Raw genomic sequence first — 72,089 nt, forward strand, 5'->3', positions numbered from 1 at the left:
ACTGGAGGGAAAACACTGCACAGAAACATTATGTTCTTACGTTAAACATACTTTTTTGTATGTGGTGAAAAGTATCCTCACCTATGGGGTTACTTTGCACGAAAGTTAAATTTCAATAATCATGGTAATATTAAATGTTTACTAACGCACTTGCGTGAATGCTTTCCTTTTATATCTAGCTATTATATGTTTAAAATACAGTGTTCTAAATCATTACGGTTGTAAGTTACAGCGATTTTCTTTAAACTTCCTTACACCTGGTTCAAAGTAACCACGTCCTACTGAATGTTTCTACTTAGGCATCCACAACGTTCCACATTAAGACTTTAGGGCAATTGTTTTATAATAATATAAATAATGACTTCCCCAAAATAATGACTTCCCCAAAAAAAATCAATTATGTATGACTCAACAATAATGTTATTTGAGCAAAGTTATGATGATCTCAATAGCATTATAGGAATTAAACAAATAGTTGAAAATAGACTAACTATAATTAATGACAGATTTAATGTAATGAAGTATCAAACCTTCATATCATTAAAGTGAAATGGAAAGGCCAAGAGAAATCAATTTCATCTCACTTTCTTTTGTGGTGGTGGGATGCAAATCATCACACTTATGTCCAAAAAAACTTTTCTAATCGGATTATTGGAAGGACAGTTCCCCCAGTTCCAAGATTGGAGGGGACACGTCCCCCTCATTCCCCCGGGATTTGCGCCATTGTACTTTAGTATATAGATTATTAGTTGTTATGTCCAAGCTTTCCGTCCCCTGTACATTCAAATAAATTAAATTCGTTTTTAATTAAAAGCATTATTATTTATTTATCTTTAATAAACAACAAATCACCTTCTTGTTCAGTATAATCATTATATGTTTTCAAATAAATAATTAAATTAGAGCAATTCAGTTTAAGATGCAATTAAATAATCACAACAGTTTTAAATCTGCACTTGGAGGCTATTGACATCTATTAACATTAGGCAAGCAAATGGCAAGTGTACACAAGTTAGCTGGATTGTGTACAACTAGGAATTAGCATTACGGATAGACTGGCATGTTTTGTATTACAAATATTAATAGGATTTCACTTTATTAAATGAGCATGCATAACAGGAACAAATAGAGGTATTCTTTTAAATAGTAGAGTAATGGCAATTAGTTACTAGGATAATTCAATTAGTTCTTAGAAAATCCGAAAGATGGCAGACGTATCGGAAAAAATATGCGTTTAGTAATAGCGATTCCTCACTACACTGTTGTTCAAGTTTAAAAGTTGTTCCCCACTATGCCCATCACGTGGATCAAGTTCATGTCACATGTGCTCTTGTGTTTGCTACTGTTTACAACAGGATAAATAAATCCAAACATGGCCGTACGTCCACAAATGATGAACCTAGCTCGGGATCTCCAGTGAAAGTGATTTTCTCCGAAATAATTGCCAAATCCGCGATAGATCGACGAATCAAAATGCACGAAATAGTTGAGGCCACAGGCATATCAAGAGGCACAGTTATTTCAATTTTTCAATTTCAAATATCAGGGTTTGGTGTTTTTCCGATGCAATCTCGACGAGTTTCCGCGTCGATACATAACAGTATGCGAGTCATGTATACACCACTACATTCCAGAAACACAAGGATAGTCGAAATATTGGGGTTTTAAAGGCGATCCAGCTCCAAAGAAGGCGAAGACGATGAAATTGGGCAAGATGATGGGTACTGTCCTTTGGAATGCAGGCTTAATCATCTACATCGATCACTTGGAACAAGGACAAACGATGAATGAAGAGCATTATGCGTCGTTATTGCACCGGTTGAGAGAAAAAAAATCAGGAAAAAGCGTCCTCATTTGACAAACAATTTCTTTTCATCAAGTTGCCTTTCCATTCCGAAAATAATGGAATTAACATTCGAATTACTACAACATCCACCGTGTTCACTAGATTTGGTCCCTATGACTTGTTTTAATACCAAACTTGCAAAAATGTATCAGTGAAGGAGTATGTCATCGCCCAAGCAGATGTTTATTTTGAGGACCTTCCAAAATCCTAGCTTTTTGGATGGTTTTAAAAAGTTCGAGAAACGCTGGAAAAAGGTGTCGAGCTAAAAGATTATGTTGAAAAATAAAATAAAAATCTGTCCAAAATGATCTGTTTTTTAATCTTTCTCTAAGAACTTATTAGAGGCCGCGGTAGCTCAGTGGTAGAGCGTTCACCTCTGGTGTACGAGGTTTGGGTTCAAATCCTGCTCCTGCCAAGTGAACTTTATAGTGGACAAACATCGTGTGCCTGGGTTTCCTCGGCGAAAATAAAAGAAAATAATAATAATCAGGATTTTTTCCATATGCTTATGTTCACAGTGTATCAAACTTTGAAAATTACGCTTAAATATATTTCCAGAATGTATTAAAATTTAAAAGCATTAATAGTTTAAAAAATATACCATCAAAGAGTGTGAGAGAGAGAAAGAACAAAAATAAAAATTGGAGTGGAAAATAATCAAGAAATTGGTTATCTAAATTTCCTATATTCCATTTGGTAATAGCTATTTAGAGGGAAACCAGTACTCTTCAGACTTCCCACATTTTATATTTATTTAATAAAGGGAATTAGCTACTCCAAAACAGAGACTGTAGAAAAATAATAAGCTGTTCCGAAGTTGTTTAAAGGACAAGATGATGATAATATTATACAATTGTAATAGAAAAAATGGAAACAACAAAATTCCAAAGACAAGAAACGAAACAAAAATACACAGCGCCGTGTCACTCATTCTCTTCATCTAACCCGCTGACCGGCCGACATTAATTATCGGTGGCGTGTGCATCCAATCATAAGAAAACATCGCCCCCGACAAAATCGGTGTCGGCGATACCGCCGACAGTATCGGGACTTGGCCGACAGCATCTGCGTGTCGGAGGATCGGCCGATAATATCGGTGACGTGTGGAAGCTATAATTTCAATACATTGAAGTCAATTTCACCGCCGACATTATCCGTGCCTCCACCGATATTATTCTTGCCGTGTGCAAACGCACTTAGGATCTAGCTTTGGGATTTCAAAGAAAATTTTCAATGCCTTGACTGTAATCTATAAGTAAGCTATGGATTCCAAGAAGTTAACCGTATTGTAAACGATGGAGAAATATTATTCAACTGGAATCTTTAAATATTAAAGTGAGGTAAGTTCAGGCCAGGACTTTACATGCATAGCAGTTATTATTATTATTATTATTATTATTATTATTATTATTATTATTATTATTATTATTATTATTATTATTATTATTATTATTATTATTATTATTATTATAATATTAAGAACCATACTTTTGTCATAACCGTAAGTGTATCTTATATGGAATTACTACAGTTACAAATTACCCAAGTGTGCACGGTACGCTTCAGAAAATATAATATTAAACAGTTTGCTATGTTATGTGTCCATGTTATGTTTCTGTGTTATTCACAATATCTTGACATGAATCGTTTAAACTCTCAAAGGAGGTTCGGATAGACATTTAAAAGATGAAATATGTCCAAAGTGACCAAAAAGTGGACTTGTTCCTTTGAATACACTATTTGTAAACTCATTGCGTGTTGAAATTATGGAACATGTTTCTTTCAATAACCTCATTTACAACGTAAGTCAAGAAGTACACAGTTTAATCTTGAACACGAATTCGCAGAGAGATCAGTGAAATTGGTTCGTAGCAGAGAATTCTGGTTAAGTTAGTCTTACTTAATATTACAGTAATTCGACTTCTAACTTTCAATTACGGAAAACTTACTTACTATTGTCTCGTTGATATTAATTCGATTTAGTCTTTTTTTTAACGTTTACTTTCAATAGCAATGTCTACAATACAAAATAAACCTTAGTGTTTGAACATATATAGATGATTAAAATATAGCATTTTGATCGAGATATGACCAGAAATGTTAAAATATTATGTCTCCAAGGTGAATTATAAATCGTAACTACACGAGGCTAACCAAGATGGTTTCAATTCAAGTTGGTCCAGCAGAGTTGTAGTCGTATTCTAGTTTCTACCTAAGTGAATTCCAATTTTACAATAATCTTAGAATACTACTGAATGACAAAGTCCCTATTTCAATGAAAAGGAATTCGGTGAATATGAACGCAAATTCATATGAACTCATACGGAGAACTCTATTATGGAGATATGTTTACTGATTGACATATTTTTGGTAGATTCTTCGTTGAATACCTTAAAAGCACACCAGCTCTAAACTATACCTGCCCACCGTCCCGAAAGCGTCTTCAAATATATGTTAGCATTAAATGTCTGAAATATTTCCCGTAGAATATATGACATTCGTTTACGATCATATAGTTTTATTCTAATCTCACATAAGCGGGCAATCAAATTTTAATGATTAAAATATAACGGTTTTATAATTTCCATCTGTAAATATTGCATTCAATGACATTTAGAGCTAAATAAATATCTACGATTACATGTAAAGATGTCACAGTTTTGAACACGATTCGTTTCTTCCTACGTAATGGATACTTCCTGTAAGTCTTGCTTTTTTACATCCTCTATTTTAATTTTCAAAGTTTTTCTTTTTTATCTCAGCATTTATAGAGATTAAATGAATTATCCTCTTTTAGAACTTAATTTTTAATGTCTTATCGTGATGAAGACAAATAGCATAGCTTCTATCATATCCATTAAACTACAACCAATTAATACTGGACACCATGATGGCATAAATATTTATTTATTCCTTCGAACACAAAACATGCATATTGAATATCAAACTACAAGCTGAAAATCGTAGTTTTATTTTATATTTTCCAACGGATAAATTGAATCGTCTAGTCTCACGTGCATGCTTCTGTTATTGTCACATATGAAGTTTCATTATCATGAAACGTATATTAATATTGTTGAACATTTAACACCACAATGTGACTATTATAACTTGTAAAGAATTGTTTAGTCAACATTTATACAAGAAAGCTTAACTTTATTTTTTTCAACTCGAATTAGTCAATTTAGGAAAGCATAGGTTACGCTGCAAGCACACGTCTTATAGGGCATCAGTGGCGAACAAGATGCGAAACTGCAGACCAGCTCATTCTTGTAAGCATAGTACCTTTTTAAGTTTATCAAATCAATATCGCCACATCCAAAAAAAATCGTAAGTTGTGGTTAGTGCTAAAAACAAGCTATTGCTTCTACGTACAGGAAGCTACATTAACAATTTAAAGTGTCCAGCCAGAATCATCAGCTCTAACATATCACTAACGATTGACACCTTCTTCTTTCTTTGCAAAGTTTATTCTTAAGTGTGACGATTCATGTTTTAAGTCAAGCCTGCATCGAAAATGTAATTTCTTAATAACTTTCAATATGCCTCTGGATTAAAGTTGTGCTTGAAGGAGTAAGTACAATAACGTAACACTACTGATATACACCATCCTCGTTTTCTAATATATATATGTAAAGGATGGTAAGAAACTATTTGAACAAACTTCTCGAGCTGATTCCCGACTCCGAGAGTAGCAAGAAAGTCCTGTGGAACGTTGGTAAGTGATGGATAGTTCCGGCGATATAAGGTGCCGAAATTGTGGGAAAATAAACTTCAGAGAGCTGTATTTCAAAAACAACGCACCATACAGAGTGCACTATATAGAACATGACACTCGAAGTCATACCTGCTCGATTAAAAAAATTATGTTTTAAACCTCCGCAAGATGTGTGCGAAGTATTCCCCAAAGGAACTTATTAATTTCCTATAACCTGGCAAGTAATCCCTACAACTACCAGCATAGACTCGGGATCCCCTGGTTCACGAGAATGTATACGTAATATACCAAACCACGTATATTAAATAGCAAAAATACCAGACATAATATAGCAACAATGGAGATGCACTCTAGAAAATTTTCTTCGGGTATCCCGGTGCAAAGATACTTCGTTCATAAATATGTTAGCGTGATCCTTTTCAATTTCTTCTGCTGATTTTATTTGAATAATAATAATAATAATAATAATAATAATAATAATAATGGATCATTTGCAATTATACCATTATCTATTGAATTTGAAAAACTAGGTTAATCAATCTAGGGCAATCTTGGTTACCTAAATAATGTATATAATTTTTTATTCTCAAATCCAATGTTACATTTGTTTTTCTAGAATATACATAAATTTTGCATATTTACTCTAATATTTATTCATTGCTTTGTGACAATATTTGGAACGTTTCCTTGTTGTAGGAACTTCTTCCTGAAAGAAAAAGTAAGATTTGAAATAAACACTAATGAAATACAGCAAATAATAATAAGTAGCTCTCAGATTTCTTTGACCTAAAACTGAAAATATGCATGTATTTCTGACCTGAAAATGTCAAAATATGACATTGAAAGCCTCGCAACTTCACATTACTGAGGTATTTGACTCTAAACATCTGAAAACTATACTCAGCGATACGAGGATCTCTCCGACTAAATACCCTAAGGCAAATGTTAAATATCCCTTATACTCAAACCCTGTATCCGCCAAGTAAACTTTGTGGTGGACAAACACCGTTTGCTTGGGTTTTCTTGGGGTTCTCCCGTTTCCTCCCACTTTCTTCATTCCACCATTTCATTCATTTCTCATCTTCACCGTCTCCTTTAGCCTAGCCGGCAGAACCGTCGGACGTAAAACTCAAAAATTTGATTTCATTTTTCCCTTATACTCAAAAAATGTCTCTATAGCTTACTGTAATAAATAAGTCTTATCATAAGTTCCTGTGATGATTTCAAGTTCTAACCCAGGCAGAATTATTCTAGGCTCACACTTCCGATTTTGTCCAATGTGAGTTTCCAATATTTTCACTGTACAACTTTAACTCTGCATGGGTGGAAAAGAGACAGGGACATCGCTTTATGTGTTCAAAATAGTTGGTACCGTGCCACCCCTAACACTTTTCACTGCCTTCAAATTCCGTTATACAATGCCAAATATTTCTACGAGAGTGAGTTTGAAATAGCTTATTTGGCGCAAATATAGTCCCCTTTGTGAACAATAAGTGAAAGTCTCTAATATCATATCGGACCCACGTATGACCTAAAGCTAAAATCGGTTCCAATGGACGTCTTCCAGGCCTTTCGGTTCAGCCAGAATAGTCGTGAATTTATATCGTCTCTTCCCCCCAGGAATTGTTCAAACTTTCAAATTTCCCGGTTTTCCTCCAAAGTAGAAGTTAATATCATTTGTGCAATTAACGAGTCTCTCTTATGTTGGCCATCGATACTCCCAATTCATAGCAATATTCTAACTCCCTGTAACTTACATTCGGTTATTGTTGACCTATTGTTTAAATGATTCTGACATTTCAGCAGGGAGTAAGTTGATATATATATATATATATATATAGGGTGGCCCAAAAGTAGGTATACACCCCTGCATTGATGAAGTATAACATTATTCCAAATGGTCAATGAATTTTTTTTGTACCGACAAAAGTACATGAGGAGATAATTAAAATACCCTAAAATGTATATATATATATATATATATATATATATATATATATATATATATATATATATATATATATATATATATATATATATATATATATATATATATATTCTTAATAAGTCAGGGTTATGATGTAGTTGCATACCTAAGTGGAAGTTTTGAAAATACTCAACCTTACATTTTGACGAATTTACCACAATTCTGTGCATTGTAGCTCATATTGCTTTTACTTATCATCGTGAGATGGAAATGTTCCAGAAATTCGGAAATGAAGAAACTTTTAATTTCTTTAACATTTCTAAAAGACACAGGATGTTTACCAGTGTATAAAGAATGTTGCCCAGAGGCGAAGTGTGATCAAACGTTTGAAGAATGCTATTCCCACACAGTTTGATTGTTGCATTGTAAAAGGCCTCAGTGAACACTTGCAGAATAACAGTATTGATTTGAGAGAAACCATTTGACTAGATGTCCTTAAATTAAGAAATAATAACACAGATTTCGAATTTCATTATGTATTCGTCTTATCGTGCGAAAAAATATTATATATTGACAAAAGTTGTTAAAATATTACGATGTTAACCGACATAACATTCTCAACTCTGTAGTAACGTCCCGTTGTTATTTATGAAGAATATTTACAGTAAAGCAACATTTTTACTTGTCCTGGCAAACGTTCAAATTAAAAAAAAAATGGTCAATTTCATAAAACTAAATCATGTTCTAGTAAGATTCACTTATTTACTTACTGTAAACTTAAACAATAACACGGTTTCTCCGCTCTCAAATGATTTTATCCACAATTAACTCGCTGAATGGAAAAAAGAGAAGATTCCATATCATTTTACTTTTCAAAAAGGAAGAAATAAACCTCGTCCCGAAAATACCATTTGTTTTTCAAATATATTTGTATGGGACATTTGTAGCGTTTTAAGGACTATTCAATTCCCAAAAATACCAAAAGACGTAATGAGATTGGATTCAAAATTCCAATTGCGGAATATTCTCCTTCATTTTTGTAATATTTTTCTTTTTCTGCTCACTGATTCAGTTTTAATGTACATTCTGCGATTATGAAACCACTATGATTTCAGAACTAAGCCTATGGAAAAACAAAATAAGAAGACCTTTCAATTCGCTTTTTGATGCATATGATACGTATATCAAATGAATACTAATGATACATGGCTCATGCTGCCGTAACAATATGCACAGTTAATTATTTCCCCTTGACACTCAGAAGTTAAAATTATTTTAGATTGTTCTTCATATTCAATTGTGCTATTATCCCTTCTGGAATTCGTACTAAATGAAAAAGTAATTTTTATATATACAGAGTCTCTCAAAGTCTCCTGACATAGGGTAACTCTGTTATTATCAAAGTTACAACAAAATGTAATGGGCAAAACCGTCTCCAAATATAATATTTTCAATCTAAAGTGAAGGAGCTTTTAAAATCGGACTAGCCGTTTCGGCTGTACACTCTTTATGCGCTGAATATTAAATGAAAATGCAACGTTGCCATTTACCTGGACCCACAACATATTTCTAAGTGAATGAAGTGACTGTCTTTTACGCTAACATGTTGATGCCAGTACACCCGGCAACACTGCTATTCATTTCTATGGAGCTACTTAAAGCAAAAGGTATACCAGAACAATTCTCGAACTATACAAGACCTGGCAACGAATATTCGCAGTGCCATTGAGAATATTAACACTTCTTCTCTTCGTAAAGTTGCTGCTAACATGGTGAAACCTGTGAACCAGTGTTTGAATCAAAACAGAGGACACTTTCAGCATCTGCTGTAGAGCTGATAACTCATTGCGTGGTAGTAGCAGTATTGCCGGATGTAAGTATAAGTTTTATCATGGTAATTTAAAAGTTTGTTTTTCATTGTTTTCAGGAATTGCATAATGTAGACAGAGTCTTAAGATGCTTTTTGATGCACGGAAACATCAGCAATGTTGCCAATTCAGAGTGTTAATTTATGAAAACTATAATATTCCTAGTTCCGCCTTACAGAAGCCTCACCCGATTACTTATTGGTGGAAATGAAAAATTATTTTTTCTGCTCCATAGTTTACAAGCTACTCAACTAAACAAACTGAAAATTAACGACAGAACATCCATACGTATGAGTTATGAGTCAATTTACATGTTTTGCAAAAAAGAAAAAGAAAAAAGAAAAGAAAGAAAGAAAGAAAGAAAGAAAGAAAGAAAAAGATTTACACTTTTAGCTACATCTGGCAACACTGTGTGATTCCTAGTGTACTTCAATCGTTGCTTCCAAGTTTAAAAATATAAAAATGAATTTCAGGTTCAAAAGTTCTACCATCCCAAACTTCGGGTTCCATTGTATATTGGACACCCTGTAGTAGTATTAATAGACCTACAAATATGAATCTTGAGAAATAACCGAATAGCTTTTCTATATTACACTTCCCTCCTTCAAGATAAATTTCTAGGTGTGCATCTGAACAGAAACATTCTGCAAGTAATATGCAATCTCTATTGAATATCTTTTATTGTCTCTCCTTCTCCCTAAACAAAGTAGTGCGCCGAGCATAGATATTGAGTACGTTTATTCATTAATTTAGTGAATTTCACTTCAGATTGCGTAAAAGGAGTCTGATATGCTCCTTATTTGTCTCGGATAGACGCCACACTCTAGTTACGAGCTACTAGTACACAGCTTGCTGCTCTGTAAAGTTGTCCCGATAACATGATCATTCATTCTAGCTCTTGGGCAGCCATCTATTCGCTCAAAGTACCTTTCACCAGCGACATATCACAAACGAATAGAACTTTTATACGTACCCAATGTAACTCTACAAAACTCTTAACTAAAGTCTTTCCAGCCTTAGAACAAAGTAGACGTAAACAAAGCGAAATGTATTACTCCACGGCTCACACGTGTTTCGGCAGCAAGAGACGTGAACGGCAAGATCGTCTGCTAGCTTACTGTCGTCGCATAATTTCCAAAGTGTAAGGTTGACACTGAGAAAGTGTAAAGTTTGACTGACACTGACTACTGCAATGTTGGAAATATTTATTTCTTAAATCATTATATGAACAAGACTGCCTCTGTTCCTGTTGCCCTAGTGTTTTATACCACGAAACGAAGGTAGTTTATTACCACTCATTGTTCCCATGAAACTCTGCATTCTACAATTTCAAATGAGCGGGGTCGGCGCACGAACCTATACGAATGCGTAGTAAATACTATATGTATAAGTACGGACGAGGTTGAAATAAAGCTACATCTATTGTTAAATTATATATATATATATATATATATATATATATATATATATATATATATATATATATATATATATATATATATATATATATATATATATATATATATATATATATATATATATATATATATATATATATCGTTTATTATTACAAAATGCAGGATAAATTCAGATATCTTTATTTGAAATTATTATTTACGTAGGGATTATATTGCGGTAGGATACTAGTGCAGTTAGACCAACAACCAATCACTGGTTATTGACCATTTGGTAGTCAGGTGGTGCATCTACTCTTTTCTAACGTTGGAAAAAGATTATATACAGGTATATCTCATTAATTTTTCCTTCAGGCTGTCACTACTACCCAAGATATTCTTTTGAGATGTTGACCACTTTCTTCCAAGGACGATCTCATTACACTGATCCTTCTGACAATTTATTGTTTGATAATTTACCTTAGGAAGAAAAAAAGATCTCACATTCTAATAATAGCTATTAATATTAGTTCTGATTTACTTACCTTCTATAACAATATGTATACTATAAGATGAAGAAACAGCGCGGAAGAGTAGCAGGTTTCAATAAAGATTCTGGTGGAATCACATTTTCCTAGAAAGACAATGGTATGTTAGGTATTAAAGTATTGATAAAATGTTCTAACTACTTAGTAAGTGACATTTATATTTCTTCCAGAAGTAGTGGTTATGGTCCCAAATTTACATCATCTGTCCCAGTCCCGCAACCAGACATAGAAATTTGGGGGGCCATGAATAAGATAGGTGGGCCAAGTCATTAAAAATTATCTTACAAATATCGAAATTGTGATTTATGTATTAATAATAGCATTTTGTATTGAGGTCTGGAGGGGCCATGAAAAGTTTAGGTGGGCCTGATCTTGCCCTCTAGTTGCGGGCCTGATCTGTCCCGCCAGGAATTCTTCGAAACTCAGAATTTCTTGTTTTCCTTCCAAAGTACATTGTAACATCATCTATCCGATGATTCTGAAAATATGGGACTCTTATGCATAAGGTAACTACAGCAAATCATGTCAGTCGGATACTGAGACCATTTTAAATTTTGCGCCCCCCTAACATGAACACATATTTCTTACGTATGCCACTTACGATTGAGTGGTATATAATGTCATTTATTGCCTTTGTGTATTCAAGAAACAGTGGCCGATCAGGAGTCAGTTGAGAGAAACAAATTATCAAGTGTAGATGTGGTAACCATATATCAGTGGAAAAAGCAAGCAGTTTTTCACTGCGTCAAAAGAAATTAAAAAAAAGGAATCTTGTTTATGCAACATTAAGTTTCAACTGATGCTAAATGGTGCACGTCAATAGGGTTATCATCACGTAAGAAAGGCATAAATAATGCGTTCATAACAGCTGTTTTAGGTTTACAAAGGATCTTCGAAATATAGTATATTGTTTCGGGAAATAACGGCACTCTATTTTACTGCTAATATAAAATAATGCTTATGTCATTTTTTTTTCTTTTTTTAAATTTTTGGATCAAAAGATCCAATATACTTCAGGCAAAAATATCTGGCCTTATATTTGGAGAGCTGCATATAGTGTAGCCAAACCCAAACTATCACTTAACTCAGTATGCGGTGCTTTTTTTTCGTTTAAAAAAAGAAACGAAAACTCAATTTTGTGGCTCCTGATCCAAAAACCTAATTATTGGCCAAGATTGCAATCTGTTGATCCATGTTTTGATCATTCCTATTATTCTTGTTTTACTTTTAATTTTTATTTTTTTATTTCATGTATTTATTTATTTGTGTATGTGTCGACTTAGCTGTGAGATGTGCGAAGTCTCATATTTGGGAGCAACAGGATTGCGCACACTATAGATCCCGAATTGCGCACAGACCTCTGTTGGTCTTTCTGAACACAGATTTTTGCCCAACGTTGCCACAATGCTAGATTTATAATCTGTGCGCAAAGAAGGTTTTCCTTCAGACTAGGATAGAAACAGAAATTAGAAATACAATTCATATTATATTGAGCTAGGTGAGAAATAAAATAAATATATAATATAATTTGGTCAGTAGATACAAGAAGTCATGATACCTCCAAGTTTACAATCCAAATATTAAATTTTTTCTTGTCTCATAATCTGAATCCGTTCGGAGTTCTAGTACCTATTTTTAGGTGCTAAAGTAGCGTCTTCATTATTCGATTAAAAAAGAACCAATAAAGCTTTTTACTTTTTTTTCAAGTCTAGAGGCACTGTAGAACACGTTACGTATGGTTTCACGCCTTCCTGCGTCAAGACATAGGAGGTGATGACATCATAACTTTATTTTTTTTGTTAGGCCTATTTTCATCATTTTTTGGCGGGCTTACTTTCGCATCTAGAAGATTGAAATTTTGTACAAACATTCAATCCACCGAGTACTATTTATTGGATTTTTTCAGATCTCTGCGTTAGCACAAGGTGGATCCAGAGGGGCAAACAGGTAAATAAAAGAGATTTTGTGGTTTACAAAATCCCTTTTTTTCGCGATTTTCCCGCCTGAGATACATGATGGAGGCATATGAAGGGTCCGTTTGAAAGGCATTTTTATTCTGTAGATAATAAAGGGCAAACTATGATTCTAGGATATATAGGGATGTCTCAGGAAATGTTCTGCCTGAGATCAAGGTATTTTACAGTAATCAGGGGCATTGTGGGGATTATTGATATTTTTCCCGCCCTGACTGTTCAAGATAAAAGCTTGAAATTTTGTACAGGCATTTAATACACCCCTTAGTGTTTTCCAGTTGAGTTTTAGATCTCTGCATTAAAACAGTGGGGGTTCAGAAGGGCTCAACAATTTAAAAAAAGAGAAATATTTTCAAAGAAAAATCCCGATTTCTCTCAAAGTTTCCCAACTCATGGACATGATAAGGAGATGTGAATGGTACCATTTGAAAGGTTGCTCTATTGTAAAAAGAAAACGAGGTATGAACCATGATCCTATGATAAATAGGGATGATGCTGTAGCCGCTTGACTGAAAGTCTCTAATTTACCTTAAAAAGCCGGAATCTATAAGGGTTAAGCATTTCATACTGCTTCAATATGATGTTATGTTTCTTTAAATCTTCCTTTTCTTGTGTATTGGTATATCCTTTCGCAATTGATCTTAATTTCAATTTTGTTTCTGATTGTATCTTCAACAAAGAAGAGATTACCTGATAAATATCTGGACCAAGTGAATAGAATTATTAATTGTAATGTTTGTGAAATGTTTCCGCCCTATTTTCGTTCGAGGAGCTACTGAAGGTTCTGAAGCCCATATTCTAGGTGGGAACCAATAAAACAAAGCAAACATTTATGATGACATTCTTAATGTTAATAATAATAGTAATATAGTATACATACTTTCCACTACTAGCCAAGTTTTAGGGAAAAATAGAAAATTGAAAAAGTGAATAATTTTCTCCATTGTCGTAAAGTTTTGCTTTGGTAAATTTATTGAGGTCTGTCGTTAACGTCTGGTCATATAATAGGATACTCGTTACAATAATATGTGCGATAAAATAAACTTAAATTACAATATTATTAGTATAATACAACGATGTGAGTAAACTACTTCCTCATACTAATTACACTGCATTCCAATATAATCCTTGCAAAATTACACGGTTTACTTATTAATAATATGACATCTGTCAATATATATCTTAAATCACCTTCCTAAATCTAGTTAGAATATATAATTACAAACAGTATTATGTAGCTATCTACAAGTTTTATTACATACACTACGACTATGCACAGTAAATGCTATCATTGTTCGTACCTAATGTTACTCGCACAAGTTAGGACGATAATCTTAGCTTCTTCATTTATAACTAGTAACTTTCCTCCATCATAACTGAACTCAACTTCTCTTTCAATCACTTACTGAAGCAGCCTCTGTAATATTTCTCGGAAGAACTGGGGTGATATCTTTCTTTTTTTCGAATGCAGTATATAGCTTCTCTATCCTTATGTGTTAATTCCTCTGTATTTTCTATACTACCTCAATCATAGTAATTTTATTCGGCCTTTGGTTCGGGTATTCCGCTGTTCTTTTCTTACAGATTTACATAACAGAAGAGAAAATATTTTCCATTTGACAACATTGCTTAATTTTTCTGTGCGCAATCCTGTACATAATGACAGCTTGTCAATAACTTATCAGGTAAAACTGATAAAACTGGAAAAGTGTGCGCAATCTCATTGCAGCCCTCATATTTTGTGCCCTTCTGTTCTTGATTGCAAGAAAATGTCAAACCATTTGCAGGAAAATATCAGGCCACATGGTCTAAAAATGATTTAGTCATGGAAAGTACGAAAGTCACTTGTGCTGCATCCAACGGTGCCAACTTTCCAAAATTTATGTGAGTGCATATCAATGGCGGGACCTGTTAGCCTATATACCTAGGTATGTTTTCAGAGAAGTCTCCATATTTGATTGATTTATTTTCAGTTAAAATCTTTTATGAACACTGCCAAACCTCGCCTGGCCAAAACCTCGCCACCCAAAACCTCGCGGGCCAAAATCTCGCCGGACCGAAACCTCGTCTTCCAAAACCTCGCGTCTAAAAATATCGCCATACCCAAAATCTCGCCTGACCAAAATGTAAATGTTCCAACAGATGATAAGGATGACGGTATAAAAGACGCTGTTTCACAAGAAGTATCACGGGTATTTGACCAAGTCTCGCGACACCATATGAAAATTTTATTTCTGTATTAGAGGATTTCAAGGTGAAGGTAGGGCGACAGGATGTTTTTAAACTGGTTATAGGGAAAGATAGTCTGCATAAGGAAAGTAATAACAACTAAGGGGGTTGGTTCCGTGAACTTTGGAACATCCAAAAACTTAAAATTTTAACAAAAATCTAATAATATTTATGAAAGTATGAAATAATATATGAGTTTTTACGACGTCCCTTGATTATGTCCTGTAGGTTAAAGGAGACGTAGATGACCATGCTGAAGGAAATGATCGAATAAAGAAAGTGGGAGGAAACGAGAATAATCCCATTCACACGATGTTTTGTATATTATTATTATTATTATTATTATTATTATTATTATTATTATTATTATTATTATTATTATTATTATTATTATTATTATTATTTGTAATGTGAAATGGCATATTAAGAAACTCATTGTGTAAATTTTAAAGAAAAGTTTCATTCGCGGCAATGTTTTGGGTGGTGAGGTTTTGGCCCGGTGAGATTTTGGGCGGCGAGGTTTTGGCAACGCAAGGTTTTGGCCCGGCGAGATTTTGTCCCGCGAGGTTTTGGGCGGCGATGTTTCGGCCGCGAGATTTTGTCCGTATCCCGCTTCAAAGCATAAAAACCAGTAAATCTCATTTCATTACGATAAGTGCAGTAGAAGTCACACGTTATTAAAATATAAGATCGACATACAAGAAAAATATTGTCACCGAGCTAATCGAAAGTCTTCTATTTCTGGAGAAAATAATGCAGTTCATTATCTGGTGTCTAGACACATAGACAGAATATATCTTACAGGCACATCAAATAACGTCGCACTCTATTTTTCAATTATCTACAATTTAGCAGTTTCAGGAAAATCAAATTACTCTGCCGTTTCCTACAGTTGCTAAAATTTGGTCCCTAGAAGAGATCTGCTTGCCCACCCCTTATATACCACAACTTTGAGTATCAACATACTTCAGAATTCCATATGCTTTTCCCTTGGTCATATTGATGACTGGAAGAACAGTTTCACTGTTCATTTTATGATAATTTTCTCATCACACAGTAACAACATTTTTCATCTCACAGTTCAAAAAACTAATACACCTGTTGTAATTTTCGCACGATATCTCCCTCCATTTAGTGCCCATCAGCAGCAGCGTCTTCGTCACATCTTGTTGGATTACTTTCACTCTCACTCCGTCTTGCTTCTTCGTCTTTAACATCACTTTCCTCGCTATTTCAGTTCTCACGTGTCCTTTTATCCTTCTAATCATTCGTTAACGAACCACCTTTTTAATTTCGCAACTATTTGCTTTATTGAAAGGCGTCGAGAGGCAACATAAAGTTCTTGTTTTCAAAGTAACAGAACCAACACACACAATCATGTGGAATACGTTTTGATAGTCTACAAGTTTCTGACCCGTAATAATACACATGGATGTCCAATCTCTCTAAACGGCTCCCACATGTTCCTTTGGAATATTGCAATTAGAGCGTATCATATACTTCACTGCTAATTTCAACTCAAAATAAGTTGAATTGCATTAAAGCAATTCTCAATGACAATGAAGAGCATGTGACACAATGAATAAAACTATAGAATCATATTGTATTATCATTAAGTGATAACTGAAGCAGGAAAGTCACAATAACAAATAATATAAATCAAGTGCGCAGCAGAGGAAAGCTTGCTTTACAATAGTTGCAACAATCTTGAAAGGTAAAATATACATCCGTAGCTAGCATAAAACAATATTATGTGCGTTTAAATAAAACTTATTCTGTCTTGTTAACATAGTGGAAACTGATCATGTTATACACACATCTATTGAGCGCTGAAAAATGTTATAATAAATACCAAATAATATTATCTTTTTAAATCGTCTCAATTTAAGCCACAGGTCATTTAAATATATCCACTTACCCATTCCCATTCATCATATAGACAGTCGAGCCATCTCTGAAATATCAATAAATATTTAGTAGATTGACTAAGGGAACGTTTAAATGAAATACTTTCAAGTCATTGATAACGACAATATACGCATTGTACAAGTGTACTTGCCAAAATGCCAGCATGGTTGGTCACAAGAAATTAATCCCACAAATGAAAAATGTTAATGGTTTGAAAGTTGTATACAACTGAATTGCACTATGAACTGAGAGAAACATGAAACAAATCAATGTATGTATATAAAAATATAAATTGTAATATACCAAATTTATAACCCCAAATTATTGTAAATATTTAAACTTTTGTAAAAAAAAATTATGTAAATAATTTAAAGCTGGCTTGAGTACAAAATATTAACTGTTTAAATTAAATAAATTAAGTCAAGGTTGTTTCCAAAATTAAATTATTTTTATTAAAATAAGCCCAAAACTTATTGTATTTTATCAAACATACATGTAAAACTCTGAAACAAAAAAAATATATAAAAGGCATGCAAAATATAAAATTTAATGTCCATGTAGGTACATTTTTACAATAATCTTCGTCTTGGAGAGAAATGATTCATTTTGATTTGATTACCTCTTGGGCGATTTGTGCCCATTTGCATTTTTCCAGTGGAGTTCGCCATGTACTACTGCTACAGGTCAACAGTGAGAGGCTTTCGAAGTCCTTGTAAATTATCCATTGCAGCTTTGGAAAATTCAAGATTGCTAATAAAACTAACTGAACAAAGCAATATATATATATATATATATATATATATATATATATATATATATATATATATATATATATATATATATATATATATATATATATTAAGAGTATATTCTGTGTTACAATTTCTGCTATGTAACATAGCCTTCCTCAGACATATTATTATGAGAGAAATAGCCAATTTTGATAGCTTATATACAATCTGAATGCAAGACACGTCCATTTTCACTTTACAAAACGTAAACTTTTAATTGGTTCTAAAAAGTAAATTTTTAATTAGGTTTTGTCACTTTCTCTTTTTGCGCACCTGTTTATAACCTTTCACACTTGTTATGAAACTTTTAAAAACTATACTCTTAATTATTTATTTGTCACTTACACTTTCTGTTCACTATTGTCCATTTGCTGCTCTTCACCTCTTTTAATTCTTTATTTCTATTTTGTCTATCATCTTTTCCCATAATTCATTATTACAGGTCCACTATACCAATTCATCAACTTCTCCTTTCCATATTTTTTAACCCACTGGGTTTCTTCCAACTTTCTTACCACACTTTTTTTTCTCATTAGGAGGAAAGCAGTAGCCATAGCAAAACAAAACGTAAATAGAAAAGCTGGAAACCTTAAGAAAGAAGTGGAAGATGGATTTCAAATGTTAAGAAGAAGTAAGAACATTATTGTAGAACAGGCTGATAAAGAAGGGGCAACAGTGGTTAAGCAATAGGAATGGTACAAAAAGAAACTTGAAATACTATGTGAGGACACTTTTGAAGTAGTATGGGATAAAGGTGTGAAAGATAAGAAACAAAATAATAGACGATGCACAAATACAAGTTTTCAAGAAATTAATGAATAAAACAAGAAGAATACCGAATATAAAATAAATAAAATATATATAGTTTTTTTTTTCAAAAATATATTAAAGAAAGAAATTAAATTAAAACCGGTGACGGATTGTAGGAATAACATTTTCGAGCCGTTAGAAGAAGAAATAAAGCAGATTGGACAAGGAATAAGAGAAGAACAGGAGAGTAGCAGACTGAAAAACAGAGAGGAGGTAAAACGTGAGCCTTTGACAGGAGGGAGGTACAAGGGAAAGTACCATATTGCTCAGTATTGATGTAAAGGCAATGTTTTCCATTATAATAAAATGGAAAAAGGAAAAGTGTTTAAGGCCTTAAATCTGATATGGGTGAATAGTCTATGCATGATTGGTAAAAAATTGGTGACGGGATCGTAATGAACAGCCAGGAACAAAAAGTAAAAAAATGAGGAGAACAAAATCTTATAATGTTTTATAGGTATGTAGTTGATTCCCTTGGAAAATATTGAAAGGAACTAAGAGACAGTGGAAGAAAATTGTTAAAACAATTGAGAATGAAAAAAAGGATTAAGGTAGAAATTGGAATAGAAGAAGAAACGAAAACCAACTTCATGAATATGACTATAGAGAAAATAGGAGGAAAATTCGAAACGAAGTGGTGCAGGAAAGAATGCGATGCCGGGATACACTGCCACAAGAAGAGTGACGTAGACAGGGGGATCAAGAAGAATTTTATACAGAGAATGAGAAAGAGGATAGAAATGATAGCGAGGAACGAAGAAAGAAAAAAGACATAGATATACTGTGCCAGTTATTAAGGGGAAACGGATACAGAAGAAAAGATTTTAAAAAGTTAAAAGGTAGAAGCACAGAAAGAAGGAAAAAGATGGTTAGGAATTGAGAGTTTAGACAAGTAAACGGAGATCCTAAAGAAACTGCTGAGAAAGGAAGGGATTAAAACTTACAGAAAAGGAGGAAAGAGGTTAATAGACTTAGTGAGACAGAAAAGAAAGAAGAAAGAAAAGGAGATAAGATCAGAAGAGGAAGGAGTAGTGTACCATGTTAATTGTAAAGAGTGCGATATAAAACACATTGGTAAATAGGAAAGAGATTAGAACAAATGATAAATCAACATAAGGACGATGCCAGACTCACAAAACAGAACAACCCAAAATATAAAACCATTAAAGAAACTGGACATAAGATAGATTAGGAAGAAATAAAAGGATATTAAAGGGAAAAAAGAAATGTGATAAGAAAGAGGAAAGAAGCCCAGTGATTAATAAATATGGGAAGGAGAAATTGATGAACTGGTACAGTGAACTTATGATACATAAATTATAGGAAAATATGATACGCAAAACAGAAAGAAAGAATTAAAATAGGTGAAGAACAGCAAATGGACAATAGTGAACAGAAAGTGTAAGTGACAAACAGCCAATTAAGAGTTTAGCACTTAAAAGTTTCATAACAAGTGTAAAATGTTATAAACAAGTGCGCAAAAGAAGAAACTGACAACACCTAATTAAAAATTTACTTTTTAGAACCAATTAAAAGTTTACTTTTTGTAAGGAGAAAGTGCGCGTTTCTTGCATTAGGATTGTGTATAAGCTGTCAAAATTGGATACTTTTCATATAATGCGTCTGAGGAAGGCTATATGTTACATAGCCGAAACTGTAACACAGAATATACTCTTAAAATATACAGTATATACTGCTTTAGTCAGTTGGAGTTATATTAGCAATTTCGAAGCCCATGATGTACTGTCTGGCTCAAATCTCTTGACGTTTAACCTCCTCGGTCCCTCAATTTTTGGGGGTAGAAATATTATGTTCTAATATTATAGTTACCTTCGGTTGTATACGCTGTTAGCCAATTTTCACTTATTCTTTCTTATATCTTTGTCATCTGTCCGCTGAGTGCATGTCGCCTATAGGCGACATGGGGACTCAGTGTATACATCATGTATAATTCACATGTCGCCTATTGGCGACACGGGGTCCGAGGAGGTTAAGGCATACCCCGTTTTTTGCAACTCCCAATGAATTTTCGTGAAGTTGTCTAATACTTGATGCTTGGGAGAAATAATATTTTCATTCAAAAATGTCTTTGTTAATAAAATGTTAGTGTATATTTAAGAAAAAATCGTTTCTAAATAAGTGGGGGGAGAAAAACATGATTCTACGTACAGTGGTTTATTATTTTAATATAAGATTGTTTCTTCAAACATAAGTCAATCTAGTGTAGTGTGATCGGTTTGATACGTTTACATCGTTTTCCCATCTATGCTTGGCGAAAGAAACGTTTCTCTTTACACTTGTACATGAAAGGAAATGAAATCCTACAACGCCACTCTTCTGTACCATTGGTTTTGGTCGAACGTCTAGATCTTTGAGCCGGACAGTAATAAAGCTGAATGGAAAACATTACGTAATATATTTTACCACTACTCAGGAATTTGCACATTAAAAGGTAAACATGTTAATCGATAGCTTCAATAGCTACGATAGAAATTGATTACTATCCTACTACATGTAGCAATAGGTAACCGGCTAATTTTATTGAAACCGAAAGCCATAATTGAACGTCTTAACCGGCTCCCATCAGACTGCTAATTCCTATTATTCATGTTTTAAGTTTAAGCTGTGAAATAATTATATTTTCAATAGCAATAATAATTATATTTTCTATCAAATAAAACCTCCAAGCTTTTATTAGGTGCTTATAGAAATTTCTGTGGATGATAACTCTGCTAGAATTTCACTAGCAGAGTTGAAGAAAAGATAGGAAAAGCCGTTCCTCATTTATTGAAGTTTGTTCACAAGCAGGTGGAAATAGTATTGTATCTTTCTATAACTTTATTTATTAGTATATGAAAATTTGCAGAACATTCAGTACTATGTGTTTCAAATTATGAGACACAAACACATATAGATTAAGATTTCTTTCTGTTAGCAATGTTTCTTAATTTAAATATGTAACTTACTAAACTTTCCTTGGTTTTGGCAGGATTCCCACTCATCATGTCTTCTATTTCCTCTGCTCAGAATGGCATCAGTGTTTGTGAAGAAAAATTATAAAAGGATTAAATAAAACTGTACTATAAAATAAACTAATATGCTTACAGTTCAATAATGATGTAGTAGAAAACAATTAAACGTTGCATTATGCATGTCATTGTAAGAAATAGTGGTTATCTTAGAGAATAAAGAAGCGATTTACTGTCTTTACTCAGAGCAGCTGTACAAAATTGAAGTCTTTAAATCATAACTCTTCAACATCTTCATTCTCGGATTCACGATGCACCAATTCCTACCGTATTTTAAAACAGCCTCTCATAAAGCATCGATGCTGAAAATTTAAAACAACCGAACCGAAATGTTAAGTTGAAAAATAACCGAAAGCATACCCTGTATTATACCATAATCAGTGGGCCATTTTGACATCAGTGGCCCTAAGTAATTTATGGCTAAAGGTCTCTCAGCAGCAACCATATCCAGTTGGTGATGAGCTGTCTACGAATGAAATCGTCCAGTCATATCTTTAACAGTTTTGCTCCTGGGATAGATTCCCGAAGATTTGGTCGTCAATATGTTAGATGGAGCATTCCAAAGCTTTCTGACCAGTGTTGAGTGTGAAGTATGAAAACGATTGACACAAAATGTAGGTTTGCTATTTTAGAGAAATAATAAAACATACCACTCCAAACCAAACTTTTTTTAAAAGAGTTCTAATAATAATTTAGAACAGAAGGGTTGTTAGAGATATTGATTTCTTGTTGCCTCTATGAGTTCTGCAGACCTAGTCCACTTTCCTTGTTTGTCTAGTTGAAAATCTGACGCTGCGTCGAATGAACGAAGACCAGACACAAGTTGAAAGTGTAGCGTATTGCTCCCATAGTTCCTATATTTAAATCCAAGGATGGTTTCTACACGATAAATGATACACATGGTGGAATTGCCAGCTAACATGTATATATAAGAACATGCAATTGAGTTCACGGGTTCATAGTTGCTCTAATGACACTGCTGATATTTATTTTGTGAGTTAAGATGGCTCGAATGATCCTTCTGTTCAGACTCTTATATCTGTCGTTTAAGAACTGTGGAGACCCTCTACGTCTTATCATGCATACTACTAACAATCACTTATACGTCAAGAAGTACACAAGCTGCAATTCTGTAAAATGCCTTGGCCACCCGTCTTCTTGCAGCCCCAACGTATGCCATATATAAATGTCACTAAAGTGTACAGTATCGTTTACTGGTGTTTCTTTGGTATTGTAGGCACATATTGTGAGCCACTCCCTATGTTGCCTGGCGATTTTCGAAAGGAATATAATTGCAATCCGACTATTTATGCAAGTGTCCTATGCAAATGGTGAAACCTAAAATACATGGTACGTTCAATATCTTCGGTGTCAGCTTACCCTGTGAACATTATTGAACTACTTAAAAATCACACGTGTTATATAAAGCTTTTAATGATAACATTAGAAGCCACTATCATATCACAGGACCACTAAATGCTTACATGCAGAAGAAATCTGAGCTTTCAGAAACAGCTGAATATTCTATATAGGAATACTTCAAATTACGAACTCGTTATTTTATAAATTAGGTGTTCAATTTTCCTTTGTTAAAAGAATAAAGCGAAGTAAACCATATATTTTTTTTTACAATTCGTTCTGATGTAATGGTGCTTAAAATGAATTCCTTTAAATATCACTTTACTCTCTACCATGAAGTTTTTCATTATTTTTATAACGAATATAAATAAAATATATTCTGCATTCTACATTAGTTATGAAACAAAACATATAACAAGGTATCTAACGGCATACGGTTGTCAAACGTAACACTCCAATATTATAATTAATAGTTTCGCTATTAACCAAATTAACGAGAGAAACTTGATTAGATATACAGTATATACTGTTGACAGATAATAGATCAGTTAAGTTTTCTTTCTTAACAACGCAAAACATTTACATCCAATGTTGTTACAATGAAACATGCTTAGGTAAACACTATTGATACTAATGCAATGTACTCATGAAGTTGAGTCCCTATGAAGTTCGTATCGTAGGTTAGGCCAAGTTTTAAAGAAGACACACATACAGTGTCTATCCACACGTTTATCAAATAACGTACGAGGCATCTTGTTACATAACCTGATGTGATTTATACATTAGCTGTAAACTTATTTTTTTTTTCAGAATTGGGGATTTTGTTTGGAGGGGTTCGGTTCCGAGTGATTTTCACAAGTTCTCTTACAATTGAAGTAGCTACGTTTCCCTTTTCCTATTTGAGAAATTTGATAGGGACTGGAATCATGCACGCCGATACTGGAGATCAAGAGGACCTGCCTCCCTGAAGTATGTTTGGGTCTACGTATGAGAATTAAACTTCTCATTAATGTCTTGTTAAATTATATCTGACAAATTAAATGAGACCCCTAAATGTTATACAGAAATCAGCGCTAATGGCTGGAATTGTTGGTCATTTTAAGGTACGAAGTCCTGTTTGTCTGATAAAGCGGTATAACTGTTTAATATTTAGGGGATCGGTTAGCAGAATAGAAATACCCTAATGTTACATATGGAGGCTCAGTGCACTAAAGAATCAAGTCCACTTGTTTAGTCATTTTGGACATATTCAATCTTTAGATCTCTACCTGAAGCTTCTCACACAGCTTTAAAAATGTATGTTCAAATTTTGTAAATAACTCTTTATAATTTTTTTTCATGTAAATAAGCGAGCCATACAAACTATTAGTGCATTTTCCTCACACCTCTAGTCGCTTGACTTGATTTCGTTGTGCTCTGAGCACTCCATATCTGAATGTCTACCAAGAGATATCTTGGAACGATTTACAAGATGTAGGTTGATTAAATTATATCTATCATTTCACGTGTCTTTCAACTATTTTACAATTTTTACTCCATAAATGATAGGAAGTCTCAAAGGACTTTCAGAACGAAAATTGCCGCTGTCAAACCAAACAAATCTAGTAAGAGTAGCATTTTTAATTATAGTACTAATGCATATTTACTAATAGTATTTCCTTTATTTCTTCTATGTTTTCTTTTCCTTTTCCGGAGTTAGAAAATAGCAAATGACTAAACTGTGATCTTTGCATTTCTATTTAATATACTCAACTTGAAGAAATCCGCCTTTGAACTCGCAGCCAACAGCTAGTTCCACTGTACTTTAAAACCTTTATGATTTACAAATACATCACGCGTATCCCATAATTCAACTACATATGTAATGTATTCAAATCGAAAGGACACATACTATCCAACGATATGAAGTTTCGATACGACGCATAGGTACAGAAATACTTCAAACTTCATTACCTTTTCTCACTCCTGTCTTCTGTTCACACATTTTAACAACATTAGTGAATGTCATTACTATTTGATCATCATTTGTCTTTTCCTGTTTAAAACACAATAGATGTAAATCAGTGGTTGAATACAATAATTATTTTTTTAATCATATAAACATATCTTGAAATAACGCATCCACTATTTCAAAATTCAAACCACAAATAAAATCATCTGATAACACAATAGAGGTGGATACTTGAAAAGTTACAAAACTAAATCGGCTAGGCAATTGTCATCTTTTCCTATGACGCTATGGTTTAGTTTCAAACGGGTGGGATATTAATACATTTTTATCGTTATGTAGGATATTTTGTAGATCTTACAGATATAAATGAAGCAATGGGGATTTGTAAAATACCTTACTTGATTTACGGATTTCACACGACTTCAATCTTTGCGGCACATTAAAGGATTTGGCGTTTGCCCTAAAAGAAAAGAAAAGAAACCTTGTGGATATGTGGTAGGAAGTTGAATTTACCTATTCTATTACAGAGGTTGATTCATTAATAATGTGCCAAATTTGAATGTGCATGTTACCTAGGAATTGCCGTCTTTCCACCACCGGTTGTGTTTCATCTGCACGATACATCTATTGACTATTTCCTGCCATCCAAGTTTCCATTACAGTAGGCAGTGTTGCAGCTGGACCGTAGGCATTGTATCCCACTCCTCTTTACAATCTCTCCCCAAGCCGGAGACAGTGTAGATTCGACAGTGGGATAGGCGCCACTTGAGGACTCAAAAGCGTCCTAGCATCTGAACTCTTGACAGATATGTCAGAGAAGAGAGTTGCCGAAATTCCAGTTTTCTGATACATACTGCAATAGAACTCCAACGATGTATTCGTCGTGTGACTGAATTCCTTTTTCTTGGTGCAGTGTAACCTGGTTCACGTGCTGTCAGTATAATACAGGGGTTTTGAGTTTCCTCGTGACTAAGCGGTTAGCGTACCTGCCTTTGGTGTGGGAGACTCGGGTTCAATTCCCGTCGGGAGCTCATAAGGTTTGGATTCCCCGTTATCAGTATGTCCACGTCTGCTGAAAAGGACACTAAACTGAAATCAAATCAAATCAAATACTGGCTTTTTATGCTGGTATATTTTAGTCAGGACATTAGTTTGGTCTTACACAGTATCGATTCTGACGTTTTGGTCTATCTTTCAGAAACCTGGTTTGGCCCTGTACGAGAAATCGGATCAATCATGAACAGTTTTAGGAAACTTCTTGCACATTTGCGGAATAAATTGTTTCGGACCTTGGCGTCAACAAGTCTGAATATAATGGACCGATTTTTATCACAATCTTTCACTAATCCACAGTTCATCAAAGATAACAACAAACTTTCACCGATCATCTGCGAGATGTTCATATTGTCGCCTGCAGTTTATTTTTTGCTAAGCTATGTAATACGGTTTTAGACCGAGCACACTGCTCTTGCGAACGACTTGAATCCCTGTGAATGGCACAGTTGTTTGTCGACTGCGATGTGCAGCATTTGCTAGACATCGCACGTTGTGTGGTGAGATTTTCGGAGGTCCGCCAAATCAAACACAATAGCGGAGGGGGGTCCTCTTCAAGGATGCCTTTTTCTAGTTGCTTGTGTAGGTGTGGTGGGACCAGGACTCTGTGGGCATATTTCCGTGTAATTCGATTCATGGTTTCACGAACGACATTGAAATTACGGACTTGGTACATAACGTAGCGTGGGGAAGAGCACAATGAACCCTTTCCCAGAGTCCGTTCAGTTTCGACGGCACAACACTATCCTTGACCACACTCTTCTACTGCATGACTAACGAGTTACTGTTGCTAGCCTAGTAGCAATCTCACGATGATGGATTGCGTATGCACGATGCAGTTGCACATTGACTTCGGCTCAATATAAATGAATCAATCTTTGTAACTGCAACTACTTTTGCATACCGCTCTGTTACCCAGCATTATAAAGAATACTTCGATGCTAGTGGCCCCCATTTCGAACATAGAACTGATAGGCTTCATTTTTACAACCCAACAAGAAAATATAATTAATTGCTCTGTTATTATTATCCACTACTAAAATGCTTCCTCTTTACACAGGAAAAATAAAGTTTGTGAAACATATTTTAAAGGTACAGGTAATTTTTATTTCTGTTCGTCAATATATTTATTGATGCACGTTTAATTTCACAAGATTTACAAACCTTCTCATAATCTTCTCAAAATAACTTTTGTCAGTGCCAAGACAGGTTAAATCGTTTATTCTCTTTCTAAACTGATGGATACAGCCAATTTATGTAAATAATTTTAAAAAAACATCCTTATGAATAGAAAATTATTTAATTGCAGAAATTGTTCCCCATTTTTCCTTCAGAAAAAACATTAAACCGCATAAAAGTTACACCGACTGGAATTAATTTAAATAATATACTTCATAACTCTCATGTGTCCATCAGCGCAAATCTGTCTCCAACATTGGAAGGGAGCCGGATAAGACCGTTCCATATATATATATATGGTGTTGAAAAATGCTGCGGAGGATCAGGGGAGCAAAAGTGTCTTCAGTGGCATATTTAGGGGCCGTCGGTCTCAAGCTTCCACCGAAATAAATTTGTTAGTTTTTCGCATTCCACGTACAACAATAATCCTTCTTAACATTTCTAAGAATGTCATTGACTTTCCATGTCCTTTTGTTCTTTCTTTCGTCCTTTCTACGTTTCTGTTTCTTTTCATTGATGTTACTTCTTTCGTTTCGCCTATCATACTTTATCGACCGTTGTCAGTTGTGATTCAAGTCGGCCGTCATCAGTAACACCGAAACTAAGAGGAGTTGATAAGCGAAATTGGTGTTCCACACTAACTTGCGCGGATGTCAACATGACGGGACTTTAGTTATTATAACAAAGGAAAAATGATATCGTTTAGTTATTTTTAAAAGAAGGAAATGTTTGAATTAAAGAAAATCAAAACGGGGGAATAATTAGCCCTGGAAATTAGGTAGGACAAGAGGATGCTTCCTTATTCTTGTATGAATAGAATAAAGGGTTAGATTCACTCCTAAACTTTTCTATCATATCATATAGGATTTATCGGTCTGCAATTCTTGCTATTAAAATTTCAATTTATGTATAAATTAAAATATATTTAATTCTCAAACCCAGACGGGCAATTGCTCACTTCCTTCCTTGTATTGGGCATAGCCCCTCGAAACGAAATTCTAAATACGCCATTGGTTGTTGTCAACATTGGGAGGTGGGCAGATTTGAGGCTTATTCTAGGGAAGGGAGATGAAACTCATATTAAGGTAGATGAATCTGATTTATGAGGTGAACCTGTTGTGTATTATATTATATATTAGGCGATGTAGATGAAGTAGTAGTACATATCAGTATTACAAATCACTGCCGTGAACACATTCTGAAATCTGAATACTTGAATATCTATAATTGGTATGTTTCTAATTAGGCATCCACAAAGATCCGCGTTAAAATTGTTTTATAATAATATAAATAATAACTTCTCCAAAACTATGAAGAAAGAATATCAATTATATATGATGCAACGATACTCTGATTTGAGCATAATAATGATAATCTCGAAAGCATTACAGGAATCGTTACAGAAATCTGTCGCATGCCATATACTCTTGAGTTAACAGATGTAACCTTAAAATTATGGAGAAAAATATTCCAGCAATTGAATTCTTTTCTTTGCTTACGAAGCATCCTCTCTCAAACGAAAAATTGAGACACGCAAAAATACATAGGAACAAATCATGGTTCGATCAGGAATGCATTAAACTAGCAGAGGAGAGAAAACAGGCAAAATTACGTTGGTTACAAAATTCGAATGAAATAACTACTCAAAATTTCGTAGATATCAGGCGGGAAACATCCAAAACTTTTAAAACAAAGAAACGCGATCTTTTGAAAGCTAAAATTAAGGAACTTGAAGATAATAGTAAAAATAAAAACATTCGGGACATGTATAAAGGGATCAACGAATTTAAGAAAGGCTATCAACCTCGTGCTTGTATTAAAGAAAGCTGACGGAACAGTTCTCATTGATACAGATAGCATTTTAAATAGAGGGAAAGATTTCTTTGACGATTTGCTGACTGCCATGAGCATCATATGTGGTGCTCACCTGATTTTTCTCTGGGGGCATGAGCATCATATATGATGCTCATGCTTGATATCACAAATTACTAACTTATCCAAGTTCTTGAGCATCATATATGATGCTCATTGTCACAAATTACTGTGAGACAATAAGAATCACATCAGGTGCTCGGCTTCCATTGGTACATTTTCGGGAGAAACAAAATATCGGAACAAAAATGTGAATATAACTATCCATAATCGAGCCAAAGGTAAGATGAAATTTATGGCCTCCTGGGACCAGTACCCTCAAATCACCTTGGCAGTCAATTAACACGCAGCCAAAAGCTAATGTGCGTGGAGAAAGGGGATACATACCACAGAACCGTATATTCCAGAACCTAACCGAATAGAAGCAGAAATCGCTGTAAAGAAATTAAAGAAATACAAATTTCCTGGTATAGACGAAATTCAGGCTAAGTTAATTTTAGCTGGAGGCGAAAAATTGCCAAACAAGGTACACAAACTTATCCTCTTTATCTGGAACAAGGAAGAATTGGCACAAGAGTGGAAAGAATCAATCATTGTTCCATCCATAAGAAAGGTTACAAAAATGATTATAATAGAGGCATTTTTCTTCTGTCAATATCCTATAAAATTCTTTCAAACATTCTATTAGCAAGATTGACCCCATACGCAGATGAAGTTATTGGGGATTATCAGTGCATACTTAGAAGAAATCGATCAACTATCAAACAAATATTTACCATTCGTCAAATACTCGAAAAGAAGTGGGAATAAAATACCTAGGTACATCAACTATTTATTGATTTTAGAAAGGCTTACGATTCAGTTAGGAGAGAAACATAGTACAATGTTCTTACAGAATTTGGAATACCGAAAAAGATAATTAGATTAATTAAGGTATGTTAAAATGAATCCCAAAGTAAAGTCCAGGTAGGAAAATTTTTGTCTACGAGCTTTCAGGTCGAAAATAGCCTGAAACAAGGAGATGCGTTGTCGCCATTCCTAACGCGTTCAACTTTGTCCTGGCATACGCTACAAGGAAAATCAAAGATAGCAACCAGGGCCCAGAGTTGAACAGTGTTCACCAGGTTATGGTGTACGCTGATGTTGTAAATTTAATAGGGGGTGATAGAGGAACAATACAAAGAAATGCACAGGTCTTATTAAACGTTTCCAGGGACATAGATTTATAAGTTAATGCTGAGAAAACTAAATATATGGAAGTGCGTCGGAAACGTAATACTGCAAATTATGAATGCGTTAAAATATTAAATAATACTTTTGATAAAGTGGATATTTTCAAATATCTAGGATCAATATTAACAGACGAAAATCATATTCACGAAGAAATTAAATGTCGACTAAAAGCAGGGAATTCGTGTTATTATTCAGTTCAAAATCTCTTGTCGTCGCGAATTCTGTCGAGGAATTTTGGAGCTTAAAGTATAAAAAATGATGATCATGCCTGTTGTTCTGTATCGTTTCAAAACATGGTCGTTTACTATGAGGGAAGAACATAGACTGAAAGTATTTGAGAGCAAGATCCTAAGACGAATATTCGAACCCAAGAGGAACGGAAATGGTGGAAACTTCACAACGAGGAACTACATAATTTATACGGACTACCAAACATTATTAGAGTCATCAAGTCTAGGAGACTTAGGAGGGCAAATCATGCAGCTAGGATGAAAGAAAGTAGAAACGCTTTTAAAGTCTTAACTGGAAGACCAATTGGAAAATGACCATTAGGAAGACCAAGGCGCAGATGAGAGGACAATATTAAGATGGATCAAGCTGAAATAGGAATACAAAGTAGAAACTGGATCCAGTTGGCTAAGGGTAGAAGTCAGTGGAGATCTTTTAAACGCGGCATTAAACCTCCGGGTTCCATAGGCCATAGAGTCAGTTAGCTTACGAAGCATGAGTAAATGCCTAGGCTGATACTACAAATAGATGAAATGCGCATTTAGTGGAAAGATGGGTTCTACTGACATTGGGTAGTCTATATACTCTTCGTGTGCTAGGACCTATAGGAGAGGAGGAGATAAGATTTCCCACCAGGCTACATCATATGCAGTCGCACACATTCATTTTCAATAAAAATGGAAAAGCAAAGATAAATCAATTTCATCTCACTTTTCTTTGTGGCAGTCGGACACAAATCATCATACTTATTTGCAAAAATAATTTTTCAAATCGAATATTCTGAGAGCCTCCATTTCGAATGTTGGGGGGCATGTCCCCCATTTCCCCGGGATTTTTGTCCGTACCTACAATTTTCCGATATGAGGAGAAAGATATAACCTCCTATGCCACTTATAGCAAATTGTGCCCAAGTAGAAGAAGAGGGGTTAATACATATTGATGAATACTACTAAACGCACCACAGCACGAAATTCAGTTTGAAATAATACAGAATGCGATTCTTTTTTAAAAAAAAAAAATGGAAAAGCCAAAATAAATCAATTTCATCTTACATTACTTTGTGGCAATCAAAGACAAATCATCTTACTTATCCCAAAAAGCACTTTTTAAGTCAGATTATTGGGGGACAGTCCCCCCAGTCCAAGATTGGTGGGACATGTTCCCCTCGGAACCCGGGATTTGCGCCAGTGTATGTGTCTAGAGTAACTTTCATATAACTGAATGCATTTATTATTATACAGGTGTATAATATTATCTAAGCTTCATCTTTTTTTTTTTTTTTTTTTTTTTGATAAAACCACTTATACTCATGCAAACACACTGAAACAAATGAACATAAGTAAACAGTTGTTTGTTTATAAATATCTTATTTGTACATTTTCTAAAACATGATTCGGACTTCACATTGTGTCAGCCAAACCCTGTTCCGAAACGGCAACATACTTAAAGGTACTTGTGTATGTGTAAAAAAAAAAAAAAAAAAAAAAAAAAAATGTAGTTAAGTATGGTAAGTCGTTAGTGTCCTAATATTCCAAAATATGACTTTTGGTTAGCGCTTAGTATTTAAAAAGTACTTCTTTCCTGAAAAATTCATTGACTCACCCATCCCTAAAAACACGTGCTGGTTCCCTATTTCGTTAAGATACACGTTTCAATAAAAATGATATGATAAAAGCCTTTAACTACAGGATTGTCAAAACTTCATTTGAAACAATTCAAATTTTTATTGCGGAGAAACTGCATACAAGGCAATTTTATATTGTAAAAGTTGACTATTGGTACATACTAACTTAATTATTTATCTATTTTATATTTTGTAACATTTTGAAGTCTATTTGAAAGTATGAATCATGATAAAGAAAATATCATATAAGCAATTACAATTTTCGAAAGCGAAATAAAATTATTTAAAAGTTATATGTCAACATTTCAGTATGATTACATTAAACATTCTCTGATATTTTAATTCATAAATTCCTGTACTTTATAGTACCATATTGCATGTATATTGAGTTTATAACTTCTACATTTCCGAACTCAGAAAATAAATTACAACAAACATTAAGTTAATTTTTTTCTGATATCAAAAGTTACTTGTTACAATAGACTTAAGTTTTATATTATAATATAAAAGATGATTTGCAGAAGCATGTTGTTGTTCAACACATAAAGAGTTGAGAGTTTTGAACATTTGATATCCACGAATGATGTTGTTTTAAACATTTTCCATACACTAACTTCTTTCCTACTTTTTTCTATAGTAATACATTTTGGTTTGTATAATCAAATTTCACAATGTAATAAGAATATAGTGCACAGTGGCTTTAATTTGCCAGCTTTGGTGCAAATTTAATAAAATTCATGATCTTGAGTTTTTTATAGCAAAAGTTAATATTTTCTTTCCTAGATTTACATTCAGAACTTCGATTCTTACGTTCTGTGAAGCTGAAGATAATGGAATGTTGTTGTAGAAGCTTCCTTCCATTTTTCTATTTTGCATTCCAAGACCTCCGTTTGCAAAATGGGTGAACACTCACCTTGTTAGTTCTGTCGGAAGTTGTCACCCAGCATCTCAGAAGGTACCTAATGCTTACTATTGTTCATCTAAACTCCTCTAAAGTTTCTGTCTCATAGAATACTCGCGTATTTTGTAATATTCTCAAAATTTAGTTACTCTTTTTCAAAATCTATTATTCCAAGACACTCACAAAACACACTCTATGTCAATACGGCTTCATTTGTTATTTCTACTTCCTTTTTCCCTTTTTTTTAAATGTTCACATTTCAAGTCTTCATTAATCAAAAGGAAAAGATCAAATCCACATTACTTTAGAGCCTATTTTATCGAACTTTTTCGCATGCTTCATAAACTAATAGATGCTTGGAATTTAAGTTTTGACAGAAAATTTTTAGTTTTGTGAATGTTTTAAGAACTAAAATAATTGTTTGGCTATAAAAAAGGATTATAACCCAACATTTTTAAAAACAAATCTGTAGTGAACTGTAGTAAACTGTGATTAGCTACACATTTATGAATTCTGACAACCTTATCTCCCTTTGAAGTAATAGTATTTTTTGAATATAATTATTTCCAAAAAATGCTAAATCATGATTTTATTTTCAAAACATGCTATGCCGAATTTTGTACTTAAAATTAAATGTATAAGTGAGTAGATATATGCTTGAAAAGTACAATACCAACTAACAATGATACCGTATGTAAAATATATTTTTTAAAAAACGAAAGATATTATAAATTTGTGTCCTCAGAAACGTGCAGGGAAATTCATGATCCTCTGTAAAATTACTATGAACTGAAATAGCAGGTTTTTTGTGACAAGCTTTTCATATACCCATACCACAATTAATTCAGCGTCATTCTTAGTATGTTAATGTCTTTAAGAATAAGCAGACATTCGAATGATATCACACATTTTTCAATTTGTACATTCAACGTCACAATTTGTACATTCGGGACAAATTCAGGATATTTTCCAAAATTTTCCTAAGGAAAAATGTTTGTCTGGTTTGGAAGGCCGTATCAGAGCACTATGTTCTAATGTATCTATTATTTGTAGCTCGAAAATACCACATGTCCTGCTCTGTCCCTCTCTCTCTCTGTATATATATATATATATATATATATATATATATATATATATATATATGGTGTCTTGGGTGTCTCAGTAACTTTGTTGTTTTCAGAATTAGAACAAAATGTAAGAGGGAAAACAGTCTCCAAATATGATGTTTATGATGTTTTCAATCCTAAGTGAAGGATTTTTTTTAATCGGACATGCCGTTTGGGCTGTACATTTTTTACGCGCCCAATGTTAAATGCAAATGCAACGTTGCATTTTCACTTAACATTGGGCGCATAAAGAGTGTACATCCCAAATGGCTCATCTAATTTTAAAAATTCCTTCACTTTAGATCGAAAACATTATTATTTGGAAACGGTTTCCCCCTTTCACATCTTGTTATAATTCTGACACACACACACACACACACACACACACACACACACATATATATATATATATATATATATATATACGTACATACATACATACATAGGCTATGTATATTTGATAAATTTCCTTGAAGTAGATATGAAGATATAATATTTTTTTCGAACTAAGGACAACAATTGTTAAAGCTAATATAACTTCGGAAGAGAGAGTATATTTCCGCATGTACGAAACCCTATGAGTAAAACGTTGGTGAGAAAGCATTATAATTTAACTAAATATATGCAAATATGAGTAAAATCCATAAACACTTGACTATGAATCTAGACGCTAATACGAGGATTTTTGAAAATTGGTTAGTTTACCATCCATTACAGTTATCGAGATTATACGGGACGCTGACCTACAGCTTAACGTGGGACTCGATCCAAATAAACTCCCATCGGGAATATAATTTGGGTCTTCCTCACTAAAAGCGCGTACTTAACCATATAGCTATTAGGGAGTTAGGTTTTAGAAGGCGTTAATTAATAACTAGTGACATTTCAAAAAAAAAAAAATAAAAAAGAGAAAAAAGAGAGAGAGAGAGAAATAGTAAATAAGAAACGTTCGAACCTTGCCAAGGATATTTACAAATTTATGATCATCACATTCAAACAGTTTTATGTACTAATACACTTACCATGGCTAAAGCTGCACAAATAAGAATTAATACAAACAAAGTTCGCATTCTAACAAATATTCACTGTTACTAAAACTAAACCCAATCCCACACTGACAACAAACAATATTAATGGACACGAACAAATGAAGGAAGTGCAACTTCATTACTCATTATATAAGAATGTGAGAAACAAAGGTAGTATATTTATTTTCACGAATGTAAGCTATCCATGTCATGAATAATGGAGGTTTATACTAATCTTAACATAGCATGCATTTGGAAGATACTTCACGTTGATATCAATCATACGTTTTGTACTTTATCAATAGGAAGCAATAAAAATATTTGAAGTAAGGAAAGAAAATGACGGTTCAATGTCATTCGTGACAATATGAAATGTCTTGTCTGCGCCATATCTTACGCTGCTTTTTAGCGATACCTTTAAAAATACTATGGCAAAATAATAATGAACATAATTAGTTGTAAATTACAGCTGTTCGGCTATTCCTTACAAAACTCCAAATAAGTGATTAACGCCTTGAGTACTGGTGCTACTTACAAGGTGTGTTCAACTAAAAACCACACTTTTGCTGTCCTTGTTTCATTGCTCATTCTACAAAATTTCTTCCACTAAGTTATCAAGTACAAAATACTCCTCTCTACTGCTAATACACCGTTGAATTGTTTCCTATAGTCTTGGAACGCGTGCTGAAAATCCCTTTTCTTTTTAGATGACGTTTAGTATTGACGTCGTATTTTCCTGAATTTCCTCTGTGGACTGAATACGACGTCCTCTCATAGTTGTTTTAAGTTCGGGAAACAGAAAGAGGCCGGCTGGGGCCAAGTCCGGAGAATACGGGGCGTAGAGCATAATGGAAATGCAATAATTTCGCTGATAATTTGCAGGTTTTTTAATCAGATTTGGTAGCAAGGTCCTTCACTTACCCAAACGCCTTCAGCAACTTCACAGAGAATTAACGGCAATTTTTACTTATTACAGAACACACAACCTGAGTATGTTGGTCGTCTGCTGACGTGAAAAGTCGTAAAGTCCTTGAATCTTCCGAAACCGAACTTCCGCCCTCTGTAAAACGTTTAAGCCAATCATAGCACCGCGTTCGGATCATGGATTCATCTTTCTATGTTTAAGCATTTCGAATGTTTCCGTTCAAGTTTTCTCCACTTTTATGCAAAATTCCTCACAGAGTCGGTGCTCCCGCAACTTCTTTGTTGCTTTTTTCACTATGAGCAGCTTATCCACGACGTCATTCAATCAGTAGTTACTCGACAATTAATGCATAGATCAGACCCCAATAAAAGACATTATTTTCCCAAGATGTACCAGTTTGTGCGCACAGTAGCCAGATCGCAGTACGTGTAGAAGTTGGCCCGCTATTTAATAAGTTCGGTCTTTTTGTGAACACTCTTCATACGTCAAACGTCCCCTCATATAAGTTATAAATAATAATGGTTATAAACCTACTTGCTTAAAATATTTATTATTATTATTATTATTAATTCTCCCTGTAATCTCCTAGAAATTACGGTCAATCTAAAGAACTAAGATACTGAATTCTGAAAAATAGTATAAAATATTAAATATTGTGAAAATTTCAAGAAAATATGATACTGACAGAAGTTTAAGTAAAACTTCTGTAAACATTATCTTTTTAAAATTAAAAAATAAAAGGACTTTTATATGCAGATGTCTTAAGCAATACTTTGTGCTTGCTTGTGCTTTTAAATATTCCAAATATTCAGGTATATAGTACAATAAAACATGATGTTCTATTATAAACTTCAATATTAATATTTTTATCTTCAATTTACAAGCTTATCCTCACAGGTTTGTATATATAGTAAATTACCAGATTTACCTTACAAGGATTTGTTTCCTATTATTAAAATTTAAAAATATACAAGATATTACAGACAAATAGAATTGCTATTGGGACAAGACAAGATAGAGTTCTTCCAATAGAAGCAGTATCACTTCCTGAAAAGAGATATCAGTTTCGCAATACTTCAAGAGACGAAACACTCTAAACTCATTCCATGTAAATAACTTTACCCACAAAATCAAACTGTGCTTTTAGATCATAAGCAATATTTCGTTATCCACATTAAAATTATTTATCATGGCATTTTTATAAGAATTGAACCTCTAAATCTTGAAATAGAGTCTTATGACGGAAAGTACTTTATGCCTACTATATATATGTGCCTACTATGATAAAGAACCTTTATACATTTCAGTTCCTGGAACATCTACAGTCAATAGCTGTCGGTACGTAGATAGTCTGCTGGTCTAGTATAGAGTCCGATTTTTTTTTTTTTTTTTTTTTTTTAGACAGATGTATGCCAAATTCATCTCTCTAGCTATAATGATGCGTCAGATAGTCTATTCATGGCAAAACAATAAAATCCTTTCTGCCACTCCACCCCCATCCTTAGACCGTATATTTTCAATAATTCTTTCTTGCCTTCGTTTTGGAGACAAAATTAGTCTTTTCATCAAATTTCATGTTTATATCTATAGTACAATCTGACTATAGATATAGTCATTAATGACTTAACACTTAGGAAAATTACCAGAGAGACGAATTTTCGGAAACGCTATCATGTTTCTTAATTGGCATTTTTACAGTTCTTGTAAAACCTTAAAACTCTGACTATACCTTCCAGAAAAAAAAAAATAAAATATGGTAGAAATAACTTAAATTAATTGGAATGCTAGAGAAATTTATTGAAAAAATTAAGAAATAAGAACTTAGAAATAAGCTATTAGATACAATTTATGTATCAAATGTAACGCTTTAGTAGTAAGAAGAAAGCTTCTTGTAATGGTGCTTCCTAGCCAATCTGAAAATAAGGAAAACAATATATTACTTACACGAAGATAAGAAAAGAAGAATAATTATAATATTACGACAAGTAAGAACACTTTCTAAATGAAAATTCAGATCATCTTAATGACAGATTAGTGTGTCATCTTACCGATCATCTTTCAATGCAAAAAGATTAAACCGTGTTTTCCTCAAGAAGTTTGCTCAGGCTAAGTTAAGTCTCCAGTTGTTCGTTTATTTCAAATTGCTTTATTTATTTGCGTAGGGTGATCGATATGTTTTTGCCCTTGTGTTGTACTACGTGTATGAAATTTACGTAGTAAATGTGTCCTAGTCTTAAAATATTAATCTGTATTTTATTGTATACATTTCTAGGTACTGAAGGTTTGAAGGAATGACGTGCGGAATGAGGGAAAATGTCAATCTGTTTTCACTCCTTTTCGGAACTCGCCATGAGTTAATACATTTACTGCCACGTCTATGGTATTTCATCCACATGGGGTCTGGCTTCTGGGCCACGTGTATGCTATTTAATATACAAGCAACATTTTTAATTTAAGCCTAGTGTATAAAAATTCGGCATTAATGCTGTACCGCAGGACTACACAAAACTCGAAAAAAAAAGTGAAAAATATTTAGTTTCTTCCCCAAAATACCAGGTTGTGATCCTGTTTCACTTTGTGCTGATTATTGTTCGAAATATAGTGTACCTGTATACGTGTGGCATAAAAAATGGTTCATAAAACACGAACCAATTCATGCTAGGTGGCCAGTAAAAAGCAGGCTATCTAACCGAGCCAGGCTTATGTGTTGCACAGCTTTGAGGGAGATACTAAATTCGTCCAAAAAAAAAAATATACTAAACTAGATCAGGTTAGACTAGGTTAGATTAGATGTTTCTCTTCTTTTCTCTAGTTTCAATTCGTTTCTACATTTACGACAAACTGTTCCCCTGTATAATAGACCATGCTTTCCATTCAATTTCAACAACTAACACTTCTTATTTTTGTACAACTGGATGAAACTCAAACAGGATACGTGACAATCTTGTAATATACGTATCTCTCATTAACATTAACAAGTGTACCTCTCCGCCAAATAAAACTTTTCACGTCCACTATAGTGCCGCAAGATTCAAGGGGATTTGCCTAGTAAACCAGGTTTTTGTCCCTATATTAAAAGTATCAGAGTTAAAAAATCTTCTTACGCTTTCCTATCTTCTTGTTTACCCTTCTTTTTCCTCTATCTACCCATTGTACCAGACACGCGTGTAAATATCTCCCCGAAGTTAGAAACCGCGACATACACTTCCCACCGACAGCTGTTTTAGTATACTAACTGCATAGAGTTGAGGCATGTAGACAAACGGGTTGCAGCATTACCCTCTCTGAAGACGTGGTCTTTCCTAGTGAACGTCTTTTTCTAACTTTGCTGTTTCTATTTCCCTTCAAGAATAATGGGGAGCAGTTCTCGAACCTTCGGACAACGTTGAATTTACGTGTTGTTAGCCCGAAAACTATTATACATATTTGACTATGTTTCTCCTGATTTCTGATAATATATATTACAGTAATTTTCTTAGTCAACAAGTTACATGTCTTATTTTCAATGCGCGTGTGAATAGACACATATCCTACAAGATATAAAAGTCTTCCGGATGTTGCTTAAATATTACAGTACCTCCCTTCAGTGCGTTCCAATAGGTGTCAAACCCCATACTACCCGAAAATGTAATCGCAATAATATTCCAGTCGTATCTCTTCAATTTATATCACGAATATTTTAATATGGTAAGGCATTTTCAAGTTCTGTCTAATGATTCTTCAGTACTTTGTAAACATTTTTAATGTAACCTTATTTTTAAGCAGAACTGGAATTCTTGATAGATTACCATTCGCAAAAATGGTTGTTTAAGTGTGAGGGAATTTTATTAATATGTAATTATTTTCTTAACAGACGAAGTTTGTTTAAGAATCTCTTCATTTTGACACTTCTATCCGTGTGAAGCTAAAGTAGCAGTCATAAACCATTTTTATTTTACTACGAGTATCTACAGGTTGTTTACTATTTCAGAAATGGCTGTTCACTATCACAATTTTTTATTGATTATACTGGAGGTAGCTTTCTGTTTCTTGCTTACGAACAATACAAGTTATCTTATGCAAAACTAATGCAAAGAAACTAGTGAGTCGTCAGAAGACAGAAATACATCTTGAGGGGTGCTAATAACTATAGGCTCCTGCTGTTACTAACTGAACCTAAATTCTATAAGAAACACTTCTAAATTCTATAAGACCGGTAAACTTATATGTCCAGTACGAATCTTAGTCCACAACAGGAGTCAAACCGACGGAAAACAATGCTTATTTTTTTCAAGGAGCGGTGTGTATTTCGTGTTGTCAAGATTTTAAATTCCTTATTTCGCACAAAGTTTATAAAGATATCTTAAAAGACTATCCTGCTATTTTTCTGTGACAATTCCGTGTTAATATCGCAAGGTTTACGTGTAGTTGCCACTTTCATTCTCGTGTTCTTCTGACGTCAATCTTCTATCTTCTTTACCCAGACGTTGCTCATTGTCAATATGATTGGTCGAAAGTGACGCCCAATCAGCTTCAATTTATGATCTCATTCTAATTAGTTCATTACCTGAGTTTGCACTCAGGCCCTGATTGGTTCTTTTGTTCTCCTTCCTGTTCCAATCAATGAAATGCATGTTCGTTTGAGCCGGAGTCTGTCTTAAGGTTGTTGTCTTCCCCTAATAGGGGGTCAATTGCAATGTTGCCTTTCCCTAATATTGCAATAACTTCCTTGACTTTTCTCTCCCAGTTTCCTGAACACTTTGCTAGTAAAATGGTTTCTGAGGAAAAGAACGCATGTCCTGTTCTCCAATCCCTATTTTTCTACGACGATCTTTAATATCTAGGTATAATCAGAAAGTTTTGTAATGCAAGTTTCTATAGTGCATCCAGTCTGTTCAATATAAACTTTGCCACATTCACATGTAGTTTCCTCGTGGCTATGCGGTTAACTTACTCGCCTTTAGCGTGGGTGACCCGGCTTAGATTCTCGGCTGCAGTTCATGTGGTTCGGACCCCACGTTACGCTGTAGGTGCATGTTTCATATAGCTTCGTTGCTGAAAAGGGCGCTAACATAAAATCAAATCAAATCAACCACATTCACATAGAATACGATACACTCCCGGTGTTCTAAGCTCAAATTCATCTCCAACTGGGCGTAGCAGAATCCTGAGAGTGACAGGAGATTTATAAATAGTTTCAATCCCGTGTGTTGTTAAGATTCTAATTAGCTTTCTTGACATGTAGCCAGTGTGTGGAAGACAGGCAGTTGATTTTCGATTTTCTTTTTCTGATGGTCTGGGAAGATGTAGCCTGTTAGCGGCACAATCTGGACCTGAGTACATATTCCGACCACAAAACAACCAGAATGGGGCCATAGATTGACGCTGATTGGTAGTCTCTATCAAATTATAACATTCCGTCTTTTCCTTTTGCAAGCAATTATGTAAGTATTCGTTCTATTTGGTTCCGTATATTATGCAGATGAGATTAGTGTAGTCAGATCTGGGAAGTTCACGTTCAGTTTACTGGTTGTTAGGCCTCGAACTACAGTATTTAACAGGACAGCAGGAAATAGTCCGTTCTTATAGTAGAAGTCATTATGAGGCTCTTGCTCTTTAATTTCAATATCCTGTGCATTTATTTCAACTCTGTAGTCACGTCAATAAATTGCATTATATTAAAACTATATCTTTGTTTAACTTCAAACATAAAACTAAGAAAACAATCTTACCATATCTTTGTTCTTGATTGCTGCATAATATGAGGCCATATTTCAAAAGAAGAAGGCCTGAAATGAACACATATATATAAGACAATATATACACAGAGTGACCCAAAAGTAGGTATACAGTCCCCTACTGATCGGTCATGACATTTCATATCATGTACTTATTGTTATCCATACAGGAATTGACTTAGTTTCTTCCTTATCTGTTTTTAATTTATTTTCGAATAACCTTAAGCTCAGAACAAGACAAAGCAAATAAATTCATTATCTTAATAAATTAAAGTATCATACTTGATCGATGCTGGTGTGTATACCTACTTCTTGGGCGACAACGTATAACATATATATATAATGTAATAAAAAAAAATCAAAATATTCTGTTGGTACATTAACGAAAGTCGAAAGAGTTTTCCATGTAGTATTCTTTACAGATCTTGGTCGCCTACCTTTCTTTGGCCGAGTGACATGTTTACTTAGGATCCAAGTATTAGAACATGACTTTCTATACCACGACGGGTAGTCGACATTTTTGTTTGAAGAAGATCGTGCGTATGTTAGCTTTGGTAAAGTCTAAATTTAAATAATTATTTTACTTTGACATTTATGAAAATTTTCACTGAAATTTTAGGATGATTATAGACTACATAAACTGTCACGTAATCTATAAAGCGTTGAATTAGTGGATCTGAAGTAATGTATTCGAGTGATCTGAGGCATTAGGCTGTCGACCGTGATTCGAAACCATTGGGGGTTCCAATCCTTTTGAAGTGGCTTCGAAGTTTCTGTGTTTGTATTCCTGTCATGCTGGATTATATAAGGTAACTGCAGGTATACGCCAGTGCAGCTAAATACGCCAAGTGTTCAGCACTGGGGCCTTTCTAACCAAATCCACTGACTTCGCCTCAAATATGTGTCACGATCTTGGACAAGTTCGATTTGACGAATACTCCACGAGACAGCGCTGAGACTGCCACGTTGTGCAGTGTTGTTTGCTTCCGGAAGGTTCCGTTGAAGGGCATTATTATTTCAATAGAGGTTAGTACTGTGCTAAACAGAACATTACCGATTATTTATAGCAATATACGACTTATTTCGTGTCCATCTAGGAATACCTTCTTTTGTAAATCTAATTTCAATATTGGCAATTTCATGGCCACTAAATCAATACCAAGCATGGTGCAGCGAAATACGCCAGGACTGACTGCATATGACAAATATGTTTTCATTTGTTCCACATGTCCGATGTAATATCGGTGTAGTTTCTATTTTTGTAAGTCACAGGACAGTGACACTGTTTGTTCATCTTCTTTAGTTTGTTTATCTGAACTAAAACGTTTCAGTATGGAACTTCATTTCAACTTTGGAGATTATCTTTTTAACATTTTATGTTTTTATCTTCATCTTGCACTTTGTTTATTCTTGTTTTCATTCTCCAGCCATTTTGTGTAGTAATATTTGAGTTCGTCTACAGACAATGTAAACGGTTGCAAGATTTATTACACGTTTCCAGTAGTATCCTAGACATGTCGTAATTACCTACACGTGTTGATAAATACGTCACTTTGTAACACTTCTTTTTCCTTTACCTTGGGTACAATATAGAAGTGTGTCGCATCATTGTCACCTTTTTTCTGCAAGCGGAAAAGGCTACTCTGCAATGCACATGTCTTGTTTCTTATGTTTCATGAAAATTGAGGCCATAAAATATCCAACGCCCTTAACATTGCGTATTTATCTGCCCCTCCCTAAGGATTCAGAATCGAGATTAATTAAAATACATTTAAGTGAAGAAGAGCCGCAACTGGGGCATACGGGTAGTTTAAAAAATTTTAAAAAAGATTAGTCACTCACTTCTGTGTAGTGATAGACACGAGACGAGAATAAGATTATTATAAGAATAAGAATGTTAATAAATCATTTACATATTTTATTTCAATTGTTGACCGTTATATAATTTTTAATTTTTAATACGTATAACAATAAGATATAGTTTACCGTTTCATTTTAAAATTTTATCTATCTATGTATATATATCTATTTTATTAAAGAAGTTTTGCACCGAATAACTCTCAAAACAGGCGACACTCGAGCTTCAGCCTTTCTTATACAGAGATTAAGTATGGCTGTGCAAAGAGGGAACGTAGCAGCGATGCTAGGAACGCTTCCACCGGGAAAGGCACTGGAAGAAATCTTCCTTCTGTAACCACCCTCCAGGGGCGGCGATTAGGGGGGCAAGAGGGGGCAGTTGCCCCCCCACTTTTTTGAGGTAAAGACCTAATTTATATAGTTTCATTCGGAAATGTAAACAGGGTGTCCATACAATTTGGAGAAAAGATCTCTGACTTTTCCCTGACTTTCCATGACGAAAGTTCCAGATTTCCCTGACCCCTGAATAACTTAAAAATATAGAAGAAAAGAAGAAACCCACCCACACTCCCGATAGTTGGCCTTGTTCTCTTCCGCTTCTCTTTCTTTCTTTTTTCAATTTTCTTTCCAGAGGAATGTAAATTTACAAACATGTGCATTAGGCCGATATTGATTAGGCCTACATATTACACAAAATGTAAAGTTACAAACGAAAGTGTGTAGTGTACAGAGTACTGAAGATATGAAAAATATACACATTTTATGCTTACACATTATAATAACAATTACACAGCATTATAATATTACTTATAGTAATAAAGAGTGCATACATGTTTTACTGATTATTAAAACACACACACACACACTATATATATATATATATATATATATATATATATATATATATAACACACACATTACTTTTGCTGGTGCAGTTGTTAAATGCAACCCATTTAGAAATTTGTTTTCATTCTTTCTCGCATAGTTTAATTCTCATTGATCTGAATATCCTTCTTGTTGTCTCCGCAGTTTAATTTTCTTCTCTTCTTCCTCCAGCTCCTTTAGTTGTTGCTGAATCTTCCGTTTCTCTCTCCTTTTCTCGTCTTCAGCATTTATTTCTCTTTTGTTTGTTTTCCAAATACACCTGATATTGTCTCATTGAACTTCTCAATGAATTTATCATACTTCTTGTAATTATTAATCCTGATTATTCACTTATTCTCATCACAGAATCATATATGATCCGTGAAGCTACCAGAGATTCTTCTTCTAAGTTCTCAACAATGAGAATTTTCTTTATTGTGAGATCACTTTCAAAAAATACGTTTCCGTGAAAGAAGATAAAACACAATTTCATAACTGACCATAAGCCAACGAAGTTCTCCCCACTTCCTAAGACTAAGTAAAAAAACTCATGAAGTCCAATACCATCTCTATCATTGGCTATGAATTCATTCGAGTGTTCCTCAAATTCTTCAGTCTAAGCTTTCACTGTGAGCTGGAGATAATATTTCTTTGCGTTCTCAGCCACTTCTCCAGATATCCTCTTGACACCATGCAATTCTTCTAGAACAGCGTCTACCCTTTTGAGCAAATATGCCAGGATGCAGTTAGATGTGTTTTTCGCAGAAAATTAGTTTCAACAACTATATCAGAGAAAACTGACTCCCTCAATATAATCATTGAGAACACCACATTTTGCATCCAGTAACAGTAAAGAAATCAACTCTATTTCATAAATTCAGTAATTGAACAATGGACCTAAATCCTTTTTTTCCCCTGACTTTCCCTGACCGATCTGCCATTTCCCTGATTTCACCTGATACATTTTTACTTCCCTGACCTTTCCCTGACTTTCACTTATTTTCCAGAATGTGAACACCCTGGTAAAGGTTTTGTATGTATTACTGTTTCATACAAAAAAAAAAAAAAAAAAAAAAATGGTGCCATATGATATTTATCGTTGCGTGAGTACGTATTGGTTTTTTTGTCTTCCCTGGAGTTAAGAAAGCTACACGAATTGCGTTTTAATTGCATATTTCTTTAAATGTTATAGCATATGCTTGCAGTACTTACTGTATTTTATTTTCTAATAGAAAAAACATTTATTTAATGGCATGTGTGGAATTAAAAGTATAAGTTGTTCATTAATTCCCAGTTTCAATATAACTTCTGCAAACCAAGCCTCATTATTCATTACCATGATTAATATTATCCCTTCTATTTGTTTGTTTTGCAAATTTATTAAATAATCTGATCACACAATTTTCCAGACAGAATTTTAAAATGTTCATGAGCAAGAACTCAAATCTCTTCTTACACTTTCGTTGTTTAAGAGTATAAATGACTAGTACCTACCTGTATCGCTCTTATGAACTTACTTAATAAAATAGAAATACGATATACGGTATTTTAAGTGAAAAAGATAGTGTCCTATTAGTTATACAACCTTTCATCAAACAGTGTTAGAAACAGCCAGGAAATCTAGCATTGGTATACAATTGTTCAGATCATGTCTTGCCCCCCCCCCCCACTTTTAACATCCAAACGCCGCCACTGCCACCCTAATCTCACCAAACTCTCGCAATTTCTGTTTATTATAACAATGTTTAATAGTTCAGACTATTACAATACTTAGTTGAAGTATTAAAATTGTTTATACATTTAAAAAACTAAAAAAAAAAAACTAAAATTTAGTATTGTGAAATTTAACAATGAGCAATTCTTAACAACTGATAATCCAGATAATTTGTTCAATAAGTTGACTAAACGTTCTAATGTACACAATCATTCCACATGTAATAAATTCAAACTTTCTGCTGTATAAAAAAAGAAAAGTATTATAATGTATATGCATTGAAAAGTACAGGATTCCAGGAAATAATGGCAAAGGAAAAAATAGCAAATGGAAAATATGACAAATAGAAAATGACAAAGGAAGAAATGGCAAACAGAAAATATGACAAACGAAAAAATGGCAAAATGGAAAATTCCAATAACTCCAATAAACTCTCCTTCATCTTACATTAACTTCTATAAATATTGGAGTGTAATATCAATTCCAATAAATAGGTAAGCTTTTCTATCTTTTCGTAAATATATATATGCAGAATGCTCATTTATTATGTAGCCAAAATCTGCAGTGAAATTCTTACACTCAAACAATAAAGGAAGTCCATATAAACATAGGGCGAAAAACGCGTTGTTTCAGTTATGAGATGCCGAATTCGAGAAAATTGTAACTTCGAGGCTGCCTAGCTCGAAAACTATGAGATATATCAAAGGAGATTAAAGAAATATTAGAGGAACTAATACACTCTCTATCTAAATACCTATAATTTAGAGTTGGATTGTACCGGCGCACATGATTTTAGAGAGAGAGGTGGAAGAGCAAGATCTATACCGCGGCTCCCTCTATAAAATCCGATGCGTCGATACGTCCCAACTCTGAAATATTTTTTTTTTTTTTTTTTTTTTAGATAGACAGTGTTCTAGTCTTCTCTAATATTTTTTAATCGCCTTTGATACCTCTCATAGTTTTCGAGCTAGGCAGCCTCAAATTTCAATTTTCTCGATTTCGGCATCTCATAACTTTGAAGCAAAGCGTTTTTCGCCCTATGTAATATGAACTTTTTTTATTGTTTAGGAGTGAGGATTTCACTAGTGGGTTTTGGCTACATAATAAATGAACACTATATATATATATATATAGTGTGGAACATTTTAGTGTTTCCACGGAAATATCTCGAAAACGGTTGAACATAAATGAACTGAACAAAAATTCAAATAGGAAATACCATGGGACAAGTCGAATGTGGATGTAGCGGTGACCCCAGGACCGCTTTTAAAGAGAGCCCGGTGCTTAACTTTAAAATATTTAATGGAAACATGGGGTGAGTGACACCTCGTTCGATAGATATTTAAAAACTAAAAAGCGATGTGGCAAAAGATTTGTCATATCTGTCACCGTATTCAAAATGGCCGCCAAGATATGTTACCTGTATCAAATAAACGTTCAGTACCACTAATATGAAAAAGGTTGAACATAAATTAACCAAACAGAAACTCAAATAGAAAAGCTATGGGGCAAATCGAATGATGTTGTCGCGATGCCCCGCAAGGCAGCCTTTCATGGGGGCCCAGGCCCAAATTAGAAATTTTAAACGAAAATATGGGTCAAGTGATACCTCGCTCGACAGATCTTCATACACTAAACAGCGTTGTGGCAAAAGATTGTCCATGTGGTCACCGTTTTTAAATGGCTGCCAAAACATGGTGCTGTATCAGATAAAACGTCCAGTACCACTAGTATGAAAACGGTTGAAGATAATAACGGATGAGTAGAATAAAACTCCTATGGAAAATCACAGATGGTATTTATCATTCCACTTCTCGAAAATGTTCCAACAGAGGAGAAGATGATTAGAGTAAAAGTGCCATAGTGCAAAGGAGTTAATCTAATTCCTAGAAAATCATCGTTCCAACTTCTTCCGTAAGTGGGTGAAGCGGAACGGAAAGGAATGGTGAAATTGCAAATGAGAATCTTAGTTTTTTTTTTTCAAATTGTATCTACACAAAAAAAAAAGTATCTGAAATGTGTTTTTATAAGAGATAGATGTCTGTAATAGAAACAAGTAGGTAAAATTCTTGTTAAATGGTACCTTCCATTTTCATTACAGACAATGATTTATGCAAAAATGAAACAACTACAATGCGAAACCAATTTGTCGAACAATGCAATTTTAGAACAATGTGTACAAACGTTGGTTTGGCTCAAAAGCCGTCTGTACAATATTGGTTCATTATAGTACCAGGCACTTGTACACCCAAGTGTTTCAGACAAACCATACCTATTGCAAGGAAAAGTGGGGTTCTCATTTGAGATTTTACCATTCATTCCCGCTTCTACGGAGGGAGATCGGAAAGATAATTTTCTAAGAATTAGATTTCCTCTTTAGCATTGTCACTTATACTTTAATAATATTTTTCTCCGTTGGATTATTCTCGAGGCGTGGAATGATAAATACCTTCTATGATTTCCTATACGAGTTTTATGCTGTTCATTTATATCCAACAATTTTCATATTAGTGGTACTGGACGTTTTATCTGATACAGGCGCCATGTCTTGGCGACCCATATGAAAAATCTTTTGCCACAACGCTGTTAATGTATGAAGATCTATCGAACGAGGTATCACTTGACCCATATTTTCGTTTAAAATTTCTAATTTGGGTCTGGGCCCCCATGAAAGGAGAAACTGGAGGGCACCGCGAAAACATCATTCGATTTGCCTCACAGCTTTCCTATTTAAGTTTTTGTTTGCTTAATTTATGTTCAACCGTTTTCATATTAGTGGTACTGGACGTTTATGTGATACAGGTACCATATCTCGGCGGCCTTTAGAATACGGTGATCGATATGACAAATCTTTTGCCACATCGCTTTTTAGTTTTTAATTATCTATCGAACGAGGTATCAATCATGTCATGTTTCCATTTAAAATTTTAAAGTTAGGCCCTGGGCCCCCTTGAAAAGCGGCCCTGGAGGCACTGCGACACCACCATTCGATTTGCCTCATGGTATTTCCTATTTGAGTTTTTGTTCAGTTCATTTATGTTCAACCGTTTTTGATATATTTCCGTGGAAAGATTAAAATGGGCCACCCTGTATATATACCATATAAAAGACAAAAATGTAGGCAAAATTTAATGGAATAGAGGTAAAAAAAAAAGTAGTTCATATTGGAACATCGTGGAGAAATGGCCGCACAACACTAAATAGTTTCAATGTTGTTACTTAGACTATTGGGAGCAGTGAAACATCATGTACTGTGGTGATGGGAACCCAACGGGAATTATCGGCGTTTCAGCACGAGATGATAGTTGATGTTAGAGAATAGGGCATTCAATTTTGAAAGTCGCCCGAAGTTTTCGCTTTATAGTGTAATGATTTGAGCATGAGTACCCCACTGCAGGCATTGAGACTCATGTGTGCCGAATGACCGCTACCAGCGAAGCCTTGGGAGACTCGTCCTGGAAAACAGACAAGCAACGGTTCGTAACAGTATGAATCTGTGCAGGACATCTCTGCAATGTGACTCAGAACTCAGAGTAGCTCATTTTAGTGTCAATGGAGTATCATAGCCACAGACCGATACGAGTGCCTCTAATAAATGCTGACTATCGGCAGTGACGACTTACGTGGAGTCAGAAACGCGTTGTTTGGATCTTAGTTGACTGACAACGAGCAGCCTGGGAACATGAGTCACGTTTCCAGTTGGTATGTTCGAAAGGTACAATCCGGTCGTGGCGCAGACCACGTGAGGATATTGTTCTGATCGCTCTGTAATGGTTTGGTGTGTATTAACATGACGTGGTTTGGATCCTTGCTTCTACTGATCCATTTAAACCGAGTATAGGCTGGCCGTCACTCTCTCTATCTGTTTGAAGAGCATCTTCAGCGTTTTATTGACTTCGTGTAAAGAATTCAACAATGGAGTTTCCAGTATGACAATGCATCATATCACCTTACCGCAATGGTCCGTAACTGATTTGGGATACATTCTGGCTATTTAAGGTATTTCAAACGCATGATTTGGTCTCTTAAATCTCCACATATGAATCCTATCAAGCATATGTGAAATATTATCAAACTTGCCATTCGTGTCCAGGCTCCTTCCTGTGGAATTACCACCGATTTGTTGACGGCAATCGAGGCTGCATGGCTGCGAATTCCTCCAGCAGATTACCAGTGGCTTGTCCCATCCATTCCACGTCGAGCTGCTGCACTTTATAGTGCTGGACGAGGTTCCACATTATCAGGTAGACATTTCATGACTTTTGACACTGTAGTGGATATGAAAGAATGAAAAATATTATTTATGAATGTGTTAAGTATCCAAACCCTGGCTAACAGTGTAGCAATCGTTTGTTTAGGACAAGGATTGCTGATCATTATTGGTATGCGTTGGAATAATTAACCTTCCAAAGCTCGATGAAATGGTACAACCACCACTGCACTTTTAGATCGCCAACTAGGTAACATTACAAAATGTTCATCTAATAATGTTTGATTCTTCACAATTATGTGACCGGTACGTACTCACGAATTTATTTCGGGAGGATTCCAATGTCCTAGGGGTCCAAATTCAATGTTAAGATTAATTATATAAAAATTTGTAAAAAAATCGTCCATAAAATTAGTCTAAAGTTACATAAAATTGGAAATTTTGGACGATTCGGACCGCCAGGACCCACGCCATGCGTACGTTCGTATCAAAAATATATGTTCATATATAAAAATGAAAGATTTATTGAATGTAGTTATTGTATTTAGAAAGGACATAAGAATTGTAACGAAATGTACGGTACCAATATTCCCAGAAGCTGGTAAATGCCTGTTTCGTAAAATATTCGTATTAGTCATTTTACGTACCAAAGAATTTTTGCCTAATTCAGGACAACGGCTAGAACGCATCCATTGCCATTCATTCCAGCTCAATTAAAAGCTTGAAGAAACCAATAATTTCGTATACCAACTACAGAACTTGCAGAACAGTGATGGCCTTATAGGGTTGTCTGGTGGGAGGGGAATTACCCCGAAACTACGAAATCCCTCCTTCCGAAGCATTTTTCCCATTAGAGTCATCCTCGGCTACCAGTATTTCTCAGTGTTGCTTTGGCCTCCCGTTTATTCAAACTTCCTCCGGGAAAAATCACCAATGTCTCAGAATACAACGAAACGTCGTAACACCAGTAGCACAGTGTACGAATTTCGGACAAATGCTAGGCCGGCGATATGGTCGACCTGTCTAGCATTCTCTTGTTGGCATAAATAGCGCTTCTTCCTGCCTCCGTGAACAGAGATACTGAATTCTCACGTATAACTCAGAGCTGTTGTATGGCACATTGCCACTTACCTGCCGATGTTGTTGTTATGTTTCCTCTTACTTTAAATACGGTAACTTCTACCACTTGCTCTACAATAATGCGGAAACTAAATTCAAATAACATGAATAATATAATCATCACCAACCTCACCTATACAAAGGAAAGTCGGGAAAATTTAGTATAGTGACAGGGAACGTCAGAAATATATTTCCTCCTATAATCTCCTCGAGGTTTGTGGGATTATTAATGCCGTCAACAATAGAAGTTATTTTTCAATAACAGGATATTGTTCTAGGCTAGAGCTCCCAAATATCTCGGTTTAGCCGGGGAAAAGGTCTCGAATTTACACAATATCTCCCCCTGTTCAGAGCGAATTGTTCGGAACTGTGAATTTCCATACTTTTTTTTTTGGAAACATTAATTAATATAATTCATGCAATAGCAATATTAAAAAAATATATTGATCACCGATATTCACCTAATAGGAAGAATAAACTTTTCGTCACTCATTTTAGTTGACCGTTGACCTATTATTTAGTTGATCAATTCTAATACTTCAGCAAAGATTAAATCAATAATATTGAATATAACGTGAATTTCATAGGGTGTCTTAGTTTCTAATTTCGAATCGAAATAAAAACTTACATTTGCATTTTTATACTTTCCAATTACACAACTGATGATCTGGTATGCTGTTTCACAATAATCAGCACCACTACCTGTTAAGAGAAAATCATGTTACATACGCAATACTAATATTCAGTGATTGATTCATTTATATTGAGCCGAATTTGAATGTGCCAATTATCTAAGAAATTCTATGTTTCCAATACCTGTTGTCGATCTGAAAACCACCTCTATTGACTTGCACAGATTCAGAATTTTCGTTGCTAGGGACTGCGTTGCAGATGGACCATATATATTTCATCCCACTCCTCTGTACACGCTTCCAACAGGCCGAAGACGGTGCGGGCTCGACGATGACATTGGGCCGCTTAAGAAATCCTAAAGTTGGCATCTTGAAACTTGACAGGGATATCAGAAAAGGAGATTATCGAAATTCCAGTTTCCTGTTTCATTGAGTGATAGAATTCGTGATGTTTTCGCCGTGTCGCTGGATATCTTGTTTTTGTGCATTCAACTTAGTTCATGTATAGTCCGTACAATAATAGGATTTTATACTGATATATTTCAGTCAGTACACAAGCCTTGAGAAAACAGCATTGAATTTGACATTTTGCTTTATCTTTCCGGAGAAACCGGCCACAATAAACCCATAGTAGAAGAACGTGTTTCGGATCTTGGCTTCAAGAGATCTATATGTAATGGCACAAACGACACCATAGTCTGTAAGTTAATCCACGTCTTATCAAGTATAACAAGTATAACAACAAACTTTCACTGATCACCTGCGAAATAACGTTCGCACAACCTACTGCATTTCCTTTTTCGCTCAGCCACATGTCGCGGTCTTAGGGCAAGCATACTACTCTTGCGAACAACCGTGATGCCTGAATTCGTGTGAATAGTGCTGTTGATTCCTGTGATGTGCGGAATTTGCTGGCCACTCTGTGTGGATATCTTCGAAAGTCGCCATATGCCGAACCACAGGAAATAATGACGGAGTCCTCTTCATGGGATGTCGGTTTCTAGCTGCTTACGTCGGTGTGGTGAGCCTAGATCTGTGTGCCACATATTTCTAAATAGTGCAATTCACACTGGCACGATCAACACAAAAATTACGCACTTGACTTCTAGGATGCAGGACTCCTTTAACTTTGCGTCGGAAAGGGCTGTAATGAATCTCTCTCTGAATCTGTTCAGTTTCGGGGACATCAAACGACGCTCAATGAGACCATTCTACTGCGTGACTAACAAAATAGTATTGCTTGCCTCGTGGCAAACTCACGGCGATGGGTTGCGCATTCGCTTCGCAGTTGCACATTGACTTTAACTCAATAAAAATGAACCAACCTTTTTATTTCATTCTTTAATATAATGAGTTGTCCACTCTTAACCCTTTTGAGCATCTACATCAGCTTATATAAGCTCATTGATTTGCAACTATGAATTATTTTTCTGCTTTGTTTGAAAGTAATTGCAATTTCAATTTTAATGCAGTTATTTCACAGATTTCTTTTTCCAATCTAGTTAAATGTCCCTTGCTTTAATAAACTTGCATTTTATGTATAAAAGTACCACTACACAAATTAAATTTGATCATTAAACATTAAAATTATTTTAAAATATTTTTTACGTATTTAAATAAATTTTATAAAAATATCAGTAAATTCAAACCATTAGAATACAAGTTAATTTTAAGAGAAAACTAATTAGTAATATACATCATTGCGTTAACAAGAACCAGAAAGAGACAGGCATTTGTTTCTTTTAATACAGAAGGTTGATCCTCCTATATATGTGCGATTTCAAACCTTCACCCCTTCTTATAGAATTGACCGATTCTAATGATTGAAACTCCAGGAGAAAGCTAAAGGTCTCTTGTATAGCGTACAATTTGCGTATGTGTAGTGTGTGTTTCATGGCTACCAAAGTGAACAGATTTAGGGAAGGCTACATCATAGCACTAGATTCAAGATCAGTACGGGGAATGTGAATGTGCATTATGGTTAACTAGTATCAAGAACATAGTCAACTGACATAAGCACCGCGACTTTCCAGGTATTCGTTCGCCTAGTACAAGGTGTAGAAAGTGATCGTGTATTGCAGTGACTACATCTGTAGCTCGGGATTTGCGTCGAATAGTCCTGCAGAAATATCCTCCTACACAACGTGTAGTGGGAAGTCTATTGGAAGTCGGTACAGTTAGCTCCGAACAACAACTTACATAGCAAATTAAAGCTCCAGACAGTGTTCAAAAGGCATGGATACATTCTTATTGCAGCTTATCAGAGAGACAAAGATCTACTGCAGACGTGTCTACAAAGTTTATCTATCCGGGGGGAAATGGAAGTTTGTTACCACACTCGATGAAGCATGGATTTATCTATCAGAATGTGGCAAAATTCAAGCCGTAAAGTACACCCCACGAAACGCAAGTTTCTCGAAGAAACTCCTGGTTGCTGCGGGACACTACTGGAAGGCAAGTTAACGATTCGGCGGTACCTAAAAACTGCAAAATTAACCCCGCGTTATATCAGCAACATATTTCCATACCAATTTAAACAGAAAATCTGTCTCGTTTGTGTGGTAATAATATAAATGAAGTCTGTTTGTATATGGATAAGACTACATTACATACACTCCGTTTCATGAACGTCAGATTTCTGCAATATACGACGGGAAAATGCGGCATCCAGGCTATTCTCTTTCAGAACATATCAGAGAATTCACTGGATGCCAGTTCCGTGAATTTTCATGGTTTTGGCTTATTGAAAAGAGGACTTGCATCTCGTCATGCCATCATTAGCTGTGGCCTCTGGAAAATCTGCCAGGAGGAGTGGCTCAAAATCCGTGTTCCTGTACTTCAACAGAACCACTTACAATGGAAGTTATGATACAGGACTATTGCAAAGACATGCTGTTTGCATCGAGCGTAACCTTTAGTTTTTCCTGAGATAGGTGAGACATCAAAATCAGACAGATATGGGCTGATCAATCTTCTGTATGTGAAGATATTGAAACCGTATTAGTCAAACATACTAAAATATACTTTCATTAAAAGAACTAGAATGCACAAAACAAGATAACTAGTTCTTGAAATATATTGATTTACAAAAATGATAAATATTATATATTTAAAATAATAGTATTCATCTAAAACTGGTGGATACGAGGATGCTGTTTGGAGTGTTCTGGTGTATTATGTGAAATCTGAGGTCGGATCGCTGGTCTTTAAACTTTTGTGATACATAACCACCGTGTCCATATGTTTTCTTCAGGCACAACTGCCAATTCCAGTTTTAAACTGTTTCACTTTAAACTGTTTAAACTTTCACTTCCATATGAATAATTAGAATTATTGAAGTTTAATTATTATTAAGAATTTAGTCTGCCCTTCAAATGCTTACACAATTTAATTGTTTTATATCTCGAGATTTATTCAAAACAATCTTGTCTTGTTGATTAATCATCTATAGCGTATGTTATCACCAAAGGACGCTAAGAAAAATAAATTCTTGATCTATAATTCAATATTGAACAACAGATTCATATATCTTGGATTTTCTGCTTTGTTTTCAGCAACATCAATATTCTAATCCAATTCAATTCCAAGCGATTGATTATAAATGACATAAATACGCTTGTAAAGTTATTTTACATTGCATACTACAAAAGTGAATCAGGAAAGTATTTTAAAAAACATTCAAAGACAGGATCAAATTATGAAAGATATCAACCTACTATAGTAGTCACATTGAGAAAGGATCTATTGGCCAGTAAAACTAAAATTGGTTATCTCTAGCATCCGTGCTAAGAAGCAAAATTATACATATATAAACAAGGATTCAAAAGACGATGTTGGTCTATAATTCCATTCTGTTGCTTTATTCCAGCTATATAATCAGAAAGCAGATGTTTCTCTTGGCGGCTCATTCACGATCAAGATTTCGCCGGAGCTTTGAGCTCCCTTGAACTGAACTCCTGGAATAAGTTCATAAAACTTGTAATGTTTTCAAAATTAAGAGAGCAGAGAGCTGTAAAGTGTTACTAAACGAACTACTATAATCTTGTCGTAATCTTGATTGTAACATGTCATGAAAATGCATGTTCTCCTCTCCCACTTTGATTCTTTTCTTCTGTTGCTCTTGGACAAATCAGTGATGAACATGGAGCAAAATCTCATTAGACCATATCGAAATTGGACAAATGTAAATAGAAGAAATTTGTATAAAATATGATGGCAAACTACTGTTGATCACTACTACATACTTAAGAAGCACAACAACAAACGTCAAAATATAATCTAGATACGTATAAGAAGATTTCAGAAATTTTTTATGGTTTCTGTATTGATTTGCCTGTGAGTGTGTATAAAGTTGTTCCTGATAACGTCATATTATTTTAAGCCACAAATAAAGTTTACAGGATATGATAGTGAATAGTTGATATTATAGTGAATATGATAGTGAACTTTATTTCTTTTCAAAAAGAGAATATGTTAGCAAAAAACAACACTAAGTTCGCGCTCGGAGTCTGGAAACCAATAAGGAATACCTATTTTGCTGGAAAATAAATATTAACCGGGATTCGAAAGAACGATCTTTGGATTTAGAATACCATGCATTACACCATATCAGACTGAGATCATATTGCGCACCGCGCAATATCATACTGAGATTGTTATAATTTGTTACTTCGTATTACTTACTTTAAAGTGCGGAGTAGAGTTAAACGTTGAAGATAAAGAGAGAACAGGAAAGACAAAAACATTATTACATTACCTGAATTGTAAAATATTGTATTGAATAATAACAGTAAAGTAAAACAGTGTGCGTCGTTTCATATGTTTACTATTGATTTGAGAAAGAACTAAGGAGAAAAGTGATAAAGTGCTAAACTAAAACGGAGGTTTAGTTTTTGATAATGTCTGCTTTTATATGACTGTAGCCTTTCGTTCAAGAATGTTACTTTCAAGCTATTCCAATGTGATCTTCCTAGACACAGGTAAGTAGAATACACTTCTGTCCAATAAATCTTGACGGAGATGCCATGGACTAGGGAAAAGGTGCTGAGCTTTAAATCATGGTGTTTGCCGTTCTAATCTTCCCTATAGGTGGGTTTAAAAAAACAGTTGAGAACGCTCCAAGAGCATTGCCAGAACGAACTTAAAAAGAATGGAGAGATGGAGCGGGAAGGATAACTGTCATTGTTCCTAGATATAAAAATACATCTTTTATCCGCACCTTCTTCTCTTTCTCGCAAAAGTTAGCAAAATATCATCTCTCTATGACTTACACTTCTAGAGATATGGCTGCTTAAATATTTAGAAATTCGAACTTTTATGGCCAATATCTGGGGAAGGGTGGCAAGTTGGCCAGTAGACAGTTAATCAATGGCCACCAGTTACCATTTGGTACCAAAATGTTTACCATCCTCTTAGGTATTGATCAACACCAATATGATATCTGCGTGACTTACGGTTCCCGAGATGGCTCCTTAAATCTTTTGACCAATATCACGGGAACGGTAAATCATAGAGAAATGAGATTAGTGTTAATCAATACCTAAGAGGATGGTGAACATTTTGGTACCAATATTAATTGGTGGCCACTCGCCAACTGGCCATTGACCAAACCAGTGGCCAGTTGGACAATGGTCTTCGGTTACTATTTGGTACCAAAATATTTACCATCCTTTTATATATTGATCAACACCTATATGAACTCTCTATGACCTACGATTTCCGAGATATGGCTCCTTAAATATCTGGAAATCTGCCATCTTTTGACCAACATCTCGGAAACGGTAAGAGTGACGCGAAAAATTTATTCACTTTCTCTGATAGTTTTTGATGCTCTATCAAATGCATGGTCCAAAATTGAAAAAATCGCAAATAACAGACAAACGGACACACAGACGTACAGAAATCAGTAACGAACGTTTTAAGTTCATTGGAAAGTTGAATTTTCTTGTTGAGTGTTACAGAATGCGCACAAGTTAATAACTTACTTTTATTTCCGCAAGAGTCAAGAACTTCAAAAACAACTTCTTGGGTTGCTTCATCTGATATTGCTTTCTCCACCACAGCTCTAGCTGCTGAACTCACGTATTTTCCATCCTGCATCTAAAAAAATACATAAGAAGACCAAATTAATCATCAAATGCACATTGTTTTGTTTTCTACAATATTTGATTTCGAGCGTAAATATTCAAAATATATATTGCACAAATGATTGATTCATTTTAGTTAACTACTCTCGCTACAAATAGCAGAAATATTTCCTGTAGTTTGAAACCTAAAGGATTTCGCTGGCGTATTTTTGAATAATTTTATAGTATCACATACACTATTGATAAAGAAATCTTTGGCTCGCATCTTGTTTCAGAAATTTATATTCTGGTAAATATACGTAGAAAATTGTAATATTTTAGCTCCAAACGAAGATTTCAATCAGCCAAAAAAGAAAATCAAGGTATACGAGGGATGTTCAATAATTATTGTCCCTGACATAATTAAAATACTTGAGCTGGTACGGATTATGGGGGATATTGTAGCCTAATGTCTTAGATGCCTATATGCTAAATTTGAGAACCATAACTGCTATATTAATATTGCTTTTGTCGTTTCAGGTGTGAGAGGTGGCACCTAGCTTGAAAAATGGAGAAAACCGAACAATAAGCTGTCATCAAGTACCTCCAGAAAAAGGGGTTAAGCCCAAAGGAGATTCATCAGGACATGGTTCAGTTTGTTGGGTGATGGGTCTCCTCCCTACGAGGTGGTAACGAACTGGTACCGCGACTTCCGTTGTAGCAGAGAAAGCTGTCAACAGGCACCTGGTGCTGGTTCTCCAACAACAGCATACACACCAGAAAACATTGATGCTGTGCATCATACGATTATAGCAGACAGACGAATCACAATGCAAAAGTTAGCAGACATCATGCACATCTCTGTAGGCTCAGTGGAAACCATTGTGCGTAAACACTTGTGATTCAGAAAGGTGTCAGCGCGATGGTTATAGAAAATGTTATCTCGTGAAAATCAAAAAGAAAGAGTTCGATGTTCAAGGGCTGCTTTGGAGGTTATGGGGGTAGACCTGAAACAGTGCTATGATAGATTGGTGATAGTGGATGAGACGTGGCTCCACCACTATTATCCCGGGTCCAAGCGACAGAGCATGGAGTGGCGGCACAGCAGTTCGCCTTCCCAAGCAAGATCAAGGTGCGAGCATCAGTACTCAGTAGTAGAAAATGGATCGATCTGGAACATATGAGGCCAACATAGAACATAAGAGAACAACTCACAAGCCCCTGGGAAAATGACCACCGTGCACCTTGAGCCCACGGTCTTTTACGACCTCCATTTTAGGGGTGAATTTATTCCCTTTTATTACCACTTTTTAGGGGGTGTATTCGTTCTCTTTTACGAGCACATTTTTAGGGGTAAACTCGTTCCCTTTTATGAGCATATTTTCCAACCCCTATTCGAACATAGCAGAATATGAACATACAATAAAACAGATTCGTTCCCATTTCTGAACTCGTTCTCTTTTATGAGCACATTTTAAGGGGTGAACTCGTTCCCTTTTTAAACCCCTATTTTAACATAGCAGAAATTACATAGCATAGCTAATAAAAGAACATGGTTTATTTCAGAAATTACACTGAGACTACGTAACACACAACATCCTCCATTTTAGGGGTATACTCGTTTTCCAACCCCTATTTGAACATAGCACCAGCCAACAGATAATACGTAAAACTCGTTCCCTTTTATGAGCATATTTTCCAACCCAACACAGAACAGAGCATGGCTTATTTTCCAACATAGCAGAAATTACACTGAGACTACGTAACACACAACATCCTCTATTTTAGGGGTGTACTCGTTTTCCAACCCTTATTTTAACATAGCAGAAATTACACTGAGACTATGAACATACAGCAGAACAGATAATACATAAGAATACGTAACACACAAGGGTGTATTCATTCCCTTTTATGACCACTTTTTAAGGGGTGAACTCGTTCCCTTTTCTAACCCTTATTTTAACATAGCAGAAATGACATAGAGCAGATAATAAACACAACATCCTCCATTTTAGGGGTGTACTCGTTCTCTTTTCCAACCCTTATTTGAACATAGTAGAAATTACATAAAACTAAGACAATAATGAGGGTGTATTCGTTCCACCGAAGATTAAACATAGTCCATTTTAAAGGGTGATCTCGTTCTCCAACCCCTATTTTAACATAGCATAGAATACACTGAGACTATGAACATACAGCAGAACAGATAATACATAGCACAGCTAATAAAAGAACATGGCTTATTTTCCAACAACACATAGCAGACATAAGACTACGGGGGGTGTACTCGTTCTCATTTTTCAACCCTTATTTGAACATAACAGATAATACATTCGAACCCTATAGCAAAGATTCTTTTAAGGAGTGAACTTGTTCTAACCTATATGTGAACATAGCAAAGGTTATTTTAAAGATTGTAGAGGAATGCGAAACTTCCGTGTTTTGTTATCAGTTACATAATAACTTCCGTCATATGTAGATAATTCTCATTACGTCATTCATCCGGATTTTAAAAAACATTGAGCTAGTTTTCTCTTTAACAGACAATAACTTGTCATTCAACGATAGGAATCTCTGAACGTAATGTAATCAATTACAAAGGTATAAAAAAAGATTGGAATCCCCGAGGATGACTCATACCTATTGCGCAATATTACGCAATGCAATCAGACAGGTATAAAAGACTGACCGACATGTTTTTTTTGTAATCACTTCCTGTTTGCCGTCTGAAGCGTAAAGTTTAGATATTTTTTGTGTGTGTGGTTTATTATTAGTGTGGTTTTGTTTTCTTTTGTAAGTGACACATTTTATAATAATATTAATATTATATTATAAAAACTCAGTTCAGAATTATTATAGTAACTTTGAGGAGTTAGTTTTAAAAAAGTGGCAACAAAAAAGGTTAAATCAAATACTAACAATTCTGATACTCTATTTAATGATAATTTTAAAAAAATTATTTTAAAATGTGATACTGATTTAAATGAGGATAGTGGATGTTTTTTAAAGAATAAAAGAAAAGACTGTTTAGATATATTAAAACAGGAACAAGATAATTCAGCATTTAAAGTAAATTTTTCGTTGGCTACAACTTTTGTAAAACCAGTAGATTTAGAAACATGTCGATTCTTTGTAAATAGTGGTAACGAAATAATTTTACCGAGTACAGATGTGAATTCTATAATAGAAAAACTATTTAATAAAATTTTAGTTGAACAAGAAAATAGAGCAATTAAGAAATCAGGGTGGTCTTTATGTTCTGAACCAAACCATCACTTAGAAATTAAAATCAGTAAATATGATCCTCTTTCCGCTTCTTCTTTTATAAAATTACCTCAATGAATTTTATCCAAAAAGAAATGTGTTATAAATATTCAAAATAATGATAATAGATGTTTTATCCCGCAAAAGAGAATCCACATCGTGTAAATAATTACATACAATATATTAATACTTTATTACCATTATTTGAAAAAACTAATATAAATTTTCCAGTCGAAATAGAACACATAAGCAAATTTGAACATATGTATAATTCTGTATTTCCTAAGGAACAAATTTCCGTTAATATATATGGCATTGATTATGATCATGAAACTATTTTCCCGTTACGTATAAGCGAAAACACATGTGTAGATAAACGTATAGATTTACTGTATTGTGAAGAAAATTGCAACACTCATTATTGTTTAATAAAAAAGATCAATGCGTTATTGAAGAGTCATAAAGAGAAAACTTATATAAAATTACCTCAATGGATTTTATCCAAAAAGAATTGTGTTATAAATATTCAAAATAACGATAATAGATGTTTTATGTATAGTATTCTAGCTGCGTTGCATCCCGCAAAAGATAATCCACATCGTGTAAATAATTACATACAATATATCAATACTTTATTACCATTATTTGAAAAAACCAATATAAAATTTCCCGTCGAAATAGAACACATAAGCAAATTTGAACATATGTATAATTCTGTATTTCCTAAGGAACAAATTTCCGTTAATATATATGGCATTGATTATGATCATGAAACTATTTTCCCGTTACGTATAAGCGAAAACACATGTGTAGATAAACGTATAGATTTACCGTATTGTGAAGAAAATTGCAACACTCATTATTGTTTAATAAAAAATATCAATGCGTTATTGAAGAGTCATAAAGAGTAAACTTATGTAAAATTGCCTCAATGGATTTTATCCAAAAAGAAATGTGTTTTAAATATTCAAAATAACGATAATAGATGTTTTATGTATAGTATTCTAGGTGCGTTGCATCCCGCAAAAGAACATCCACATAATGTGAATAATTACATACAATATATTAATACTTTATTACCATTATTTGAAAAAAAACAATATAAAATTCCCTGTCGAAGTAGAACACATAAGCAAATTTGAACATATGTATAATTCTGTATTTCCTAAGGAACAAATTTCCGTTAATATATATGGCATTGATTACGATCATGAAACTATTTTCCCGTTACTTATAAGCGAAAACATGTGTAGCTAAACGTATAGATTTACTGTATTGTGAAGAAAATTGCAACACTCATTATTGTTTAATAAAAAAATATCAATGCGTTATTGAAGAGTCATAAGGAGAAAACTTATGTAAAATTGCCTCAATGGATTTTATCCACAAAATGTGTTTTAAATATTGAAAATAACGATAATAGATGTTTTATGTATAGCATTCTAGCTGCATTGCATCCCACAAAAGATAATCCACATCGTGTGAATAATTACATACAATATATTAATACTTTATTACCATTTTTTGAAAAAACAAATATAAAATTCCCCGTTGAAATAGAACACATAAGCAAATTTGAACATATGTATAATTCTGTATTTACTAAGGAACAAATTTCTATTAATATATATGGCATTAATTATGATAATAAAACTATTTTTCCGTTACGTATAAGCGAAAACACAGCTGTAGGTAAACATATTGATTTATTATATTTAAACTCTCATTATTGTTTAATTACAAATTTAAATGGTTTAGTCAGACATCAGTTAGGTAGTCATCAAACATTTATTTGTAGACGATGTTTAATATCTTTTTATAACAAATCAAAATTAGATGAACATGACAAATTATGTAAAGAACACACTCCAACCAAAATTAACATGCCGAAACAAGGAGAAGTTTTAAAATTTCGAAATTTGAAATTGTTATTACAGAATGATGTAATAATAATTGCAGATATGGAAAGTTTATTAAAACTTATAAATAAACAAAGTGGATCTCATACAATACAAATTCACCAACATATACCATGCAGTTTTGGTTATATTGTATGTTGGAGTAACAACTATATGAAATCAGATTTAGTTATTTATCGGGGAGAAAATGTATCGATGAAATTTATGTCTGCTATGGAGAATGAATTAAGAAAAATCATAAACATATTAGATCAACAAAAATCATTAATACCATTAAATAGTTCTCAGTTACAGGAGTTTAACCTATCCACTGAATGCTCGGTTTGCGATAGTAAATATACGAGTAACAATAGAAAAGTTAAACATCATAACCATTTAACTGGTCAATTTATTGCCACGGTGTGCAACAATTGCAATTTACAAATTAAACGTCAAAGTAATTTTATCCCTGTCTTCTTCCATAATTTGTCTGGGTATGATGCACATTTATTTGTGAAAGAATTAGGTTGCACCCCTGGAAATATTTCGGTAATTGCTGAAAGCACTGAGAAATACATAACATTCTCTAAACACTTTAATTTTAATGGTAGACCTATCGAGTTACGTTTTGTAGACCTATTTAAATTCCTGCCGTATAGTCTCGAAAATTTGGTGTCAAAATTAAAACCTGAGCAATTTGTCTATACAAAGCAATATTTTTCCGATGAAAAGTTTCCTTTAATTCTCCGTAAGGGAATTTATTTTTATGAACACATAACAAATTTAGATACATTTAAAGTAACTGAATTTCCTGGAAGAGAGGCGTTTAGTAGCAAATTGAATGGAACACAAATTTCCGAGACTGATTATCAATATGCAAAACTGATTTGGCGTGTGTTTAAATGTGCAAATTTAGGGGACTACCACGATCTATATTTAAAATGTGATGTACTTCTCACAGCAGATGTGTTGGAGAATTTTAGAAAGACATGTTTAAATGCTTTTTGTATTGATCCGATTAATTGTTTTACTGCACCTGGGTTGGCATTGCAAGCCATGTTATATAGAACAAAAATTGAACTTGAACTTTTATCAGATATCAATATGTATATGTTTGTAGAAAAATCGATTCGCGGAGGTATTACTCAAGCTGTGTTAAGATATGCCAAAGCTAATAATCCTTACGTACATGATTTTGATGCGGAAAAAGAAAAATCTTATTTACTGTATATTGACATGAACAATTTGTACGGACTATCAATGATTGACTATTTACCATATGGTGGTTTTCGGTGGGAGGATAAAATTGACAATTGGCAAGACAAACATAAAATTATCAATTGGCCCACGGATAGTGAATGGGGTTTTTTTCTAGAAGTGGACTTAGAGTATCCAAATTATTTACACAAATACCATTCTGATTTTCCATGTGCTCCCACTAATGAAGTTCCACCGAATGGTAAATACTCAAAATTACTATTAACACTTAAATCGAAATCGAATTATATCTTGCATTATAGAGTATTACAATTTTATCTAAAACAAGGTTTAATATTGGTAAAAGTACATAAAATATTATGGTTTCGTCAATCTAAATGGCTTGCATCTTATATTCAAGAAAATACTCAACGCCGTGCAAATGCTACAATTGAATTTGAAAAAGATTTCTATAAGTTATTAAATAATTCTGTATACGGAAAGACAATGGAGAATGTACGAAAACGAATTGATATAAAATTAATTAACAATGAAAAAAGTGTAAAAAATTAGTAGCGCAAAATCAGTTTCAAAATTGGGTAAAATTGGCTGATAATTTGGCATTGTTTCATATGGTAAAAAAATCTGTAACCCTTAATAAACCAATTTACGTAGGAGCGACAGTTTTAGAATTATCAAAATTAGCTATATATAACTTTCATTATAATATAATGAAACCGCGATATGGAGATAAAATTAGAATTGCATATATGGATACTGACTCTTTTATTTACTATATTAAAACTAACAATATTTATAACGATATAAAAAATATGAATGACTATTTTGATACCTCAAATTATCCTGAAAATAATTCTTTATATAGCACAAAAAATAAACACGTTTTAGGTAAAATGAAAGACGAATTAGGTGGAGTTCCTATGATTGAATATGTGGGGTTACGAGCAAAAAATTATGCAATAAAAACTGGTGAAAATAAAGAATTAAAAAAATGTAAAGGGATCAAGAAAAATGTAGTTAAAGAACAAATTAGGTTTGACGATTATAAATCATGTATATTTAAAAACGAAACGATTCATAAAACACAATTTGAAATTAAAAGTAAATACCATAATTTAACAACAAATCAGGTGACAAAATTAGCGTTAGATCCGTATGATGACAAAAGAAAAATTTTAAATTGTAATATACACACTGTTTTTTGGGGGTATCATAATAAAGATATAACATGTACGATTTGTATATTGTAAATACGATATAATTTTTTTGGATATATTAGTATTAAAAAATGTCACAATCAGTTCGAGAACAAATAGTTGCAGAATTACATAAAAGTGCAAGACGAAACTATCCTCGAATACCAGTTATAACGAAAGGGATTCATGATTTATGGCAAGCTGATTTAGTTGAAATGAATAGTGGAAAATTGAAAGGTCTAGCAAAAATTAATCGAAATTTCAAATATTTATTAACTGTGATAGATACATTCTCTAAATATGCTTGGGCTATTCCTGTGAAAGTAAAACTGGGAAAGAAATTACACAAGCATTTATAACAGTACTCAGAAAAGCAAAGAAAATCCCTAAATTTTTACAAACTGACAGGGGTCGAGAATTTTATAATTCAGAGTTTCAGAAGGCGATGAACCAAAATAACATTAAACATTATTCCACGTACAGTGATGTGAAAGCAAGTATTATTGAAAGATTGAATAGATCATTACGTAATTTAATGTGGAGAAAATTTACACTGCAGGGAAATTATAAATGGATTGGCATTCTGCCGGAATTACTACATAAATATAATAATACTATTCATTCCACTATTAAAATGAAACCTATCGACGCTATTAAAAAAGAAAATGAAAAACATCTATTGACAAACATCTATTGCAAAAAGTTTTCTGTGATAAAAAGAAAAAGTAAATTTAAGATAGGTGAATATGTAAGAATTAGTAAACTTAAGCGTCCTTGTTTTGATAGAGGTTTTACACGCAATTGGAGTACAGAAATTTTTCGAATTGCTAAAGTTTTCTTCACTAATCCTCCGACATATCACTTAGTAGACTCAAATAATAAACCTATTGAAGGAAGATTTTACGGACACGAATTACAATTAACGAAATTTCCAAAAACATATTTAATTGAAAAAGTTTTGCGAAAGAAAAATAATAAGGCATATGTGAAATAGTTAGGTCTGCCAAAAAGTGAAAATTCTTGGATTGATTTAAAACATACTATATTGTAAAAAAAGAGAAGTCAAGAATTTAGAGGTGAAGCATGTCGTCACAAGTATTTCTTGTAGATTTTATAATTTCAAAAGGTGAATTTTATATTTTAAATTCTAGCAACACTGTAAATTTTCGTTGCTTAGTTAAATTGTCATCATCATCATTATCACGAGGTCTATCAGTATCACAAGTAAAAAGTATATTAAATCAAATTTGTTCTTCCACAAACGCTGTTTTTTTATGTAAAGGAGAAAAGAAAGCAAAATATTTAAAAACGCTATTTAAAATAAATGCAATATATCTGTAATAGAGATGGGATGGAAAATTCCTTTTACATGTATGGTAGCAGGTCCTACAGGTTGTGGAAAATCATATTTTGTTAAAACATTTCTTGACCATTATAGTAAGTTATTTAAAAATATTGTATGGTGTTATGGTGAATGGCAGCCGTTGTATGATACTCTTTCAAACTGTACGTTTAAAGAAGGTTTACCTCAAAATAATGAATTTCAAGCACACGAAGGTCCACATCTTGTCATTATTGATGATTTAATGCGTGAGTGTGATCATCGGATTGTAGATATTTTTACTAAGGGTAGCCATCATAGAAATACTGTAATATTTATACAGTGTAATATACATAAGTGTAATATTTATAACACATAAGTGTAAATATTACCATACATAAGTGTAATATTTATAACACAGAATATTTTCCATCAACAAAAAGGAATGCGGGATATTTCGTTAAATTGTCATTATATTGTTTGTTTTAAAAATCCTAGAGACCAAGCTCAAATTAATTATCTCGCACGACAATTGTATCCAGGTAATACAAAATTTATTCAAGAAGCATATCAAGATGCAACTCGAATTGCACATGGTTATTTACTTTTTGATTTAAAACAAAATACTCCTGATGAGCAGCGAGTTCGAACAAATATCTTTCCAACAGATTCTTTTAATTATGTTTATGTACCTGTAAAAAATAATAATTGTAATATGGTTTATATTCCAACAACTATTTGTGCTTTACTAGCCGTAAAAAATGATTAGTAAGGAAAATGCACATTTGTTAAAACTTTTAGCAAAGTCAAAACCGAAAGCACGTAAGGCAATTTTACAAAATGAGATCCTGATTTAATTCGCTCTATTTGTGAATGTTCCTATAACGTATTACAGGGAAATGTTCCATTAAATAAAACAGAGATAAATAAGCTAAAAAATATAAAAAGGAACTGAGATATTTGGTGAAAAAAGTCCGTCATTAAAACAAAAGAAAAAACGAATAATTATACAAAAAGGTGGTTTTCTTACTGCTTTGCTTGCACCTATTATTGGAGGTATACTATCTAGTTTAATTAAATAATTATGCAAAACGCACAGAAACTTATTTTAATCTCACCAGAAAAATTACATCATTATTAAACGATATCTAATCTTGATGATGAAATGAAAGAAATTTTAAATAATAAAAGTTTAAATGCAGAAGAAAAATGGACAAAATATAGAGAAGTCTTACAAAAATATTTAAATATAATTCAAAAACCGGCAGCAGTTACAACAACAGCAACAACTACTACTACTACGGAGGAAGAAGAACAAGAGGACGAGGAGGAGGAGGAGGAGGATGAAATAATATCTACTCTCCCTGAAATTTGTAAACGTAAAGCGAGACCTTTATTAAGTAAATTGAAACAAAATCCAAATATTCAATGGGACGATAATGGAAATGTGAATATTAATAATAAATTAATTCCAGGTGCAAATATAGTGGATTTGATATCCGATTTTGTTAGATGTCGTAAGAAAAATATTTCAGTTGCCGGCTGGAAACCTTTTGCTACATTATTAGCAAAAGCCAATATACCCTTAGAGTACATTGGTAATCCTCAACGAATAGATTATATTAGAAAACTAACAGAAGACGAAGAGGACGAAGAGGATGGTCCTCCACCCCGTAAACGCAAATGGTGTACTTATAAGCAATAATAATAATATTCTATTGTAATCTATTGATATTTTTAAGTATATAGAAAGAAAGATGAATGAGCCCTACCTTAATTATTACATACATCAAGCTGGAGGTGATTATAACGTGTATAGAGGTACAGCATATCAAGAATGTTATGGCATTGGTAGTTTTCTGTGAGGTTTATTTCGTACTGTATTTCCTTTATTAAAACAAGGTGCAAAAACTGTTGGTAAAGAATTGATACGTACAGGAATTAATGTAGCAGGAGATGTACTAGATAATAATAGACCTATTGAAGAGTCTTTGCATGATCGATGGCAAGAAGCTAAAACAAATTTAAAAAATAAAGCTCAAAATAAATTAAATCAGGTGTTGGAAGGATCTGGAAGAAGAAAAAGAAAGAAAGTTCATTTTAGTGGTGGTGGTGTGAAACGGATAAAAAGATCCAAAGATATTTTTGATTGATTAATCATGGAGCAAAGTGATAGTTTTTATCTCACACTTCCTAGCAATAGTTCTATGAAATATTTTCCTCAAAATACTCTTGCTTGTTATACTACTAAATTATATCAACCTATTGTACTGGAGAAGGGAGTGTGGGAAACAGCTGTTGTTGAAGTGCATTATACAAGTTCATTTCAGAATGTTTCCAAATATACAAATAATATTTATTATCGTCTTATGAATACAAAAAACTGGAAAATAACTCAAATCATACCAGGCCACTATTATCATGTTGATGATATTCTATCTCAAATTAATCATAAAAGTGATATATTAAATTTACAATTAAAAGTCAAAGCATCAGTGAAACGAATTGAGGTTAATAGAGTAATAAAAGATCAAGAGAAGCATATACAAGTACGCCTATCTCCTGAACTAGCCCGAATACTAGGTTTTGATCATATACAGCAGGAAGATATTGCAGTTGTTCATCATGCTCGTTATCCACCTGATTTACAAAAAGCGCTACCTACACTTATGTATATTTACAGTAATATTGTAGAACCACAAATGGTGGGTGACACCGTAGCTCCATTGTTACGTATTATAAATACAAATATTACAGAGCATGGTATTAATAATGTACATATTTTTGATAATCCTCATTATGTCACTGTGCAACGTAAACAATTTGATCAAATTATTATTGATTTAAGAGATAGTACAGGTAATCCACTTCCTTTCCAATATGGCAGTGTATGTGTAAAATTACATTTTCGTAGACGTAATATGGTATTGTAAATTTTACCATGTGTGAATATTAATAGTAAGAAAAGAGAAAAAATGCAGTGTGAATGTATGAAATCAGAATTAGATTTATTTGCTGGTTTACCCACTCAAACCAGTATTATATGTAATAAAATAGTTCCATATAAGCCTGTGGCTTCAATAGCTGATAATGCACCAATAGAATTTGTAGTCCCCGGTCATGGGGATGACTATATTGACTTACCGCACACAATGTTATATGTTAAAGGTAAAATTACTAAATCAGATGGTTCTAATTTAACTTCTGCCGATAAGAAAATCGGCCCTGTAAATGATTTTCTCAATGCAATGTTCAGTGAAGTGCAATTATATTTAAATAATCAAATTATTTCCTACTCTTCACATACATATCCATATCGATCGTATATTGAAAAACTACTAAATTATAATGCTGAAGCTAAAACAACGCATCTTCAAACATCAATGTGGTTTAAAGATACTGCAGGGCATATGGACAGTGTGGCCGATGCTAATGTAGGATTTAAACAACGTTTTCTTCTCACTGCTTTAAATCAGTCATTTGAATTATTGGGTTATATTCATGCTGATATTTTCAATCAGGAGAAATTTTTACTGAATGGTGTACAATTGCGTATTAAACTAATTCCAGCTAAACCTACATTTTGTCTAATGGGTGACGCAGATGCTGATGGAAAAGTTGTAATTACAGATGCAACATTGCTTGTGAAAAAGGTTGATGTATCACCAGCAGTTAATATAGCACAAAATAAAGTATTACAAAATCCTAAATTTAGAATAATATATCCTATAACAAAAGTGCAGGTGAAGACAGAAACTCTGCCACAAGGAATTATGGATAGTACACTTCCAGATCTGTTTTCAGGCATAGTGCCTAAACGTATTATTATTGGTTTTGTTACTAATACTGCTTTCAATGGTACTTATCAAACAAATCCATTCAATTTTCAACATTTTAGTATGTCATTTTTTACATTGTATGTTGATGGAAATCCAATGCCCTTCAAACCTTTACAACCAGATTTTGATAATAAGCTATATGTACAAGCATATTCTACGTTATTTACAGGTTCAGGTATTTATTATTCTAATCAAGGTAATAATATTTCACTCGCTGAATATCCTAATGGTTATACTCTACTGGTGTTTGATTTAACTCCTGATTCAAGCGCAAGTGCTGCATTTCATACTAGTCCGCAACGGCAAGGAAGTGTACGTTTAGAGGTTCATTTTAAAGCAGCACTGCCATCTCCTGTAACAACAATTATTTATGGTGAATTCTCTTCAGAATTAGAAATTGATTTCCAGAGAAAAATATATATTAATTAAAGAAAATGTTAAATACAATTGAGCCTTATGAAGCATTACAACAAAATTTGCCTAAAGATCATTTTATTGGTGTGTATGCTGCTGATGAGTTACCTTTGTTTATTCATACATTTCCAGCCGCCATAATTATAAATACTGATTCTAGTGATAAGCCTGGTGAACATTGGGTTGCTGTTTATATATCTAATATGTGTGTGGGAGAGTATTTCGATAGCTATGGTATACCTCCCTATATACAACATCATG

The 72,089-nt window shown here is 33.9% G+C and overlaps 2 long non-coding RNA genes across 2 annotated transcripts; both read right to left on the minus strand.

Annotated features, from left to right (window-relative positions):
* Positions 1 to 6,125: 6,125 nt before the first annotated feature.
* On the minus strand, positions 6,126 to 35,715 carry LOC145694176 (uncharacterized). The gene is made up of 6 exons (XR_014132949.1): positions 35,570 to 35,715; positions 25,354 to 25,435; positions 21,979 to 22,031; positions 17,422 to 17,457; positions 11,299 to 11,387; positions 6,126 to 6,270 (listed from the first exon to the last, which is right to left on the minus strand). It is a non-coding gene; the product is annotated as an uncharacterized LOC145694176 (long non-coding RNA).
* A 6,496-nt stretch (positions 35,716 to 42,211) lies between these two features.
* On the minus strand, positions 42,212 to 58,713 carry LOC145694177 (uncharacterized). The gene is made up of 3 exons (XR_014132950.1): positions 58,598 to 58,713; positions 52,610 to 52,683; positions 42,212 to 42,268 (listed from the first exon to the last, which is right to left on the minus strand). It is a non-coding gene; the product is annotated as an uncharacterized LOC145694177 (long non-coding RNA).
* Positions 58,714 to 72,089: the final 13,376 nt, after the last annotated feature.

The sequence above is a fragment of the Thermobia domestica genome, chromosome 9 (assembly GCF_964235325.1).
Source record: "Thermobia domestica chromosome 9, izTheDome1.hap1.1, whole genome shotgun sequence".
NCBI lineage: Eukaryota > Metazoa > Arthropoda > Insecta > Zygentoma > Lepismatidae > Thermobia > Thermobia domestica.